Consider the following 66,738-nt stretch of genomic DNA (forward strand, 5'->3'; position numbering starts at 1 on the left):
AAGTTTTGCTTGATCATTAATTGTGATTTTTACTTTTTCACATGTTATTCATTACACACTTATTGTTATTGTTCAACAAGAAATTCAAATAATGTGCAAAATGTAAATAAAAACAAGCACACAAATTTGCAAATATCCAAAACCCATATTTAATTCACAATAGAACATAGATGAAACATTTGATATATTTTCTATAATTTGTGGACAGTCACGGTGATGTGTCCTTGACCCAGTTATTTTTTTTCTCTTTTGTTTACTATTAAATATTGTCAGTTGGGTTCATAGGTTCCCTTTTTGTTCCATTTTCAGTTTCTTCTTTTTTTCCTTTAGCATTTTCCTCTGTCATTTCCCCTATTTTTAGTTCAGTTACCCTGATTTGATTTAGGTTAGGGTAACCATATTTTGATTTCCAAAAAAGAGGACACTTGGCCCTGTCATGAAGAACTTTTAATAATATTGTTTGCTTAAAGAAAAAAAATAACTTAAAAACCTCTGGAATTAAATAATGGTACAGAAATAAGGCCTCATCTATACAAGAAAAATTACCAGTACCGGTACAGTACGAGGGAAATTTCTTTTGCATTTCGTCTGAAAGCTGCAGTTGCGCTTTGGCTGGTTTTAAACATTACCAGGCGCGCTGCTGTGCGCTGTCTGTCCCATCTGTGAGCGCAGAACAACCACTCACAAAGCCGCAGCTCGGGGATGACGTCACACATATGCGTCCTCTGTAGGAAAACCCGGACATTATCATCAATCTCGAAAATCCCCCCGGACGCCCCAGACAGAATGTGAAAAGTGGACATGTCCGGGGAAAAGAGGACAGTTGGTCACCTTAATTTTGGTGTGTTTAGTTCTCCAGCTGTTTCTAGGGCTGGGTATCATCACTTATTTCTAGAATCGATTTGATTCCAATTCACAAGGTCATGAATGGATTCGATCCACGATTCGATTCAATCTGATTCGAGTCGATTTGAATTGAGGAAATTTTGCCTCAGACAGTCAGAAATATTATAATTCTGATGACGTATCAGTACATTTCCATATTTTTATATCTATAAAAAGAAAGCTGACACTTGCAAGACTTTATCAAAGGTGTAAGCATCACAGCAGATGCCTTTGTGTCAAAGTAAGTCAGGATAAAACACAGAAAAACAGGCGATTCTCCTGGCCTGGGATTTTATAGCAGATGACCTTAAAATATTCTGCGGTAGATCAAAAACGAAAGAAAACCATTAATCAACATATGAACATTTCCTGATGCTGCTGAAGTAACGCAGAGCAAAGTTACAGAGGTTTTATTAGAGACAGAGCCTTTTGCAATTTAGCTTAATTTTAAAAAGTTTAAATTTGTTCAGTAGCCTATTGAACAGCAGAAATGAGGCTTTTATTTCAGAAGTAAGCAAAAGAAAAAAAACCAGCACCTGACAGCGCTGTAAACAACGGTAGACTTGTGCGTAATAAGCAAGCAAATAATGCAGAAAACAGATTTTTAGATGGGAAACTGTTCTTGAAGTAAACACAGAGGGAAAGAGAGAGAGAGAGAGAGAGAGAGCTCCGCATGAAGTGTGATTTTATCGTGGTGGAAGCAAAACAGGAAAAGTAAGTGGAAATTCATGATGATATTTATGTGAAGCGAAGTTTGTATCTTATTTTGTTGCTGGTTCGGTCAATATTGTTTGGAGAGAGATAAAAACCTGCAGCTTCAGAATCAGCGCAAAAAGGGCGTGAACACAAAGTGCGTACCCACCGAAATATCAGAATCAGTGAGCTGTTGGTTTTCAGCCCCGACCGTGTCCGTGCCCCTGCCATTGGGGGAGAAAGGTGACATCTGACACTGATATATAAACATACATTAGTACGTTTATATATCCACTGGTATGTATCCCAGCCGTATGTATTTTCACAGCAGGACTGTTGTACTTCAAATGACCAGCAGATGTCACTACTTCCAAGTAGTACTGAGTTGTTAAAAAGGGTTTCGCGTCGTCTCCCATTTGCGAAGCAATTGGCCAGAAAGATTGCCACATCCATCCATCCATCTTCCACTTTTCTGAGGCTGAAAAGTGGAAGATGTCCAATATCCCTTATAAATGTAGACCTTAAAATAATCTGCAAAGCTCTCTCAAAGAGATTAGAGAAAATAACCCCCCTCTTAATTCATCCTGACCAAACTGGTTTCATAAAAATTGTTATTGAGGCACTAGCAGCAGCAATTAGACAGGCTACAACAATTAAGGGCATAAAATGTAAGAATGTAGAACATAAAATCAGCCTTTATGCGGATGATGTGTTACTTTTTCTCCAAACCTCGCAAACCAATATCTCTGGGGTGATTGAATTGATAAACTCTTTCTCAAGAGTCTCAGATTATTCAATTAACTGGTCAAAATCTACAGTTCTTCCGATTAATTGCTCCTTCCATAATTCTTCATCTACCCAACTGCAATCTGGAAACATTAAATATTTAGATATCAATATCTCTCCTAAACTTGCAGAATTAACTAAATTAAACCACATCCCACTTTTAAAGACAGTAGAAGGTGATCTGGCTAGATGGAAATCTTTACCCATATCACTCATGGGAAGGGTTGCCGCTATAAAAATGATGGTTTTGCCAAAAATAAACCATTTTTATTTTCAATGATCCAAGTAAGCCATCACAAGATTGGTTCAGATCTCTAGACTCGTATATTTCTAAATTCCTTTGGAAAGATAAACCCCCACGTATCAGCTTAAAAACACTACAAAGGACCAAAGATAAAGGAGGACTAGATCTGCCTAACGTTAATCACTACTTTTTAGCCAACAGGCTTCAGTTCTTCTCTAGATGGTTAAAACACACCTTCTTAGATGAACCCTGGATAGATGTAAAACAGGCACTATGTAATAATCTAGAAATTTCAGACCTACCATTTTTCAGCTCAAACATCAAACAACATGAATGATTTAAAAGTATCAACATCAGTTCTTCTCTAACAGCATGGTGGGAGTATCTAAAAATAACAGAGTCTTCATTAATCCCATGCAAACGTACACCAATCTGGAACAATCCGGACATACTACAAAAGAATAATATGATCAACTTTCCAGATTGGAGTTGTAAAGGAATCAAATACTTAGAACATATATTAGAAGGAACTGAATTTATTCCAGTTGACAGACTAGTTACACAATATGGGATCAACAAGAAAAGATTTTTGAAATATCAACAAATTAAATCCATTGTAAAAAAAAAAGAAATTTAATCCCAGTGAAGCTGAATTACAAACACCACCAAGTGTGGTACAATTTTTTGATCTATCAGCTTTGGTCCCTTTGGTCCAAAGCATATCCCTTTGGTCTCAGATATGCTTAAAAACCTTTCAATGGATCAGAAATCCCAATTTGCAATTAATACAATACAAAATATTACATAGAGTGCACTATACTGGTCATAGGATGTTCAAGATGGGCTATACATCTTCTAACAACTGCTCACACTGTCAAGCAAATACACTGGACAATTATATCCACGCTCTTTGGTTCTGTCCACCAGTTCAGAAGTTTTGGCATGAGATATGTGAAGACTTATCAAAGTGTCTGAAATGTAACATTCCAGCTTCCCCTTTAGTGTGTTTGTTGGGCAACTTGGATGAGGTCACTACAGAAATAAACACAGCCCACACTATTTTTACACTATGCATTGCCAAGAAAACGGTCCTCATTAACTGGAAAAATAAAAATAATCTTAATTCTAACCAACATAAAACCATCTAATACAGTAAATGGCCTGTATTTGTATAGCACTTTACTAGTCCCTAAGGACCCCAAAGTGCTTTACACATCCAGTCATTCACCCATTCATACACACACATTCACACACTAGTGATGGCAAGATACGTGGTAGCCACAGCCACCCTGGGGCGCACTGACAGAGGCGAGGCTGCCGGACACTGGCGCCACCGAGCCCTCTGACCACCGCCAGTCAGATCACATTAGTCTTGATACAACCTTTGCCATCACATTTGATCAATTCCTCTGGGCTCCTTTGATCGGCTTCATCACCTAGTGGGGGTGGGGGGTCATGGTTTGGTCCTGCCTTCGCTACTGTGGTTGATAAGGGGATAGGGACGGCCTTAGGGTGTCTGGGGAGTCCCTAGGGACGTTTTCCCTGGAGGACCTAACGTGGGGGATGTGGTTATGACCTGGTTAGGGGCTCTGGTGGCTTTTAGATGGTGTTTTCCTGATGGCTGCGTACAAGCAGAGATGGAGGAGGGCCTGTGCTGGCGGATGTTGGTTACTGGTCTAGTAGCCTGGCTGCCTCAGGGTGGGTCCGCGACAGGCGTGGAGGCTTGGGGGTCTGGGAGTGCCTGGGGTGTCTATTGTCTTGTGTAGTCTGGGAGAAGATTGGATGATGGGGTGGGTGCAGTTCGTCACTGCAACCCCCTCTGGCCTCTGCTCCGTGGCTGCTGGGTGACCTCTCGTTTGGGGCTCTCCTCAGCTCTTCCCAGGAGGGTGGCATGGTTACCCCCCGGTGGTCCTCCTTTGGTCCTCGTATTCTGGGGCCTCTGGATGTCTGGGGCCTGGATATCCTCCATACCTGCTTCATGCCCTGGGGGATGGGGCTATGGCTCCCCACACTCCCCAGCAGATCATTACATGGAGAAACCTTTTGAATACAAGCGTGCCGATCCACACAGGTGTGCACACAGGTGTACACACTGGTTTTCACAGACACAAGCTACACCTTTCTTGGCTGCTACCTCAAAGCACATTGTGCGCTGTTGATCTTGCATACTGCACAATAACATGTAATATTTAGTATCTACTGTTATCTAGTTTATTGTGATGGTGCTGTATTTATTATGTTGCTCTTTTTTGTTTGTTTTCTCATCTGTTTATTCTTATTCCCATACAGGTGATCGAGGTGTTTTGTTTGTTTTTCTTTCTTTCTTCTCTCTTCCCCACTTTCTCACCTTCTCTTCTCCCCTCTGTTTTTCTTTCTCTCCCTCTCTTTCAATTTTTTTCCCTGTCCTATCCCCCAGTCATGTCTGTCTCGTCTGTAACAACCAAAAAAATCAAATAAAATAAATACATAATTATAATAAAGGTTAATCAAATGGACTAATATGGCAAGGCCATGATGATCCAATTGGTAAAGTAAATCCGCTTGGCATCTTTCTTGGCCTTCAGACAACAATTCTGATGGCTAAAGATCCAAACGGGACTGGCAAAAAAACAAAAAACAAAAAACAAAAAACAAAACAGAAATACACATAAAAATCTATTATTACAAACACAATACATAGTGAGAATATTATTTCTTTTTCATAAATTTTACCTTCATCCATAGTTGCCCCAGGTTATTTGGTATTTTTCTCTCTGAAATTAATGAGAGGCAAGCATTTAACTAATTTGAGCACTTTCATAAACATAAGCTATAAAAACCAAATGAGTAAAATTGGAGAGAAAACACCAAGCATTATTTTCCTACTCATTTAGAGTATTTGCTGTTTGGGCTAGGCGTTCTTGTGGGTGTGTCCATGTCTTATTAACAATAGCTAGAGGTTGTCAAGCCACTGTTAGAAACTTAATAACTCGTTTAGCATGTTAGTAATGAAAGGATTGATGACAGAGTGGGGAACTCTTGCCATGTCCGGTTTAACCTGTCAGACAAGTTTTACAGTTGCAGGCTCCACCAACACTATCAGATGAAGATTTCTCAGAAATCACTGACTGAATGATTGTTCAAAGTTTTTTTCCATTGTGTCGCCTTCATTTTTCATGGATATTTAATGCTGCTGTAGACACATACAGTGAAGTGTCACACTGTCCTCAAGACTTAATTCAGCGATGATTTCATGTCAAAATATTTTTTATATACTTTTTTAAAAATCAAGACATGGGCTTATTTTCCTGAGCTTATTAACAGCTGTTTTTCATATATATCTGGTCCTCACACAACAGCCACTGCAAACTTGTCATTTTATAGATTATGATACATTACTGTACATTAAAAAGAATATAAGAAATTTTTAAAACAAGCTCTGCCTGCAGCAGTAATACTGATCCATAAAAACACTCATGGGCGAACATTTTTCTGTAGCTTTGTGGATCCATTAGTTAATTGTCTTCTGTATTGTGCACATCACAGAAACATCACTGAAAAAAAGTATTAAACACCCTACCTTTGCAGAAAAGAGATGTCAATCTAATGCTGTCAACCAATATATTTCTGTCTCTACTGTATTAGCAGTCAATTATCTTGTTCTTTTCACAGATCCCCTCCTTTCAGTCTTTCTGGGAGTGTAGTGCAGTAGGGATTCTGACCACTCCTTTTGTAGTGTTAGGTAAACACTTTCACTTTCACACATGATCATGTGATTGTTTGTAAAGCCTTTTAATCTAAACTGCTTGAGCACATGACTGTTTTCTACAGATAAGCAGAGGTGGCAAAAGTACAGACTTTATTTACATAAGTAGAAGTACAGATGCCCGTGTTAAAAATACTGCAGTAAAAGTACTGAAGCAACTTCTTTACTCAAGTAAAAGTGAAAAGTACCATTGAATGTATTCAAAGTAAGAAAGTAGCTTCTGAAGGATAATTTGTCACGGGTTGCTCTGAGGATCCACACGCAGGACTCCAGAGTTGCGTTTTAACAGACGGTTTTGTTTACAAGTTCTTCACCAAGTGTATTTACAGGCAGTGCGAGGATTGTGCTATTTACAAGACATGAGGGGCAAGGCTCCAGGGAACGAACACACACACACACACACACACACACACACACACACACACACACACCTCTCTCTCCACTAGCAACCAGTCACTCCTTCCACACTCCACACAGGGAAGGGTCCAGGGAATTAGAGTCTTCACAACAATCCAGCGTCGAACAGCTGACCTCCTCCCTCTTAAATACCAGCTGGTCTGATGAGGCCCAGGTGTTCCCAATCCAGGAAGGCGTGGGCCAAGGGTGTGAACCCACCATTAGTTCCACCCCTGCAAAACAAGAGAGATAGAGAGCCAGGAGCAGGGAGATTATGATCAGCGCCTTGCTGATCCTGCAGGTTGTGACCGCTGGGATCCCGTGGAGGCGAAACACATGAGTTGACAGAAGCCGGGCGGTCTCTAGGGTGGTAGGGAGCTTGGGGAGAGTAACAAAGTGGGCGGCTTTGGAAAAACAGTCGATAATGGTGAGGATAACTGTGTTACCTGATGACGGCGGAAGACCAGTGACGAAGTCAACCACAATGTGGGACCATGGGTGGCTTGGCGTAGGTAGGGGATGGAGTAGGCCGGCAGCGGGCTGGTTGACCATTTTATTCTGGGCACAGGTTGGGTAGGCTACGATGTATTCCTGGACGTCCTTGGCCAGTGTAGGCCACCAGGCGAACCGCTGGATGAAGGTGATGGTGCGATGAATGCCCGGGTGACAGGTGAGTATGCCCCCGTGGGCCCATTGTAGCACTCGTGACTGAACAGATGTGGGAACAAAGAGCAATCCAGGATGTATTCGAGGTTCTTGTTGTCTGTTGTCACAACCCGGCTCATAGGAAGTGACAAACAAATGGGACACCACACACAGGTTTCTAAAGACTGTAAGACATATTTAACTAGAAAAATTTGCATTTCCTGCGAAAATGCAGTGTGGATGCCTTAACGCTGAAGATGTCTGTTGAAAAAAGCTGAAAAAATTGAAAGTTGAAAAAAAAAAAAAAAAAAGAAACTGCCCTGAGCCGGATTCGAACCTGGCCCTCCTGGTCTAAGGGCAGCTATTTAGCTCACTGAGCAAAAGTCATTCTCACAAAGAAGAGGTGGAGAGATTGACAATTGTGCTGAAATGAGCAGAAGCTGCTGAGAATTGTGCTGATAAGAGGTGAATAAGCAGAATTTGGGCAAGAAAGGAGGAGAAAATTCTGAAAATTCTGCTGAAAAGAGTTGAATCAGCAGAATTTCTGCTGAAAAGAGTTGAATCAGCAGAATTTCTGCTGAAAAGAGTTGAATCAGCAGAATTTCTGCTGAAAAGAGTTCAATCAGCAGAATTTCTGTTGAAAAGAGATCAATCAGCAGAATTTCTGTTGAAAAGAGTTCAATCAGCAGAATTTCTGCTGGAAAGAGTTTTTTTCTGAAAACAGCAGAAAAAACTGCTATTTGTGCTGAAAAGTGGTGAAAAAACTGAAAATTCTGCTGAAAAGAGGTGAAAAAGCTGAAATTTGTGTTGAAAAGAGTTAAAAAGGTTTAACTGTTAACTGAAAGAAATGTTGCCATAAGCGGGATTTGAACCCGGGCCTCCCAGTCCGAGAACGGATGCTCATCTCACTTAGCTAAAACACAGGTCAACCCGGCAAGGAAAATCAGTGAGGCCACGGATAATATGGCAGAAATGGGCAAAAAATATTGCAAAAAAATTCAATATCTCAAAAAGTATAGAAATTATGAGCACCAAAAGTCATAGCACGCATTAGCAGAAAGAGCAGAATTTTTTAAGATTTGAACGGTGAAAATAGCACAAAAACTGTGGGAGTAGTTAAGCGCCAAAAAGTGTACGGAAGCAACTAGAATAAACTAGAAAAATTTGCATTTCCTGCGAAAATGCTGTGTGGATGCCTTAACGCTGAAGATGTCTGCAGAAAAAAGCTGAAAAAGTTGAAAAAAAATGTTGCCCTGAGCAGGATTCAAACCTGGCCCTTTTAGTCTCAAGGCAGCTACTCATCTCACTGAGCCAAACTGATTCTCACAAAGAAGAGGTGGAGAGACTGATAATTGTGCTGAAATGAGCAGAAGCGACTGAGAATTGTGCTGATAAGAGGTGAAAAGGCTGAAAACTTTGCAGAAAAGAGGTGAATCAGCAGAATTTCTGCTGAAAAGAGCTGAATGAGCAGAATTCTGCTGAAAAGAGGTTAATCAGCAGAATTTCTGCTGAAAAGAGGTTTTTGCTGAAAGAGCTGGAATTTGTGTTGAAAATGGGTGAAGAAGCTAAAAATTGAAAAGAGTTAAAAAAGTTCAACTGTGAACTGAAAATATTGTTGCCACAAGCGGGATTTGAACCCGGGCCTCCCACTCCGAGAACGGCTGCTCATCTCACTGAGCTAAAACACAGCTCAACCCGGCATGCAAAATCAGTGACCACATTGATTTCAATGGTCAAAAGTCATAACACACATTAGCAGAAATAGCAGAATTTTTTAAAGTTTAAACATAGTATTTGTGCTAAAACTTAGTATTTTTACTAAATAATATTTTTTTCCTGCCAAATCATAGCATTTGTGCTGAAACACAGAAAATTCTGCCAAATCATAGTATTTGAGCCAAATCATACAATTTTTGCTAAAACATTATTTATGATTTAGCAGAAACACGGGGACTTGGTAGAAATACTATGATTTACATGAAATACTTTGACTTAGCAGAAGTACTACAATCTAGAAAAAAAAGTACTACAGCATAGCAGAAATTCTATCATTGAGCAGAATTACTAGGATTTAGAAGAAATACTAAGATTTAGCACAAATACTATGTTTTAGCACAAACACTGATGTGGCTCAAGAACCTTTATTGTGCAGTTATACTATGATTTGGAAGAAATACTATGCTTTGGCACAAATACTATTGTACAGAATGGTTTACGTCAGTTTAATGCTGGGTGGTGCTGCAATAGTAACTATCCTCGATCAGAAGGAGAGGCTGACATCCAGGGATTAGATTACCACAGGTGGAGTTTATTGGCGGTCAGATGGATGGTACAGGGAGGTATGGCATACAGTAGGAGGATGTGGAGAGGTGATATGGTGTGGTTTCTATGATTAAGAACAGGGTATGCATTACAACATGCATACAGATTAAAGATTAAGAAAACTGGCAACAAATTCCTCCACTACAAATCAGTCTGATACCACTTCTTACAGGGTTCACGTTTACTAAGGCAATACCCAAAAGGCGCCACAAGAGGGCACTCCAACACAAGAGATGACCTATTTACACTGATGCACTTAGTAAACAGCCCCTACTTAGCCACAACATAATACAGTGATATTACAGTATACAAATTCACACAAATACTATGATTTGGCAGAAATACTATGACTTAGTAGTAATACTATAACATAACAGATTTCCTAAAAAAAAACTATGAAATTGCAGTAATTCTATGACTTGGCAGAGATACTACGTTTTAGCACAAATACTATAACAACGCAGAAATACTATGACTTAGTAGTAATACTATAACATAACAGTTCAATGTTCTTGTACAAATACCACAATATGGCAGAAATACTATGTTTTAGCAGCAATGCTGGGATTTGGTATAAATACTATGATTTGGCACACATACTATATTCCGCAGATACACTATAACATAACAGATATTCTACGACTTAGTAGTAATACTATAACATAACAGAATTATTAATTGGGCACAAATACCACGATTTGGCAAAAATACCATGATTCGGCACAAATACGATGACATGGCAAAAATACTATGATTGGGTACAAGTACTATGATTTAGTACAAATACTATGATATGGCAGAAATACTATGCCTTAGTAGTAATACTATATCATAAGTGATATACTATGGTTTTGCAGACATACTATGTTTTTGCACAAATACCATGATTTGGCACAAATGCTATGATTTAGCAGAAATACTATGATTGGGTACAAATACTATGATTTGGCAATAATACTGCGTTTTAACAACAACTACTGAGATTTGATTGAAATACTATGATTTAGAAGAAATACTATGACTCCATACAAATACGATGCTTTGGCACAAATACTATGATTTGGCACAAGTACTATCATTTAGTACAAATACTATGATTGGGCAGAAGTACTATGTTTCAGTACAAATAGTATGATTTGGCAGGAATACTCTGATTTAGCAGGAATACTATGTTTTAACATGAATACTATCTTTTGGCAGAAATTCCTGCTAAAAAGGACTATTTCTGCTTTTTAGCAGAAATACTGTAATTTGGCATAAATACTATAATTTGGGATAAATACTATGATTTGGCACATATAATATATTCAGCACATATATTATAAAATAACAGAAATATTATGATTTTGCCCCAAAACCATGATTTTGCACAAATACCATGATTTTTGCAAATATACTATGATATGGCAGAAATACTATGACTTAGTAGTAATACTATAACATAACAGATTTCCTAAAAAAAACTATGAAATTGCAGTAATTCTATGACTTGGCAGAGATACTACGTTTTAGTACAAATACTATAACAATGCAGAAATACTATGACTTAGTAGTAATACTATAACATAACAGTTCAATGTTCTTGCACAAATACCACAATATGGCAGAAATACTATGTTTTACCACAAATACTGTGATTTGGTATAAATACTGCGATTTGGCACACATACTATGATTTGGCAGAAATACTATGCCTTAGTAGTAATACTATAACATAAGAGATATACTATGGTTTTGCAGACATACTATGTTTTTGCACAAATACCATGATTTGGCACAAATGCTATGATTTAGCAGAAATACTATGATTGGGTATAAATACTATGATTGGGCAGAAGTACCATGTTTCAGTACAAATACTATGATTTGACAGGAATACTCTGGTTTAGCAGAAATACTCTGATTTAGCAGAAGTACTATCTTTTGGTAGAAATTCCTGCTAAAAGGTACTATTTCTGCGTTTTAGCAGAAATACTGTAATTTGGCATAAATACTATAATTTGGGATAAATACTATGATTTGGCACATATAATATATTCAGCACATATATTATAAAATAACAGAAATATTTGGCCCCAAAACCATGATTTTGCACAAATACCATGATTTTGCAAAAATACTATGAATTGGCAGAAATACTATGATTTAGCAGAAGTACTAAGATGTAGTAGAAGTACTTTGATTTAGCAGAAATACTATGATTGAGGAGTAATACCTAAACATAGGAGAAATATTGATACACAGACACACATACACAGACAGTAAAGGGAACAGGAGCTGTTGAGAGTCTGGGCTTGGTATATGTAGGTCAGTTAAATTAGCTGCACCTGCTGTAGTCAGCCCTTACACACACAGACACAGAGAGAGGTGTGAGTTTTCTTCAGTGTATTTCTGACATTCAGGATTCCCCTCGAACAAATGGCCATAATTTCCTAACCGTAGAGGCTAGAACGGTCATTCAGGCATCGTTTTATTCAGAAGAGATGGGGGAATCTTCAGGTCTTCATAATTCAGAGATAAAACATAAATTATTAAAGATATATGACTTGTAATACACTGTAACTGAGTAGAGGCGAAGCAAAAACTGCCTTGACTTGCGCTCAAACAACCTTTGGTAACTCTAAATCTATATGGAGCATCAAAATCATTCTTTCACCGTAAGAAACAGCAGGCTTTGGTGAACAGTCATGGAAATTTTCAGGGCTCTGTGGAAATCCATCAAAAAGATATGACGAGAGAAAAAAGTGGTTCATTTCCAGAGATTGAAATCTGATGAAATCTGAGCGAGGGACAAATTTCCTACCCTCAAACAAGTCCAACTCATTTCAGAACGGTAATAGGTGAGAAAGAAATTCTTGAATTGTGAGCGTCAGGAGTGTCTGAAGATATACGGGGACAAGCCTCATGTCTTAACTTTGCTTCGTTAAGGAGATATGACAATTTGAAAATGCCTCTCATTACAGAAATCCAGCGGTGATTTTGAACAAACTCTCCATTGAGTTTATATGGAGAGTTTTCACACTTTGTGTTACTCTGAGGAGATTTGCAAAATATCTATGAGTCCCACAACAATGATAGGGACAGTTTCTGAAAGCCAGCAAAAATACCTACGTTTTGATGTATAATTTGTGGGGCTTGAGTGGAAATTGAGCGAGCAGCAAGAAGTTGTTTGGACATGAAGAGAAAATTCAAACAGTTTCACTGTCCCCTCTGACTTAATTGCATAGCAACCATAGCAACGCATGTATTTTCTGAAAAATCACAATTTTGCAACTGAAGACTTAAAGAGAGATAAGATGAAAACGGTAGAAGATCTGAAAAAGATATATTTTTTGCTATGATATAGTATTTGTGATTATTATATTTCTGTGAATATAATGATTTGGTCTAAAGAAAAAAAGTTGAAAACGGTCATAAGTAATTACAAATGTGCTTTTGGAATATTATTTCCTAAAGTTACAGTTTGATTTATAACAACACACACAGGAAACGGAGATGTGCAAGAAGGTACAGTATACAAGGAATTTTTGAAGTGCACAAGTGTACACGGCTTTGCATCTATAAAAAGTTTACAAGCTTCCACTTTTTGGACTATATTATGTGGTGATATTGCAGTATGCAAGCACCACAGATATGTATAAAAGACAAGATCATAAATTCTTAGCAATCAAAGATATGTTTGTGAAATAAAAAAGTTTTACTTGTGCTTTCTTTTATGACTGGTCTGAGTTTCAGCTTCGGACTGAAGGTCAGACGTATCACAGTGTTCACTTAGATATTTCTGAAGACTGCGTTCTGCTTCGTGAAATGTGTCTGGAAGTACAAACACAATGTATGGCCAGACATAAATTAGGACACGAAAAACTTGTTATTGTTACATTTATACAACACCAATCCAGATGATACCCACCCACTCACGGAGGATATGGAGGCCATGACAATTTCTCCCCATTTATCCATGAACTAGGGACTATTTCTGTACCACCAGTGCTGAACTGCACAATGCACCAGTCTTTCATTTTTATCTTTTTTTAAAATTTGGAGTCCTTTTTTGCCCTGTCTAGGATAAACAGGAAACAGATAATTACAATATATTTCATAGTCACTACAAAACTTGATCTATTGATTGAACTAAATAATAAATAATAGCTTAAAATGTATATAGGCAACAATTACAAGCAAACCCGATAAAACAAACTCTTTTTTTTTTTAACATACAACTGCGTGTGTATATGTAAGCATTTAAACACTGAAGATAATAAAATTAACAGTATTTTGTCTAAGTCTGCCATTGTAGGAATTCATGGCACCGAGACAAAAACTTGGCGCACAGTGTGGCATCAAAATAGGCGCACACCTTTGACGCTGCGTTTTCTCAGTCTTCCTCGTCCACACGTAAATGCTAAAATGGAGTTTTCGAAAATATCCGCCCTGGCAGGCGTCTTTAAAAATCTCAGTTTTCAGTTGATGAAAACGCAGTTTACGTGTGGACAAAAGGTGCAAACGCAAGGTAGGTGAGCGTGCAGCGTAAAGTTTGAATTGAGTGCGAATCGAAGCGGGTGCTCTCCAATCATTAAAAGTAACAAAGTCATTGAACACATTTATACAGTTACCTTTACGTTTATCAATCATATATCACAGATTTACAATTTTTTGTAGTACTATGCTAAAAAGCAACTACAGAGCGAAAGTCTGGGTCAAGCGCCGAGGCGACGGCAAGAACAAAGGAACCCTCGAAGCGTTAAAGCTAGCTTTGTAAGGGAATATAACGGAAAAGTATGAAACGAAAATGTTTTCTTTGTTGATAGACTTTGTTCGCAGTGCAATTTATTTGTTGCCGGATTGTAAGATGAAAGTAGACACAATTTCGGACTCCCACATCTTATCCGAAACTTTACATTAACAAGTTGTTTGTTTGTTTTTTACTGTTATTCAAATGCAACCATGGAAATAACGAATAGAACAAAAGTCATTCATTCTTACCTTATACTAATCGTGGTGCAGGCCAGTGCGGTGCATGAACTGATGCCTTCTCCGGTCAATTCCGCTGAGAGTAAATCTAATGTCCCGCTCTACTGTACAAGACAATGGTTACCTGGAGGGACATACCAATGTGATAGGGGTGCTGCGGAATAGTCCAAGTGGTAGCAGCTGTAATTTCCCGCTCAACCATAAATTGATGATTTTTCAACGTGATTGTTGTCACCTTGTCAACTATAAATAGATCAACAATCAACGATGACAGAACAACAGTGAATCAATGTTATTTCAATGTCAGTGTCAGGTTTCATCAGTATTTCAATGTTGTTTCAACATTGGTTTTGTGTTGACATTTCAATCCTGACGATTCTGATGGTTCAGATGGAAAATCAACATCTGTTCAATGTCTCCTTGCTATCTGGGATGTGCCATGGTAATCCATAAGCATGATCACAAGTTTATTTAATTATTTTCAACCCAACAAAACAAATAAACAAAAACATGATGCTGATGCTAGGAACACTCTACACACATGAGTCAAGATGCAGGAAAACTGCTCACGGAAACGCTGCACACTCCAGTTATCACAGTTATCATAACTCTGTTTCCCGCTCTTTGAGTAGTACTCAGACAGCTCTCGATCTGATAATGTGTAGCTTGCTCATCAGCTCAGAAAAAAAACTGCAACGCAACCTCACACAGTGGTTGCTTCGCCCACAGTGGCAAAGACTTGCACTTTCATATTCAATTCAGCTTCTCCATCATGTACTTTTAGATGTTTCATACAGGGTTCAGCATATTAGTTGTGTTCACAGGTGTGCTCTATATCTCAACAATGGCTCATAATAAGACGACAGTCTTTCACACAGATCAAGTGCCTCTATGCACTTCATTAGTTTAAATATTTGCCTATGTTACTACATCTCATATGTCATTGTACTGAATTTGAGCAACCACAATCTTAATGTAGATTACGTTCAACAACTATCCACCTCAATTAAATTTATGGTCTGGCACACAGGCTGTTGTCGATCAGGGCAAGTTAAAGAATAAACATTTTATGTCAACAAGGGGTGGGGGGAAAGCCATCCACCAGAGCATATCTCAAGTGCTGCTGATGTGGGCTGGCCTTCTCCACACACTCCTGGTTGCTTAGGAAACCATGATAACAACAACAGTCGGTGTCACAACCCATGTGTTCTGCTCCGCACACACTCACACACAACAACAACAACAACGACGACGACGACAATGACAACAACACAAAATAGGCCTACTGTCCAGCACAATCTGGACCCCGCGGAACCTCTCAACGTCCCACAAAGCGGCGGAGAACCAAAAAAAGTTCGAACTGCGCAACTCTGCGACTTAATGCTTCTGTACAAAAAAACCCCACTGAGCGGCTTTGTACATCGCCCCACTTAGACGGCGAATTTTAGCCCCACTGAGCGGCCACGGACAACGCCCCACTGAGCGGCGAAGACGTAATTTTAGCCCCACTGAGCGGCCACGGACAACGCCCCACTGAGCGGCGAAGACGTACAGTTATAGAGTTGGACTCTAAACTTACTCGGTGTTGCTTAGCGTGTAATATCAGCCTCGAATCCCGCCGATCGCCATTCATCGAGGAGAAAAGACAGACAGCGAATCCACAGGAACTTCCTGGCTGACGTCAGTCTTTCAGCGTGCCTCTCCTCCCCTCGGTGAATGCGATTCCAGGGATCCGGCTCGAAGGACCAATTAATGATAGGTTTGTAGCTTGAACCTATTCGCTGGAACGTTAGAGACAATATAATTACACAGCAAAGCAAGACACGGGTAGGCACAGTTCTTCATGTTACTCGTGCACGGGAGAGGCCGGACAAACGCCGTTCCTTTGCTTGACCCCAGTTGCTCTCGTCCGTTCTCCCGTACCACTGTTCTTTTATTGAGGTCACATGAATATGCATAAGTTCATTAACATATGACGTCTACATACACACAAAGAGTACCTTGCCTGTGTGTGTGTGTGTGTGTGTGTGTGTGTGTGTGTGTGGGGTGTGTTTGTGTGTGTGTGGGGTCAAGATGTGACCCTGTGAAGACTCCCCAAAGCTGGTGCCAGGACGTCTGGGTCCATCTAACAAAAGGCTCTTATACTTAAACAGATATACGTGTGTTTGCTATACCATAAATCAGCAAAAGAAGATACAACCTCTCCTCTGTAGGGGAGTGAACTCACCCCCCTCTTCATGCTACACAGAGTTGTTACAGACCTCCTAGGATGAGACATTCTTTCAATCTACAAATGATTATATACTTCTAAGCATATATAAGTAAATATTTCTAAGCATAAATGACAATCAACAATACAAAACCTATCAGTAACCAACCACTGGTTAATCGGATGTGCGCCTCCAGACATTTATAATTGCGAAATGGTTCGCTGTGTATGCGCTGACTCCACAGGTACGGAAATATATCAGGCTTCGGGGTTTCTGCTCCACTGCCGTTTTTTCATACGGGTCCACATTTCCAATGCACACTATTTTTTGCAAGTACCGTCTCTTCGCATCCGACACAATCTGAGTCTATAAAGTTCTTTTTGTTTTGAGCTGCTTTTAAGTACGGTTTGTATCTTCCGTCCAAACGAGTGTGTTTGTTTTGATTCGTGGCCTGATAAAATGGTGGCATGCTCCCACAATGCATTGTGGCGTGACGTCAACTCCAAAGCCCTATAACAGATTTTATAAATCTCAAATTTTACGTTTGAGACTCATAAAATAGTAATGATAATTCCATAATTAAAATTAGACGAGTTAACAAACAAAAAACCCCAAAACAGTGATAACATAAAATCAGCACAAGGCAGTCCAATCACGAAACACAATCGTAGTTAGCCAATCAGAGCGGGTGACAACAGATTACATCACAAGTTGTAACTTAAAGACCGGCGGGAACCTTATTTGATCTTTCTGAATCTTTGTAAGATACTTCGAGGGACACAGACGGCTCTTACTGTTCTCAAAAACTTCATAAAACGTAAGTATCCGACTTCTAACTCCGTTAAATGTCATAAATTCCGTTTTCATGGATGCCTGGATGTTAAACTCAATTGTTACACCTGGTAGAGCAGAACGCTGATCATTTTATTAAAGATGAAAGACTTTAGACAGTTTTTCAACTCTCAGTAATGCCATAGTGATCGTTTGATATATGGACCTGCAGCGGAGTTTAGGTCCAGACACGGCTAGTGACGTCAGACTGAACAACCGGATTGAATTTTGAGGGTGTTTTTTTTACTACCCTTATAATATGTATAATACAAGGGCAAGACACAAGATCTAGCCATTTAACTTGCTGTCAATATAAAGACTGTCAAAGTACCAAAACTTAATCTGACTTTTCTTTCTTTTTCCTATGTTACGTTTCTATTGCAGAGAAATTCATTATCAATAAATTCACATTTACTATTGACAGTAATATATTAGTGGGTGTCATAGTTGATGAACTTATTGTCTCATGGGTATTTAATTGAAAAAAAGATCTAAATGTATTAATGAAAAATAATTTCAGTCCTAATTTTTTATATGAAATATTAAGATCTTAACGAATTTGACAAATCTTCAAGATCTATAACAGTTTTATAAACTTTAAGATGTTAAGTTTGAGCTGTGAGTCTCTAACTTTGCTTAAGGCTGGCACTCTGCCCTGGCAACAACACTTTCTAGCACTTTCTCAATTAAGCTATACAAAAACTGAATAACCAATAGGAATTAAGCTAAAAGAGTTAAACAAAAACCTAATGGAAACCATATTCTGAATAACTTCATCTCCCACAATGCCTCTCGTCAAAAAAGCCATTTTCTGCGCAGTTACAGAGGGTGAGACTGAAGTGAAAACAGGGTACATTACAACTGCATTATGTTTATGTGTGTGTGTGGGGGGGGGGGGGGGGGGGGGTAATGTATACTGAAACAACGAACAATTTAGGCATTTCAATAAAGTTAAATCATCTCTGCTCTTTAGAAATTCAAAGCCACAGACCAAATTGTGAAATATGAATAGAACTGTAATTTCACTGTTTCACTTCAGCAGCATCAATCTTTGCACAGACAATCTTCATATGATGATTTCTTGTTTATTGTCAGTATTTTCAAAGGAGATTATATGCTAGAAAATACAAAAAATAAATGAATAACAATTTGGTGAGAAAAAACATTGAGTTTGAGTCCAGTCCTAAGTTACTTTCACCAACTTGTCTTTGCTGTAATATTTAGATTAATTCATAGAAGTCTTAGAACTGTCAGCTTTATTTTAAAACCAACGTTGTATATCAGAAAAATACTTTTAGACAGGCCTGTGTTTTTGGCCTGTCATTTTTAAGCAGGAACCTCAGAAAGGTATTTATGAGTTTTGTTTGACATCAGAAAGTAAAAAGACTCCACAAAAGCTACACATGTTACCATATTATATGACCCTTGCTATAATAGAAATGTATTAACCCCTTAATATTTTTTGTGTTGCTTTTTTTTCAGAATGGCTTTGACAAAGCTTCTGAACAACCGCCCTGACACGCCATACTTCCGGCCACCCCACTGCACATAAAAATTTTAAAGTCTTGTGACCAGCTAAAAGTCATTAGCTGGGACTTCAAAGATGCAACACCAACACCCCTGATAACAAAGAAGAACACCATTGCGGCAATCACCGATGGCCAGAGTGTGACAAAGCTCACAATGTTTGAAGAATATGCCTCTAAAGTCCAGCAAGGGGGGTCATTTATTATGAGAGGCCATGAACTCAGGGGCACAGGCCCCCCTTACAACATCAGTGTCACACCCAGAACACAATTTTTTAGGGCACCGGCCCTAAGTGTGAGGGAAGGTCTTGTAAAAGAAGCAGAGGATCTTCTGAATCCTCTTGCTCCTCTCACCGCACTCAAGATGAGCTCCACAAATGACGGACTCATGACAGTTCAAGGGGAGGTGGTGGAGGTAAGTATTTGTGGTTCCATCAGAATTTACATGGATTTAGGTTTCCAAATAACCCATTATTGCCAGTATTTTTTACAGTGAAAATAATTTGGGTTTTTGCTGTCAAGCAGAGACTAAATTCTGTTGAGATTGTTAAGCACAATTTTTAAAAAATATTTTCCTCAGACCATTTCTGGTATTTTTGCAGCCAATTTGCATTGTGCCTACGTACATTTGTGTTGTAAGGGCTAGATTTTAATGAACAGTCTCTACTTGATAATAAAACAGAATAATTATTTTATACACTTCTGTATATAAATTCGCACAAAAGTCTTAATCTAAATATATCCTTTATAATAAAAATAAAAGCAGATACAACAGAAATGGTCAGAAAGTACCCTGAATTGGACATAATGGAAAACAAATAGATTTTATATACCTGAAACTGGCAAACTTTTCATTTATGTTGCTGTCACTTAAACTAAGTTGCAAAATGTATTGTTTATAGAAGGATTTCCTACAACCTGTTTCATAATCACAGTATATGAAAAACATCCTAATGACCAATACAGATAAAACTGCTTCTGATAAGATAAATGGCATGTGCAGAATACTTAACAACAACCATAACATAGTCTAAACAGATTACTGAAGAAATAAAAACCTATCACAGATAACTACACTGACTATTACTGACATTAAATTTCAATTTACTTTTCAGGTTTCTGCTGTAAAGAAGGTGCTGTCGGGAAAACAACACGTTCCCCTTAAAAATCTGCAGCTGAAGGAGGTAATGGTGGAATTTAAGTTTTATATTGAAAATGGTTAAACTAATGTGACAAATTTGACATTGCTGGTACAGAATGTATGAGGCTGTGAGCTTTTTTTTCTAGTTACTGGACTTGTTATTATTTAATTAATTAATGAATCTTTAATTCTGTCATGTTTGTGATTTCAGGATGGTTTTGCCATGACAATCTGCCTCTGGAGGGAGGCAGCTGCTAACAACTTCAACGTGGGAGACCACATCAGCGTCTCTCACGTTAAGCAGAGACAGTCGTCTTATGGCGTACATCTTCACAGTACAGCCTTTACACAGATTGAGGTATGAAGAAGCTAAACCTTTGTTTGTCTTATCAACAAATGTTTAAAACTATGTTTTCAAATTTGACATAACATTATATATATTATATTATCTTATACACACACACGCGCGCACACACACACACACACACACACAAACGATAGATAGATAGATAGATAGATAGATAGATAGATAGATAGATAGATAGATAGATAGATAGATAGATAGAAAAATTCACCACTCGCCCCTGCGGGCGGTCAATCCTTCAAGCTCGGGTCCTCTACCAGAGGCCTGGGAGCTTGTGGGTCCTGCGCAGTATCATAGCTGTTCCTAGAACTGCACTTTTCTGGACAGAGATCCCGCACCACTATGTCCGGTTGGTTAGCCAACCGGATATAGTGGTGCGCAGTCCTGGGAAGAGCTAAGATATTGCGCAGAACCCTCAAGCTCCCAGGCCTCTGGTAGAGGACCCGAGCTTGAAGGATTGACCGCCCGCAGGGGCGAGCGGGGTATTTTTTTTTCCAGGTGAACATAATTAACCATTTTGGAATTTACTTACCTGGATGATTGAGCATGCATCAAGACATAATGTGTGTATGTATGTGTCTTGGTGACTTAGTGAAACCACGTGATGACCATAGGTTTTTTTTTTTTCTTGTTGGATAAAGAAACCCAACGTTTTCTGGGCTAAATGTGTGCCTATGCTGTGTCAACAGACAAAAGTCGAGGAGAGAGCTGACATTCTCATCATTGGTGTGGCCACGGCAGAAATGCCAAACCACCTGGAGGTGTTACTGGAGGATGGAAAGACCCTTTACATTCGAAATGAGCTGTGGAGTCCCTTTGACAAGGAACTGGAGGAGGCAGCAATCAAAGTTACTGTTAAAATAAAGGGAAACCATATTGTACATATTCAAAAATATCAATACGAATAGTTTAAACAAAATCTACAGTTCCTTTGTTCAAAAATGTGATTGTATTTTATAACTTAAAAAGTATGAATTTTTTTTCCTATCAGTATTTATAATTTTTAATGACAGTTTGTTAAGTTCTCTACTATAGTTAACAGTTTTAGTATTTTCCAGTGTTAAGTATTTATATATTAAAAATTCCACATAATAATCTTATATTTGTGTTTGTTTGTAATTTCTGGAACACTGGAAGGCTATAAAATGTTTTTAAAAAAAGAAGAATAACAGAACTGATCAAGGCTTAATGTTGAATTTTGTAGATAATAAAGGGGGCAGGTCTATAAACAATATTTGATTTGTACCTTTTGAAAAAGCCAACAAATTCCTTTCATTATTGATTTTAACATTCCTGCTCTTTTAATTTTTAATTCAAATAATTGTGGTAGGGCAAAATGATGAACTCGAGATTTCTGGGTGGATATGATATCAATTAGAATAGAATAGATTAGAATAATCATTTAATTGTCCCACAAGGGGAAATGTGCTTGTATCAGCAGCACAAAAAAACCCCACATATACAAACAGAACAGGACACAGAACAGAAACACAATTGTTACATATTTACATCATGGACAATAGTTACCAAAGCAGAGTACAGTACAGTTGTTAAAATTTGAGTACAGATCGGGTGCAAACAGAGCAGGATACTGAAAAATGTTGAAATAGTTAGGAATATTTACAATAATTAGAAAACTGCAGATTGTGTATCGTACTTGTGCATTAAAAAGTAGACATGTAACTCCCAATAAGTGGGTGTATATATAAACTGAGAAAAGTAATGTACATAGGTGTAGATCAGCAGGTGGTTCTCCTGAAACCAGTGGGCTCAGTACAGACCTGTGGTGATGACAACTATGGCAGAGTTGTCAGAGAACTTCTGTTGGTAGCAGCGTGGGGAGGTGATGGAGAAGTCTGCAGTCTAGGAGGTGAAGAGGAACGGTGCGAGCACAGTTCCCTGTGAGGCCGCCGTACTGTAGACAGTGTATCAGAGACACAGCCCTGTGTCATCACATACTGTGGGCGTTCTGTGAGGTAGTCCAGTATCCATATTGTCCATAAAATTCCGAGCTCCATTGTGGGAGATCAGTCCACAAAAGAAAAGCTCAGTCCACAGTCCTAAGTGGGAGCTCAGTCCACAGTCCACAATAGAAAAACAAAAACAAGGTTCACAAGAACAACAAAGAAACAAATATTAAAGGGAAAAAAGGACTCTGTCAGGCTGGAGCTGCTGATACTGGCTGCCAGCTCGGAGCGGCGCCTGAAGCTTTTTTTAAAGGCATTCACAGGCAGTGAATTAAAACAGACATTCACATGTGCATATTCAAAGAAACGGGAAAAAAATAAAGAACGTTAAAGTTGTGGAATAAATAACATTGAAAATTAATTGAATATCAATTAATAAATAATTGAAAAACTGCCCCGTGTTACAGAGTGACTTATGATAAGTTATTGCTTGGTTTAACTTTACTACTAACAGCTTTATGGTTCTTGTCTGATCAAAACTCAAGTCAGCTGTGTCACTCAAAAGTAATGATAAACAGAAACACATATCACTGAATGTGACCGTCATGAACTTTTCAAGGCATTCTTATCAACACTCAAACAGTTCAAACAGATGTTTGACCAAATTAATCTAAAATCTATACAAACAATTGAAGCATCCATTGGAATTGTGAATATATCCTTGTTTGCCATGTTTATGTTCACAGGCTATTTTAAAAATTTATACATATACATATATATATTTATACATGGGAAGTGAGAAACAACATATGTTTTCTGATTTGTTGGAATTTTTTGCACATACCGTGTGGCAAGGATAAACAACATATTCAAATGCCACATTAAAATTTTCAAAAGCTTCTTTTTTCAATTAGTTTACAGTTTCCTAATTTGATGATAAATATGGTACCAAACTAAGGAATACTGTTGAAATGAAGTTCACATTGTGATATATTTTAGGTATGGAGAGTCACACAGCTGAACAATTGATGTGCATATTTAAAGAAACAGGGATAAAATAAAGAACATTGTTGTGGAATAAATTATATTGAAAAATAATCAATGTTAGAGAGTGACTTATGATCAGATAATATTTGGGTTAACTTTACCTCTTACAGCTTTTCACATAGTACTGTGACCACGATGAAAGTCATCATGAAGTAGCTGTAAACAGTAGAATCATTAACATGAATGTTATGGTTCTACTCTGACTCATGTCAGCTGTGTGACCTCATAAAATGATAAACGGAAACACATAGCACTGGATGAGACCTTCATGAACTTTTCAAACACACTTAATGGGTCAAACTATATGTCTGACCCATTATCTATATATATTAGAGCAGCGGTCCCCAACCTTTTTTGCGTCACGGACCGGTTCATGCCCGACAATATTTTCACGGACCGGCCTTTAAGGTGTCGCGAATAAATACAACAAAATAAAACTAGTACCGGTACCGAAAAAAAGAAGATTTATTCATAACACACGTGAAAAGACCCAGGAAAACCGAGTTAACGATAAAACGATAACAAAATAAAGCTGAAAACCGATTAAAAATCCTGAAAACTATACATTTCACACCTGAGCCTCAACTCTCGCAGCCCGGTACCAAACGACTCACGGACCGGTACCGGTCCAAGGCCTTGGGGTTGGGGACCGCTGTATTAGAGCAGTCTAAGCACAGATGTGGAAAACCACTGTTACACCTATTCTATACTCATGTACTTACTGACACCCCATACTAAGACAATATTCATACAAACACACTTTGAGCTTTCTTTACTTATCCTCTTAAACACTTTCTTTTTTTGAGATTGTGTAATCTCTATAAAGAATATGTGTAATGGTTCAATAGATTCTGATTTAAATGTCCATAGTAATCAAATGATCATTATTGTGCAGCCTACAATTCAAGAGTTAGAGCTGTGTGTTTGTATGAATTCAGGTTGCTATACTTATAGACTAAAATTACAGTAATTCACTATTTACCAAAACAAGTTACGTTGTTTGGGTAAATAGATTGGGGTTTTTCTACAACATAATTATTCAACAATCAAAAATACAAAACAATATATGTGCACATTAATCCAAAGTCCAATTTAACCTCTGGGACCGGTGTCCACCTCTCAATTTTAAATGCATGTAGACATTGAGGGTTTTTGGGAGGGGCCGTGCTGACACCTGCTGCTTTCTGGCAGGAAACACCATGCCCCTCCCATGGTTTAAATGCACTTTAGAACAGCATGCAGCAACATGACATATGAGCAGGCGGAGTGAGGATGTGGTCTTCACACCCCCGTTCTCTGTACACCATCGGGGCAGGGGACTGGGTGGAGTTGGCAGTCTGGCTGGGGTGTGGGATGCTGGGCCTCTCTGCGGCTGTCAGGCCAAGGGCGGTCTGCTTCCCTCCACCCCAAGTGTAGCATCTCGTGGGTCTGGGATTGATTGCCCCCCTGTGGGAGTATAGAGTATGTTTGGGATGTGTGAATGGGTGTATAGTGTTCATATCTGTTCTGTCTCTAGGTTGGGTGAGTGCTGAGTATTTGTATTTGTGTGCATGAGGGTGGGAATGTATGCTTGTGTCTGTGTGTGCCAGTCTGTGTTTGTCTATATGTCAGGTCGAGTCTCCATCTCCGCCTCTCAGGCCCCCCAGGTGTGGAGGCCTGTCTCCACCCACCACACTTCCTGCCGGTGGCTGATGCCCTCAGTCGTCAGTGCGTTGGTGGTTCTCGGCGTTCGGGTTGGGCACACAGGTATGTACCCAGCTCACTCCCGGCGGCAGCCCTGGCGCCCATGGCCAGATGGGGTCCCTCGGATCTCAGGCCTTTGGGACCAGGGCTCAGTCCGCTCTGGGACGACTGGCTGCTGACAGGGCCTGCGGGCTTGTCACCACAGCCCCTTGTGGTTTCTGCACCGTGGCTGCTCCTCAGCTGGGGCTCTCCTCAACTCTTCCCGGGAAAGTGGCGCAGTTGCCTCTCCGATGGTCTTCCTTGGGCTTTCACGCTCTGGGAGGTCTGTCGATGTCCGGGCCTGGGTCTCCTCCATGTCTACTTCATCCTCTGGGGAGCAGGGCTATAGCTCCCCACACCCTCTAGCAGATCATTACATGGATAAACCTTTTGAACTCAAGTGGCTCACGCACACAAGTGTACATACAGGTGCTCACAGACACAAAATATCTACCTTGGCTGCTACCTTAAAGCATATCATCTGCTGTCGGTCTTGCTCAATAAAATTCAATATTTAGTATTTACTGTTACTTACATGTATCTAGGTTGTTGCTTTGATCTCTGTATTCTCTTGTTGTTTGTTTTCTTTTTTCTTCTTTTAACAGGTGATCCAATTTTCTCAGTCTACTCTCACTGTCCCACCTTCCTCCCTGTTTTTCTTTCTCCCTTTCTTTCTTTCTGTCTAATTGACTGTCCAATTTGTAATAACTTAAGATAAAACAAAATAAATAAACATTAATAATATAGATCAATCAAGTGGACCAATATGGCATTGCCATATTTTCTCCACTTGAAAAAATTAATCTGTGGGCATCTTTCCTGGCCTTCAGACAACAATTCTGATTGCTAAAGTATCAAATGGGACAGGCAAAAAAAATAAAAAAGTATGGTTCATAGATCTGATGATTTATATTTTACATTCACGTAACCACTATTTACTGCTTTGTACTTTCTTTTCAATACTTACTTTACAGTGGCTAAATTTACAGCTGCACAATTAAAAATAGCAATTTAGTAGTATTAATTTGCTCACTACGCTTAAATTACAGCTAAAACATTGCTGTTTAGATTTTAAATATCTCCTTTCTACATGTGAGTTAATGTTGCTATAGCTCAGAGGTTCCCAAAGTGTGGGGCCCGCCCCCTAGGGAGGGCGCAGAGTCATTGCAGGGGGGGCGCGGTATGAAAAAAAAAGAACGTTTGATTTGATCTGATTTGATATACCTTTATTAGTCCCACAAGGGGAAATTTCATAAGGCTGCCGACCTATTGCACGCAATGGCGGCGCCATCTTACCCTCCGACCATACATACATTACACAAAACATTGCATGGGGAAGACAGGTCAGAGAGGTATAACAATGGAAAATGCACCACATGAGGAAAGATAAGGAGAAAAAAATAACTCCCCTCAGACTGAGCTCCAACAGGGAGATCAGTTTGAGAACAGAAAAAAAACACCTCTGCACATAGCACATGAAAAAACTCTTAATACACCAAAGAAACACATGACAAGCAACAGGGGTGGGTAAAGGGTGAGAGACAGCCAATTTAGACAGTACATCTGGGCCTGCAGCCTGTGTCTCCTTGATCCACCGTCAGCATCGGAAGGGAATAAGGGCGTTTTGGGGGGGGGGGGATGAGTGTATGTCTGCATATGTATATATGTCTGTGTGTGTGTGTGTGTGTGTGTGTGTGTGTGTGTATGTGTCCAGAGTTCAGCTGAGACAGTGTCCTTCGCCCTGCCAGGCTAAGTAAACAGTCTTCCAGCCAACCCAGGTGGCCTTGCATGGAAAGGGAAGAACAGTCAAAACACAGTCGTTATCAGAGTGTTGTTGTTCAGCTCCAGCCTTGCAGCTGGCGCCGAAAGGGTATCCGCATAAGTGATGGTGCTTTTTACTTTAGTGCGAACAGCTCATATGAATTTCCAAGCAGTTCTACAGTCCAACACTAGTCTCTCAATCTCCCGTTGGAGAGCCGCGAGCTTGGCCATACTTGCATTCTGTGATGTTGTCATTCTTGTGCCCAAAGAGCCAATTCTGAGAACTCACGGCAGTGTGCCTCCCCGAGATGTCATCCAATTTGCGCCCAGAGATGTTATTCCGAGCCAGCCCTTCCGAGATGTAATCCAGTCTGCACCCAGAGATCTTATTTTGAGTATTCACAGCAGCCGTAAGCCTTTCGAAGATCTTATCCGTGCTGCACTCAATGAGCCCATACACTTGGACACTGCTAGCATAATGGACAGGTTTTTGATGGGGCGCCCACACAAACGCAAAGCAGGAGATGAAGCATCGCCAAATATGTTTCCAAACCAACTTCCTTCCAAGCCAAAAACTGGAAAATATGGTGAAGCATATCTTCCCTTTGGCTTCACCTGCACAAGTGCCAAGGTAGGTCTCCCCTACAGAATTAGTTTTCTCTGCGTCGGGAGCAGCGCTGGGCTCTACAAATCACTGACAAACAGTATCCCACATTCCTGATTTTTAGTTCACAAACACTTCTTGTAATGACTAACTACTCCTGACATTTTGGAGATGTTAGCCCTTTATGCAGTAAACTTACTGTGGGATACAAATAATATCAGGCTGATCCTGCCGTGATTTGTTTCCCCGGTTCAAATCACAGACGAACAGCATCCAACAGTTGTTTATGTTTTTGAACCCAGTTTGCACAGAGAGGCATTTTTTGAAAAATGTATTGATAGCAATGTTGAATATTATTACACAGGAAAAAAAACAACTACACATAAAATAATCACACCGTGACGCCTCTGCCTTTTTAAATGAAGGGACAGTAACTGCGTGTAAAACCTGCAGATAGTCAGATTAACAGTATTTTGTCTCTATCTGCCATTCTGCAATTCATCTCATATAAACAATAACGTGGCGCACAGCATGACGTGAAAAAAGGCACATACCTTTGACGTTGCGTGACGAACTCTGTATTCTTCGTCCACACGTAAACGCAAAAAAGGAGTTTTGAAAGAATCTCCGTTTTCGGCCGTTTACCTGTAGATAAAAGGCCCAAATGCATAGAAACAGCTGCGTTTTCAAACATACCTTTGTAGGTGTGGACGTAGAGTAAAAGAGTTAGTAGTTTATTTTATTACTACCAATAATTTATTGCAGATTACTTGTATTTGCTTAATTGTTTACCAAATGTTTGAGGTGTGAAATAAACCGCAATGGAGCAAAATATGGGTGTGTGGGGGGCGCGAACATTTTTATACTTATAGCTACTGGTGGTTCATAGTAAACATAAATACTTTTGAATAGCATTATGTTTACTTGACATCTTCCATTTATTAATTGGGGTAAAATAAAACTCTTTTTGGACAGTAAAAAAAAAAAAAAGATGTTAGACAAGCTGTAATGCCAGTATTGACCCCGCCCCCTGGGTTTGATGGATGAGGCTGACAGATAACATTAGACAGTGCCAAAATAAATTAAATAAATATATCATTAAATAATTAATTAAATGTATCAATAATTAATTAAATAAATATGTTTAATTAATTAAATGTGTAATTAATTAAACTTGGAAATCAATCAATCAATAATTTATTAAATGTTTTAAATGAAATAATATGTAATGAAATATATATCTAATTCCAACTTTAATTAATTAATGAAACATTTAGTTATTATTTAATTGCGTATTTAATTATTCAAATTTGTCATTTCTGACCCTCCATCCTGGTGGTTCAGTCTGACGTCACTAGCCGTGTCTGGGCCTAAACTCCGCTGCAGGTCCATATATCAAACGATCACTATGGCATTACTGAGAGTTGAAAAACTGTCTAAAGTCTTTCATCTTTAATAAAATGATCAGCGTTCTGCTCTACCAGGTGTAACAATTGAGTTTAACATCCAGGCATCCATGAAAATGGAATTTATGACATTTAACGGAGCTAGAAGTTAGCAGGAAGTTAGCTCGCCAGCTTCTATCTAAATACAATATAGCATGTCCTGACTGTGGGGTTTTGGAAACAAATGAAAACGTACAGCTCTGCTATCACTTCCAACATAAATGAAGACAGAAAGCTAAACAGCAGTGATGTTTGTAGGGTTACTGAAGTTGGGCTAGCTGGTATATAATGATGTGCTACGTGACCGCTAGCGACACAGCTATGTTAGCATAATATAAACAAGCTAACTTTTTTTCCACTCGATAAAAGTTAACGTGAGTGTTCTCGGTGGTCAGGAACAAATGTAATCGCATGGCAGGATGCTGTAAAAGGACCAAACTTCAGCCAGGAGAACAACTGAGATAATCCATCCACAATACGAGGTTAGTCATTCATATACTGCTGCATGGGCTGGGCTGTAGTTACATCCGAGTAAACACCAGTATGTGGGCCCCACATGGGCTATGGGGGTTCCAAGTGGGGATGGGCTTACAATGGGCATCCAATCTGGGACCCACCTGGGTTAGCCAAGTAGGACCCACCTGAGCCAGCCCAGATGGGCTATGTTCTATGGGCACCATATGGGTAACATATGGGAAGTTGCATGAACAGGCAACTGAGTTTAACGATCTTAGTTAAATATAATTATTAGTCATGTGTAAGTATAAACATGAATTAAGATGAAATAACTGATAATAAATTATGCCAGAGGCAGCATATGTATATTTAATTAATAACAAAATATACATATAAAATATATTAATATAAGTGAAACACAAAGAACAGATGTGACTTAAAATTGTAAGACGCTTAATAAAATAAAATAAATGGTTCTACATTTGAGTGGGAAAAAAATTTCACTCCATGTAGGAGTGCTTTTCGAAATCTCGCGTTATTTCATGAAATATCACGAGGTTTTCTCAAACCCCTCCCCCCATTCTGGAACATTCTTCATTTCGCGCCATTGGACAAAGCTGACAGTTAAGCTGGCAATTTTTGGATTAAGTGCATTTTTGAGCTATGGACTTATCTGCACTAAGGGTAAGAACTTTTTGACTTAATTTGAATCCCTAAGTATAAATGAAATGTTTACAAAGTTATGATGCTGCAAAGTAGTGATGGCCAAATGAAGCTTTCCGAAGCACTGAAGCTTGTATTGAAAAACGGTTCATTACTCGAAGCTTTTCAACACAGTCCTCTCCGGTGACATCTGGTGGTGAAAATTTTGAAGAGCAGCTTGAATCTGCAAAATAAAACGGACTGCTCAATTATCAGTGCTCACTCAAGAGTGGAGTTCTCTCTGATATTGGGCCACCGTTCCGTTGCTTTGAACATGTAATTGGTTTTGTTTTCTCGATTGGGGGGATGAAAAAAATGTAATGCGTATTTGCGTAATACATTTTGATCAATAAACTTTCCCTATTTAAACATGCACTATGGTGTGGCCTTTCTTTGCTCATAACTCCTTGATGTTGGTAAATACAATAAGTGAGCAATATATATAATATACATATGATAATGCACAGCACATTATGGAGTATGCCCCTGCTGTGAAGTCCTGCCTCCATCTACTTGTCGTTTAATCACTGGACAGCTGGACAGGTTCATACAAAATATTAGATTAGGCCAATTGTCCTATACATATTTTTGACCTAGGGGTGGGATTGATTGTGAACTGGAAAGGGAAAATGCTTAGGAAGCTGAGTACGGCTGCATCGTCACTGATTTGTAGAATCATTTTGATTCGATACAGGATCCGATTCAATTTGATTGGAATCTGGAAAGTTTTGCCTCAGTCAGAAATATTACAATTCTGGTCATGTATCAGTATATATCCATAATTTCGTATCTATTAAAAGAAAGCTGACACATGTGAGACTTAATTAGAGATGTAAACAGAGAGTTATGAAACCTGCAGCTGCAGAAGCCAGCGAAAAAAAAAAGAGGCAAACACAGCGCGGACCCGACGACGCACCAAAATCTGATTCTGACGCGTCGGGTCCGCGCTCTGTGTTTACGTTTGTATGCAGAATCCGTAAACCTGCTCCCAGTTACTGTTTTAGCTGTATGGTGTTTGACGACATGTTGTGAGGTTTAACCTGAGATGCTGGCGTTTCAGGCATAATAACGTTAATTTACAAATCGACATGGGATTTTAATGAATCAATATCACTTTATTCAATTTAGCATGGATTGTAATCAGAAAAGCGATAATCAAAACCCACCCCTAATCAAGAACTTGCAAAGTAAAAACATGATCTATGTAAGGTAGCCCTTTTGTTATTTACATTTAAAAAGAGGATTAGTGTTACTGTGCGCTGGCTGAGTCTGTTTCTTTTCTTAGAAATAGTTTCTCCTGCCCTGGAGAAAATCCACTTGCATGGAACAGAAGAGGCTGTGGAGTGCAGGAACTACACTGTAAGTTGGTAGATATGCAGGTATTCCTGGGTCCTGCAGACTATCACCTAAAAACAATAAACAAAATGATTTTCTAAACTGTGTAGCAATGTAATGTACGTATAGTGTCAAATACATTTTTGTAGTCTTCATTAGCTTTAATTCACATGGAAGTGTTCCTAAAGTCATATGCTGTAATGATATTTCCATTATGAAAACATGATTTTGGACATTTCAAGTTTTTCACTTCGGCAGATAAAATTAATTGAGCAAAATCAACTCAAAATATTCCCACACGCCAGAACGTCCTCTCTTCCTCGCTGGCTCCATATCTGTCAGTGGAATGATCACCTCGTCGCTATCTGTCACCATCAACACACTCCACGAATCCCGTGGATGATTCACTTCCTTATATCCGTTTGAATCAGGTACCGAAGCAGTTACGTGCGTAATGAAGCTTCGGACGTCACTGGTCACGTGACTTTTGCCAAACGAAGCAAGCCTCGACACAGTGCTTCTGAACCAGTGTGTTGTTTTTTTCGACACACGCTCCGGAGCGTCAGCTTCAAGCGGGCCATCACTACTGCAAAGTAATGTATGGCACAAGTGCTGGCGAACTTTTTCCTAGCACTCAGGCAAGGCTAAGCTAGTTTAAATTTTTACGTAATGTTGGATTTACCCAATTTTCACAGTTTGAAAGCATTGTCTGGTGTCCTGTATACTGCTTAACTAGCACCAAAATTAATAACTGCGTGTACTTAACATCAAGTTGTACTTAAACATTATCTTGGGTTTTCTCTATGATTAGTATTAACAAAGGACTGTATTAGACCAATTTAACGAAGTTCTAGTTTTTTAGGAGGAATATGGGAGGGTATTTTCACTATCAGAGCAACCAAAATTGCTTTGGTGTTGTCTTTATTAGCTTCATTCCTCACAGCTAAGTGAGGAGGGTAGGCCATGGCCATGAGCAACTAGTCCCCAGCTTTTACCCCTGTGTCAGGAGCATGCACAGCAGTCAAAAGGGGCAGATCAGTGAGCACTCTATTTCTGTAGAAGACATAATCATCATTTTTCTTGCCATTGTTCTCATTTTTCCAGAAAAAGCAAAAAAGAAAATATAGGTGTTCTTGATTTGTTTGGGGTTTTTTTTATACACACTTTAGTATGCAACTTTATATGTGTAGTTGTTTTAGTGAGAACTTCATCAGAAATACTGTACTGACTGTAGAATCTGCCTCTTACTGTTGTGCAAGCTCTGTACATGAGGGAAACTGATTATTTAAGCAGAACTGATCGGTCTTGATAGGGCCACAGTGCCAACTCCTTTTACTATCATTGCTGTGGCCCTCCTTTTTTCCTTTTTGTAATGTATATTTGGCTAGAATCTACACATTTATTTATTTATAAAAAAGAAAAGCAATTGCTCTTTGGATGTGGTCCTAAAGATCTGTGATCTTTAAGTGTTTGTCTGATGCCTTATTTGTGCATGCGCACTGTTATTTTAATTTTTTTCATTATTGCTTAAATTTGTTTGAATTTTGTGCATGCTCCTTTATCAGCCTTCCTGCATGGACAGCTTGTGTGGTTATTGGCCAGGAGGGTTTGCAATTATCTCAAAACTTGAGATGTTTGTTGTTTTGATTATGACTATGGCTACTTATAAATTGCATAGTCACACTATTACATTAATATGTTATTAATATCTGTATATTGGTTTAATTTTGCTGTTGGACAGTGGAGTGAATAGTAGCAAGGGTTATGTGTGGTTTATTTCTTTCTTTATTTTTACAGACTTTGACATTTGACAAGCAGTGTATATTTCAAAATTCATTTCTATTTAAAATTTGATGCATGCCAGAAATATACTAGTAGGAATCTTTTTTTGAGTTTGTAACAATTAGAATTGTTACTTTATAAAGTGATGTCAGGGTCTTTTATTGTAATACAACAGCTTTTAAGGCTGGTGTAAGCATCACAGCAGATGTCTTTATGTCAAAGTAACTGAGGATAAAACACAGAAAAAAAGATTTTCCCGGAGTGGCTTTTTAAATCAGATAGCCTTAGAAATATTCTGCAGTTGAACCAAAACTGAAGAAAACCATGAATCAATATATGAACATTACCTGATGCTGCTGAAGTAAAGCAGAGCAAAGTTACAGAGGTTTTTTGGGTTTTTTTAGAGGTTTTATTAGAGAACAAGCTGAGTTTTTTGCAATTTGGCATAATTTGGCACAAAAAACAACTGACAACAGCGCTAAGCACAACCGTACACTGATGTATAATAAGCAAGGGAATAATGTGGAAAACATATTTCAGATGGGGAAACTTTTCTTGAAGTACACTACCAGGGATCTGTGCAAGAAGTGTGATGGGTTTTTTTTGTTTGTTTGTTTTTTCCAATCGTGGTGGAAACAAGACAGGAAGAGGGAATTAATGACAGTATTTATCAAATGTGAGGCGTAGTTTGGATCTTCTTTTGCTGCTGGTTCAGTTAATTTGGAATTTTGATTGGAGAGTGATGAAACCTGGAGCTTCAGAATCTGTGAGCTGTCTTTCAGAAAGCAATGGAGCAATCTCAGAGGACAAAAAGCTCAGAGCAAAATAGCTCATAAAGTTGTTGAACATTTTAGTCTCATTTCACAGTAAAATGAGTCAGAGCATCATCAGGACTTAATATTGTACTCTGATTCTTTTGAGAATAAAACACTTGAGGAAGAGCACTATGATTGTGATGAACATGCTAAAGATTATGTTTTCATGAAATTTCTGTTGACTAAAGGACTGATGAAACTTAGTGCTATGGCCAACAAAGAGCACCAGGTTGGGGTGTCACTTTGAACGAGCTGGGTGTGGGATATGGGGGTAATGCGCAAGCTTATTTATCTTTGGTTAAAACGTCCCAGAAAATGCAGACAGTCTATGCAAATTCTAACTGATTTCAGCATTCATGGTTTCTGTCAGGCAATATTTGCCTTAAAGTTTTGCAAGGAAACCAAGGTCTCTCATTGAAATTAGCACGTGGAAAGCAACTGAATTGAGACAAGTTTTGCTTTACACAAGCCCAGTTCTACTGAATAATATACCAAGCCAAATGTATAGATACTTTATACTGTTATCTGTATCTATAAGAATTCTTCTAAGTCCTGATTTGTATATTGATAACTGACTGTGATTATGCAGAGGATGTTTTGAAGCAGTTTGTGAAAGATTTTGCTTTGATTTATGGTCTTGACTTTGTTGGTTATAATATACATTCTTCAATACACCTAGCTCAAGATGTACGGAAGTTTGGCCCTTTAGACAGCATTTCCTGCTTCCCATTAGAAACCTTCCTTGGTGGAATTTATTTGGATTCTGGAAGCAGATTGGGAAAAGGGAAGCGGAAAAGGAGGTAATTATGTTAAAAACACCTTAAAAGCAAAAATTTATTATTGAGATTATAAGAAAAAAAAAAAAACTGACAGTTTCTTTAGCAGACCCTTGCTGCTCATCAGGTTCAGATATGATTTCAAAAATAGCGCTTTATAACTTGTTGACTTTTAAAAATCTGTTTTAGACTTTTTTTTGATGCCATTATATACATTAATGTTTTTAGTTTGTAGGATTGTGTTTGTTTGTTTGTTTGTTTGTTTGTTTGTTTGTTTGTTTGTTTGTTTGTTTGTTTGTTTGTTTGTTTTAAGGCCAGTGATCCCGTCGAGCTCTGATGAGGATTGGGACAACACTGCGGAACAGCCAGAGACCTCACCACCATCAGCAATGGAGAATAGACATTCAAGTGAAACTCACTTCCTGAACATCACTCATCCATTTGTTCAGCTGCTACAACCCTCAACTCCTTCACCTGTGGTTTCACAACCAGTTCCAAGACAACTTCTACAAGCCACCAATACGAACATGTTTGTACGTGTTCTAACCCTCCTGGAAGACATTAAGGGCACTCAGAGGGTCCACAGTCGAATGCTACAGTCTCTCCTTACACAACGTGATGGACCAGTTGCTGCAGTATTACCCGAGGGTGCTGTATTTCCCATCCGGACAGTAGCAGATGTGGCAGCACTGGAGCAAAAACTGGCAGACCCTGTCTTCCTAAAAGAAGTGGTAAATAATAATGATGTATTAACAATTTTCAATGATTAATGCCTCAATCAGCCTGTGTTTCATGCTAGCAGTTATGATCAAGGAAAGTTGCTGTTTGTTCGAACATGGTCAGTGCAATGAAGGAGTGGGAGGAGAGCTGAACAAAAGTTGCTATTTTTGTTAATAAAATAACTTCTCCAAACATTACCTAGTTATAAGTTGTGCCATGCCAAACCCAAAACTTAAGAAATTACTTTTGGTGAATCGTTTAGCTCTTTGCATTCACATCAGACAGTGTTTGACTTTCACACCTAACTCTTTCTCAGTCAATTAGCATCAATATTATAGAGTCTAATTACTGTGTAGCTGTGCTTGCTTTCTTTTAGGTGTGACTGATGGTACTACTGTCAGTAAAATTATTGTCCTTGTGTATCCTAAGGTTGCTGTTGTGGCAGAGATCGGAGGGAGCACTGTTGATGAAGCCACAAGAAGAATGATGGCCTTCATTATGGACAATGCTCTTTCCAGGCAATATAACTTCGTTGGGCGCCATGGAAAGCGGGAATTTCGAGGGCTTAAAGTTTTTGAAGTGCTATATGGTAAGTTCATTAGTTGTAAGATATTTTGTTGATGTTTGAATAACAGATGCTCACTACAGCTGCAGTCATTCAGAATCAACTTTTCTCTCCACCATTGTGAGCGGCTAGCTTTGCAATAACAGAAGTTTGACTTGATTGACGCGGGAATGTTCCCAGTTAGCCTAGCGGTCAGCAACGAGGCTTCAGCGCTGCATTATGGGATCTGTAGTTTGTATATTATTAGCGCCTCATATCGTCGGGCCATGCATAACAATAATAGTACATCTATATAAAATGATCTTGCGGGCCGGATATAAATGTATGCCGGGCCGGATGTGGCCCGCAGGCCTTGACTTTGACACGTGGTTTAGATAGACTGTACAAATTGTGGAGATGAAACTATCAGCTCATGTTGTTCTGGAGGTTGGTGGCTGCTGGCAGGAATGACCACGTTTCTTTCTGGCTTGTAGCATACTTGAAGAAGTCTCTCACTAAACAGTTTTTTGGTTGCTCACAGAATGTGAATAAGCTCCAGGAACTCCAGAGCCAGCCTCTATTTTTACCAGTGTAATGGGTAACACACTGATTTATCTGATGGCCCTATTTTTGATTTACATGAAAATCATTGGCGCCCGCCTGGCACACACCTCAAGAATCTGGTTTCTCCTTGGTAGATGTAGCCCTTGTTACATTTTACTATTTTGTTTTGTGTTCATTATGAGGTGCTGTACCATGCAAAAAACTGGTTAACCACTTGCCTGTTCTAAGCTCTGTGCCGATCACTGAGACAGCCCACAACACCAGTTATCATTGTAACTATGTAGACGTCTTTTAAACATCTGTCTTAAATTCAGATGCTTTAAGGTAAAATATTTCACATTAATTTAATTTTTGAGTGCCTACTTGGTAAATCATTTTGTAAATAGCTTTTCTGTTTCCATGAATACTCATGGTCTTCAAAGAGTTCAATGTAGGAGGTCAAACAACTTGAACAGCACAACCTCCAAAACAACTTCAGTACTATCGCAAATCTGATTTTGTTTGTGAAAATGCACTAATTTTTTATTTTATTTTATTTCTTTCAGGACCAATGGATTGGTGAATGAGTGAGAAGCTGTGGTTTGCTGCATTTGTTTTTCCTTTAAACTGTATAACATTTATTTGTTATTGTTTTGTGTATACTGTGGACATTTTTGTCAACATGTTCTCCAAACAAAAAATGTATTATATAAAAAAGCATACTGTTTTAAAATTTCATAGTAATCAGTATTAATAAAAAAGATAAACTGGCTTTGTTGTACAGGTGATTTAAATTATAGCTTACTTACATTATCCAAAATTCCATCTGGGCAAACACACTTGGGGCCACCGTGGAAACTGAGGACAAAAATAGCTGGGTCTCAGGTTGGTAACCCAAGTGGGCCCCAAGTATCAGACCTGCTTCTATCCATCTGGGCCCCATACTCATTTGTTGTCTGGGGCTGATTTGGAACCCATCATTAACCCATCTGGGAGAACACATTTGGGGCCATCATGGAAACTGAGGACAAAAGTAGCTGGGTGCTAGGTGGGTAACCCAAGTAGGCCCCAACCATCAGACCCGCTTCTACCCATCTGGGCCCCATACTCATTTGTTGGCTGGGCCTGATTTGGGGCCCATCCGGGTCCCATCATTAATCCATCTGGGCAAACACATTTGGGGCCACCATGGAAACTGAGGACAAAATTAGCTGGGTCCCAGGTGGGTAACCCAAGTGGGCCCCAAATATCAGATCTGCTTCTACCCATCTGGGCCCCACATATTTTTTTTTGACTGGGCCTGATTTGGGGCTTATCTGGGACCCAGCATAAACCCATCTGGGAAAACACATTTGGGGCCACCATGGAAACTGAGGACAAAATTAGCTGGACCCCAGTTGGGTTTCCCAAGTGGGCCCCAAATATTAGCCCTGCTGCTCCCTATTTGGGCCCCACATATGTGTGTTGACTGGGATCCTAAGGTTTTAAAAACTGAGCTTAAATAAATGATTAGCGGTAATAAAAGCCGAGGGAGGTCAACAGTGATCACTGACTGTTTAGTCAGTGAGCTTTTTGAGACTAAATAGGAGCTTTTTGAGATTAAATAGAAGAAAATACATAACATTAAACATGTTAACAACACAAAAGCCATATTAAATGCAGACTACTTTAGGCCCGGAAGTAGGATTCGTCACGTCATCACTTAACAATCGGATAGGTCATGAATTGGTTGTTGGGGTATTTTACCATTCAGTTTTAGTGTTGATCTGTCTGTGTGGGAAAGAGATGTATGTGGACACACACATTTGAAGATTCATTGTCATCTATATTAAGACAAATTAAAACAACACATACACATCACTGTGACACGTCACTTAACACTTTACAATGGCAAAGACTCAAAAATCAAAAAACTGTGACGAGCAGACATAACTGAGGTCATTTAGGATTAGAACTAAGTGCCTAAATGTAATTGACTCAATTTGTGGATCTCACCAGATGGAAAATGAATCCCCTAAGTCCTTTAAAAACTGTGTAAGATCAGATATGTCAATAAAAGTAAAGCTCATTCTAAATTCTGCGAAACAAAATCACATAGTCAAAGGAATAAAGAAGGTGTTTATAGTAAGATGATCTAAAACACAAAACAATTAAATATTTGACATCATAATCCCCACAGAAACAAAAAAAAATATTATCTAAGAGACATTTTTAATTTCCTTTTCTATTTAACCCATTCAAAGAAAATGTGAATATATAGAAAAAATCAATCAATCAAAGTCAATGATTAAAGTAAATAATAATTCAATGTTTACATGCATCTTCCAGTGTCTATCCGCCCCACCCACACACACACACACACACACACACACACACACACACACACACACGTTGAAGGTAATCAGCACTTCTTTTTTTTTTGTTTTATTGAAAGCCAAACTGGTTACGTCTCTGTGTACTAAGAATAGCTTTGACCTTTGACCTCCACAAAACAATATCTGTAATATTTTCTCATGTAAGGTTCCAGTCATCCCCAAACCCTGAATTGGAAAGTTACTTGATGTAAAATGATTATTTGACCTCCATGGTGTGATGCAGGTGGCAGAAAGGAGGTAAAACCACTGAAGATGAGACATATGTCTCACCTCCAAGAAGCTCAGTCACAAACCTGTAGTAGACAGTTCAAGAAAGTAATTATTAATCTCCACAATTACTGTCAACTATAGAGCTTTTTGAAGAAACAGTAACAACATGTTACAAAATTGTTTTATTTACCTGCATGGCTCAACTACAGTCACCAGCTTTTGGAGTTTTATCAGCTCTGATGAAGTAAAAATGACTAGTTTGTGCTTTTGTTTATCTAAAGCAGCAAAAAAAAAGCCTCTTGATTCTTTAGTAGGCAAGAAATTATATTCATCGTTGAATTTCACCGAGTGGAAACATCCTGTATGAGTGGATCTTTCTGTTGCTCCAGTCTTGTTTGCTCCTGTTTGTTTGTTCCTCCATATTAGCAGGATTTTCTGTAATGCATCCAATTTGGCTTGCTTTTTAGTGTCATAAAGCTGTTGAATTTTACTTGAAATAGTCTTTTGACGTGGCAGTTGGAAAGATGGATCACCTGACTATCACATTTCTAATAACCTTCTTCTTCTACCACTGATAGTGCTCTGCAGTCCATTTGTCAGTTTGTCTGATGTTGACTTACTAATTGTGGTCCTGAAGCCAGTCATTTCATCAAGTTTGGGCTGCCGACACCTTTTGTTGGTACTCGGACTGCTAGCTCTAACAGCTCCCACAGTTTCTGTGCTCGCTGCAACATCTTTTGCATTTAGATGGTAGCATAAGGTTGAAGTGCTTCTGTGGTATGCAGATTTTTGTTTGCATAAAACCACGCTTTTATCAAGTCCTCCTTTGGGTAGTCTTTTGAAATGAAATTTGCCTCCGATCAGTCCTGCAGTCAGTATGCCAGTAAATTGTGCATTGACAAAAGTTGCGCTTAAATGCACTTTTTTAAGTGCTTTAAATTCACACTTCTAATTAAAATATGTTAAAAACACAACAGCCTCAATAAACGCAGAGTAGTTTGGACCCAGAAGCAGGGTTCATACATCATCACTCAAAGACTGGATGGTTTATGAGGAAATGAATCATTCACAGGATTTGTGGAGTGTTTTTTTGTTTGTTTGTTTGGGTTTTTTTTTTTTTTGCCTGTCCCGTTTGGCTCTTTTGCCATTAGAATTATTGTCTAAAGGTGAAGAAAGATGCCCAACGGATTTACTTTACCAAATGGACCATCCCAGCCTTGACGTAATGGTCTATTTGATTCACCTTTTATTGTTTATTTTATTTTATTTTCACTTGCTAGATACGGGACAGACTTGAATGAGGAAAAGAAAAGGGAGAAAGAAAGAGGGAAAGAAAAACGGCAGAGAAGAGGGACGGGGATAAAGGGCAAAAAACAAAAACCAACAGAATAAGCAGAGAAAAAAAATACATATATCGATCACCTGGATCACCTGTTGAGAAAGAAAAAAGAAAACAAGCAAAGAAAATGAGAGCAATAGAATAAACAACATCATGATGATATATGGGAATATAACAGTAAATACTAAATATTAAACATTATTGTGCAGCACATAAGATCAACAGAACACAGTGTGCTTTGAGGTAGGAGCCAAAAAGGGTGTAGTTTGTGTGTGTGAGCACCCGTGTGTACACCTGTGAGCATAAGCGCGCTTGTTTTTAAAAGGTTCCTTCATGTAATGATCTGCTAGAGGGTGTGGGGGGGCCACAGCCCCGTCCTCCAGGGCATGAAGCAGGTATGGAGGAGATCCAGGCTCCAGACATCCAGAGGCCCCCAGAACACAAGAAACCAAGGAAGACCAACAGAGGGGCAGCCGCACCACTGTCCCAGAAAGAGCTGAGGAGAGTCCCAGATGAGGGGTCACTCAGCAGCCGCGGAGCAGAAGCCAGGGGGAGTTGCAGTGACGCGCCCGTGAGCTCCGCCGGAAACCATTCAGGTGGGAGGCTTGGGCTAGGGCAGGTATCAACCAGGTGGTGGATTTATTTGGACAGACTGGCATGAAATCATTTGCGGAATTTAATCTGGATCCAAGGGAAAGAAGCTGGTTTCATCATGGTATGTTTGTTCACGTGAAGCACAATCTCAGTTTATCCAATACAAGTTGCTTCACAGAAATTACTGGACTCCCAGTAAGCTAGTCAGGTTGAAGCTTGCTGACACTGACACCTGCTGGAAATGTCAGGAAGACATTTTTCTTTTGGTTTTCTTTAGCTATTGTTAGCTCTTATTTGTTTGTTGATACTGAGAAATGGACAGAGAACTGACAATATTATTACTCCTGCTGTATATGCTTATATGTTTCTGTCCATCCAAAACATGAATAATAAAAAAAAAGAACTAGCAGGGAATAACGGCATAAAAGACTAATCAACTTGCACAAGACACTTAAGCACATTTTTATACTCCTATTCAAAAGTTTTCTTCTATTGAAGGGACCATGAACACAGAGCCCACTCAGACCAGACAGCAACTGGTTGATGCTGCTTTGGTGAACATGATTGTGAAGGACTTGCAACCCTTTTTCCATAATTGCGGATGCTGCTTTCAGAGACTTTGTTGGTGTCTTGGACACAGCCTACACAACAGCCACCAGAAAAGCTCTAAAGGAAATGGTAGTGGAAAAGTTCAAGGAGGAAAAGAAGAAGGCGAAGAGAGAACTGGAGAAAGCTACAGCTGTTAGTCTCACCAGTGACATGTGGACATCCATTCATATGGATGGGTTCTTGGCTGTGACCTGTCATTTTGTTAATGAACAGGATACACTGTCCACAGTGTTGCTAGGAGTGGGACATTTTCCTAAGACACATACAGCAGAAAATATTGCTGAGGTGAAGAAGGCTTTGATGGAGGAGTGGGGCATCCAAAATAAGGTCAGATGCTTTGTCACAGATGCAGCACCAAACATGATTTCATGTTGGAAAATATTGAAAGTGTGCCACACAAAGTCCATTGCACATACTTTGAAGCAAATTGTCAGAAAATCAATTGATAACACACCTGGACTTGAGGAGCTCAGAGGTAAGGCTCAGAAGATAGTAAGCTATTTCTGGTCTAGCACAACAGCAAAGAAGCTCTGCCAAATGCAGCAGCAGATGGGCAGACCACATCTAAAGCTCCTGTAGGAGGTGGAATGGCACATACACCATGCTGCAACGTTTGAATGAGGAAAGAGAGCCAGTTAGTGCTGAAGTGCCAAAATGAATTAAATAAATACATAATTAAATAATTCATAAATGTCTCAATAATGAATTAACTACATAATGAATTAAATAAATAAAATTGAAAACAAGTAAATGATTTATTCAATGTTTTAAATGAAATAAATTAGCATTTAATTAATTATTGAAACATTTATATAATTAATTAATGGCATATTTAATTATTTCATTTTGTCACATCTGGCCCTCTATAGTACAGGAATTTGTTGCTGGGGGTATTTTACCATTCAGTTTTAGTGTCGATCTGTCTGTAAGGGAAGGTTCTGACCTGAACTGTGACCAGTGTTTACTAGTCCAGATGTATGTGGACACACACATTGGAAGCTTCATTGTCATATATTTGGGGATGAATTTAGTTTATTTAACGCCAACACATTAAAACTCATACAAATCAAAACAACACATACACATGACTGAGATAATGTGTCCCGTTACTTAACACTTTACAATAGCAAAGACTCAAAAACTGTGACAAATAGACCTTACTCAATTTGTTGCTCTCATCAGATAGAAAATGAATCCCGTAAGTCCTTTAAAAAGTTTGTGTAAGATCAGATATGTCAGTAAAAGAAAAGCTCATTCTAAATTCTGCAAAACAAAGTCACGTACTCAAAGGAATAAAGAAAATGTTTATACTAACATGATCTAAACACCAAACAATTAAATATTTGAACCATAATCCTCACAGAAGTAAAAAATATATATTGAGTCTTTTTTTTTATTTCCTTTTCTATTTAAGTCACTCGAAACAAAATTGTGAATATCTGACAAAAGAATTTAATCAATCAATAAACATAAATCACATATCATATCTATTTAATAATTTAAAGAAAATAATTATTCAACGATTACATGCATTTTCCCAGTGTCTACTATAGTGCCATGAATGAACCCCCAACACACACACACACACACACCTCCACCACACACACATACTACAAATACTATATCTGTGCTATTTTCTCCTGTATGGTTCTAGTCATCCCCACAACCCTGAATTGGAAAGTTACTTGATGTAAAATGATTCTTTGAGACTTTTTTCTGCCTGTTCTTTGTTTATTTTTTTCCAAGCTTCTGGAATGACAGCAGGTACTGCTTCATATTCTTGAGCAAAGTTACTGTTGTATTTTGTCATAACATATTTCCAGTAGTCTGATGCCTCCAGGCTCTCATCTGGTTGAATTTTCCAGTCTTTAAAAATGTCCTTGTAATCCTTATAAGGGTGTGGTACATATTTTGTTTCACTGCAGCTAAATGTTCTGTCACTTTTCACATCGGACGAGCATAACTCAGTGAGAAGTATACCTGTTGCAGAGTATCTGTATGTACCCAGACCCTGTGGCCTGTGCAGTGAAACAAAGTGCTCAGTATGGGCTTTTCCTCCTGCATCACAAGGAGCTTCGCAGAATGGACACTGTTTGCCACAACCAATCAGCTGGCTAAAAAGCTCATCCTGAGGCTCTACACAGAGATGTTGTAGTTTCATTTCAAAGGTAGAAACTTTAGACTCACTTCTGAGAGCTTTTTCTAAGTCATTCACAGATGTTGTGAGCCAGTCAGCAAACTGTTCCTTGTCAGCGTTGTTCAGTATCATGAAAGCACCAAGAGCATCCTGGGAAATGACCAGTTTATCACCAAGTTCTTTACAAATTTCTTCAACAAAAGCCTTGAAGCCATAACGCTCTCTGATTTTGGCCTTTTCAATGGCAGAATTTATGCTGTCAATACATGACCGTAAATGTCGCTCCTCAAACTCAAAAACTGTCGACTCATTTGAGAAGCGCTTCTTTATCTGTTCAAGTACCCATGTCTTTACATACTTCTCATATGAGCGAATGTAGCTCACATAGTTTTGAAAATCCTTCTTGGAGAGCAAATCCAGTAAAATTGAATACTGGAAGGACATTCTTGTGCTGAACTGCTCAAGTTTCCTCATTTCATCAATGATATCAGGACCCAGGGAACGATTAACAAAGTCTTCAACAGCAGGCTTCAAGCATCGATTTGTAAATTCTTCTGCCTTCTTCTGACACTGGTCTCGTTCATGAAACACATCTTTGAAATCATCATGAAACCTTTCCTTGTTTTTAATCAGACATCTGTAAGGATCATTTTCTTCTATGAAATCTTCATGCATTTTCTGAAACTCTCTGGCTGCAAATCCACAGATGTGCTGTTTTAGAGAAACTTCAAACTCGATGTTTATCTTGACATCTTGATTGTTTTGGAGAGTCACATCAATCATGTGGAGGATCTCTTGAATGTAAGTGTCATGGTAATTGTTTTTGCTTGTCACTCGTTTATTCACAAAGTCTGTGCAAATGTCTACAATTCTGTCAGCAAGATGTTGTGCAGCCTTTATGTGATCCTGACGGGAGAGTAGCTTGTTAGTTGTGTGTTTAAATTTGCTTAACCATCCTTCAGCTGTATATTTGAATGACTCGTTTCCACAACTTTTCAGACTCCTTTCACTTAATAACTCATTTGCAGGCCCCCCCCCCCGCTTATGTTTCAGATTTTCTCTCAGACAGTAGGACACTCTGTCTGTGACATTCGAGGTTTGTTGTTTAGAGAAAGACAGTTTTTGTAAAGTTTCCCTCCACATCTTCTCAAACTCTTTATCCAACTCTTTGTCTGTCATTTGGACTTTTTTTTCCCGACATTTATCAATTAATGCATGCACAGCTTTTTCAATCTCTTTTCTGTGACTTTCTTTGATTTTATTAATTTCTGTCATTCCCTGTCTGATTCCTGTTGCTGCTTCAAGCTGATACTTTACACCACTTTCTATTTCACGACGAAGGACCTTTGCACTGTTTGAGAATTCCTCTTTGTATCCTTCAACCAGATACACATGACCCTCTGTTTGCTCGAAATATTGTGTCAGATTGTTCAGAATCTTTGTCTCCCATGTAGACAGCACTGTGGAGGCTTCACTTTTCAAAGATCTGAGAAATTCTCTCATGTCAGATGTTTCAGATTTTGCTGCAATGGTACCAAAATTGGAAATTTTAGTTTCTGCATTTCTTACCCGGGTGTACATTTCTTTTCTGAACTCCCACTCACATTTATTGAACTCTGTGCAGAGCTTCATGTATGCATCAGCTACGAGGCTGTTTCTGAAGCTGAAGATGAAGTTTTCATGCTTTACTGCATTCCACAGACTTTTCACCCACTCTTTAAACTCAATGATATTATTAGCAGTTGACTCACAGTTTCCCAGTAGTTGGATGATATTTTTCTTGAGTTCATATACAGCCTCGCTATAACCTGCATTAACTGGTGCCATTGGTGGGTTTCCATTCCAGAGTCCAGGAATGTACCAGTTCCCAGTGTCTGGACTGTACTCCATCACGTCAGTGAAGCTCTTGTTCCCCTCTTTCTTTTCCATTTTGGCTGCTGCCTGGGTCATCTCATTTAACTGATCCAGGAGCAGTTTCCTGTCTCGTAAGTTTGTCTCGTGGGCTGAAACATCCGACACATTCTGGTGAACAAACTGACATTTAGGCTTTTTGCCCACCTCCTTCATCCTGAGAAAAGCGTGCACAACTATTTGTAGGATATCCTTCATTTCAATTAAATTCTCCATTGCAATGTTGACTATGGTGACATCACTCAGCCCAACAACAAGTGTTGCAAGTTCTGGTGACTTTAAGCCCTCAGTGTCAATGATCACCAAGAAGTCACAGTTTAGGATGTTTTTCATGTCTTCATTGATTTTGATGAGCAACATAAAGGCACCTCGAGTACATCGACCACTGCTGACTGCAAACTGCACTCCAAACATGGTGTTAAGGAGAGTGGACTTTCCTGTGCTCTGAACTCCAAGAACTGTGAATACTCGTATCTTTTTCTTTGTAGACACCAAGTTACTGAGCTGAGAGAGAACATCACTCACCCATCTGAGAGGGATGTTGGATGCATCTCCATCTACAAGCTCAAGAGGAAATCCATCAAGCAACAACTCTGCACACAGGTTGGGCAGATGCTGCAATTGTTGACGTGATCTGTCTGTTTCTGGAAGCGACAGTGAAGCTTCATAGATCTGACCCATTTCACGGAAGAAGTGTTCAATCCCCAGTGAGCTGTTGGAAATTTGTTTATCAATTTCTTTGATCTCCTCTTTGTTCTCAGAGTTTTCACATTTTTCTTTATATTTCTCCCTGAGTTCAGACAGTTTTTTACGAGACACATTATCGAGGCTCATTCTCATCCATTTTAGGAAATAAAACCTCTCTGTTCCTGGGCTTGATATCCCTGTGATGAAGTTTGTCATAGCTGTTGATATCTCATAAGAGTTCTGCTTTTGCCACAGTTCTTTTTTCTGTTTCTGAAGATCACTTTTGTAATGTTCTATATTTTTAGACCCAACATTTCGAAGTCGAAACTCTTCCTTCTGTAACGAGGTCAGTGTTTTCCATATTTGTCCTTGTCGGGGAAGCTGATCTTCTTTGTATTTATGGATGTCTTGAATTCCTGCGGTGATGGTTTTTGCATTTTTCTTCGCAGTCTGGCACTCTGGTGCATCTTCATCAACCAGGATTCCCAGTTCATGGGCAACATCCACCATCTTCTCTATTTTCATCTTCAGCTCTGGTTTCTCAACCACATTTCTGACAGTTTTCCTTAAATCTTTTACAAAGTCTGCATCATTTTTCTGCTTTGCCTTAATAATGATGTTATTTTCAGTCAGATCCAATGCAGTTGCTACTTTTTCCAAAGCATCTAAATTGAAGCACTTGCTCTCAAAGTTACCCACCAAGAACATCTGTGCTTTGTGGTTTTGGCTTTTAAAGGTAGAACGGTAGAAGCCTGGCAATCCCAGTGTTAAGCAGATTGATCACAGACTCAGACTCAGAATCCAAATGATCAAAGAAAACAAAAACTGCTGCAGATGTCTGACACAAAAAGGAGTATTGTGTTTCAAATGAAGCAATGTCTCCACGAAGGTTAGCTACAGCCACCGGCTGACTGAAAATATCAATGTTTGTGTTTCCACCAGGAAGATACCAAGTAATTTCAGTCAGTCCGTTGGAAATTCTTCTTGGACTGTCACCACACTCCATGTTGTGGTGAACAAAGGTGTCGTGGTACTGCTAAGAATTGCTCAGAAGCTCATTAAGAAACTTTGACTTGGACAAGGAGCACTCACCCAGTCTGACAAAAGAGACCATTGGAAGTTCAGAGAGAACGATTCTTTCTTCAATGAAGCCCTTTGACTGTGAAAGAGACTGAGGTCTGTACTTTTTAACAATGTCTCTCATGGCCCACAGCATGAGTGTGCACTGTCCTGTGTCATAATTGGGAAGCAGCAGAGGAACAGAGAACTGACACATGGACATTTTTAGTGCCATTTCCTGCAGTAGAAAACCATCAGAACACAGAAAGAGAGCAGTGATTACGTCGAGGGGGTTCACCATGTCATCTGTGTTTGGACTGCAGACCAGACTTTTAAGACTGAACTTTTTACTCCCTGATTCATCATCACTGTTTGACTCACACGCTAATGTGCATTTCACATTCCTAGCAGTGACATTAAACATCATTCGTTTCTTTAGAAAATACCATGGTAGGTCAGATTTACACTTGGCAGGTTCATCAGTGGTGGTCCTCATGCCAATCTCAAGTATTCTGCTGAGCGATAGCTTCTCTCTGTAGTACTGCTTCAAGCCCAGTTCTTCCACAGATGTTTCACTGTGGATGTGGGAGTTAAAAGTTATTACATCCTTTTTTTTATCCAGTATGCCATCTTTTTTTTAAATTTTTTGAATGCTGTAAGGCATTCACACTATTGAGTTCCTGTTTCTCTTTATTCTTTGTCCTTTACAATACTGTGGATGCTTAATCACCATCCACGGTATTGTTCTTCAGTATTGTTCTTCTTTTCTTCTATAAAATCTTTTCTTTAAACTGCTGCCGTGTCCACAGCGTTTTGCTCTACAGGTATGATTTTACCCTCAAAACGTAGCCATCGCTGTCCTCTTTCATTCAATGTGTTTATTTTTGTAATAGGTGTTATGGTTCTGTCATAAATGTCACCGATGCACAGCCTCCTCCCTCCAACTCCTCCATAGACTCTAATGTTAAAATGGCTCAGAAAGTTCGTTTGAAAATCAGAAGAGCAGGCTGTCTTTACACTGTCACCACGTCCATATAATAAACTCCACAGGCATGAAAACTGGGAATTCAGTAAACTAGACATTGCTGCCACTCACGGTGAAAGAATTTTGTCAATACAAGTTGTCGTTTTCTTTTGGGAATGATTTGTTTGGGGCTCACTTTTCTGTTCATTTTAAGCAGCAGAAGTGGGGCGCATTTCTGTATGCGTGTGTATGGTGCCACTGGGTGCAGTCTCTATAGCAACCAGGCTCACACCTGCCTGCTTCTGTCTCTCACTCAGTGTTGCCAACTTAGTGACTTTGTCGCTATATTTAGCGAGTTTTCAGACCCCCTTTTTTTTTCTAAAAAGCGACTAGCGACAAATCTGGCGACTTTTTCTGGTGTTATTGGAGACTTACTTATGACAACTTTTTGACGTGAAAGGGCATGTTGCTCTTACTCTCAACAAGCAGCGGTGCTGCCGTGGGCACCTCACCCGTGCTAAAGTGCTCAGGGGCGGAGGATAGTCCTCCCCCTGCTGCAGGAGATGTTCACACCTATGTAGACTTGTAGTCAAGACCGCCTAATCCGAGACCAAGACAAGACCAAGACCAGAGGGTATCGAGACCAAGACAAGACCAAGACCAGAGGGTATCGAGACCAAGACAAGACCAAGACCAAGTTGAGACGAGACCGAGACCGAGTCGAGACGAGACCAAGACCAAGACCGAGACCGAGACAAAAAAAGTCTTTAAACTGAAGCCAGATGCTACACTCAAAAAAAAATATAAACGCAACACCTTTGTTACTGCTCCCATTCCCCATGGGATGGACGTAGAGACCTAAAATTCATTCCAGATACACAATATAACCATCCCTCCCAAACAGTGGTCACAAATCAGTCCAAATGTGTGGTAGTGGGCACATCTGCCATATTGAGATAATCCATCCCACCTCACAGGTGTGCCACATCAGGATGCTGATCTGACATCATGAGTAGTGCACAGGTGTACCTCAGACTGCCCACAACAAAAGGCCACCCTGGAATGTGCAGTTTTTTGCGCTATTGGGGGTCTGGGGACCCAGAACCGGTCAGTATCTGGTGTGACCACCATTTGCCTCATGCAGTGCAACACATCGTCGCATGGAGTCTATCAGATTGTCAATTGTGGCCTGTGGAATGTTGGTCCACTCCACTTCAATGGCTGTGCGAGGTTGTTGGATATACATATATACATATGCAGGACACCTTAAACTAGTTTTTTAATTAAGCAACAAGGCAGAACAAAGTCGGGACTGTATCAAGACACAGGGACTAAACCCCAATTCAACCAGACCCAGAACTGATCCGGAATTAAAACAGGACTACAACAGTAACCAAGACAGAACCAGAATCAGAACTAGATGATAGTAGCACTAAAAATATTCATAGACCTGCACTACACTTATTTTTTAATTCTACCAAAGTACAATATTTAGATTGAGAAAAGTTTATATAATTATTTAGCCTTGTTGTGCAAACAAGCCTGCATAACTTAATAAATATAGAATTTGAAAAGTAACAAATGGTATCTAAAAAGAAACACTAGGTACTAGATACATGTTCTGATGAGTTTTGGCAAACAACCATTTGACTAACATGTGTGTCTCACCTGCTCTTGTTCATCTCTGTTCTGTCCTCATTCTCTCTCTCCCTCTCGGTTCCTCTCTCTCTCCCTCTTTGTGCTGACAATCAAGCCAAACACCAACATCATCAAATATACAGTTGAAACCAGATATTTATGTACTCTTCAGATAAAAACACAAACACTTTTTTAATTGTAACATCAAATCAGACTAAATGTTTATTTTTTTAGATTGATAAATATAAAAAACATATTTGTTAACTTTAAGAGTAAAGAGAGAAATTGTCTGTATTTCTTAATTGCAAATGGCACCAAATTGTATTCAAAATTGAGCCACACTTATGGAGGTCCACAATTCTTTTCCTGGTGTTTTGGTTGACATCTCTTGATTTTCCCATGTCAAAGAAACAGGCTCTGTGTTTTGCCTTATATGCATCCACAGGTGTGCCACCAGTTTACTCACATGGACTCTACTAACCAGCTTCTTCAGCTCAGAATGGAATCGTCTGGAGTTTTCTTATTAATTAACAATAAACTTAGTGTATATGTACTCCTAAATTTGATGAAAGTGATTAAAATAGACAGCTCCCTCTTTTTATTCTGACATTTAACTAATTCAAAAGATATTTCAACATTTATTTATCTAAAACAAAAGTTTACTCTAAATTGATGTTTAACAGTAAAAAAAAGTTTTTATGTTTTTTTCATAAAGTGTATGTAAATATCTGGTTTCAACTGTGAATATACTGCTGTGTATTGAAATTCCTCTTGTTTTGCATAGATATACTGAACAACATCCAAAGCATAATATATAAAATAACATCTACCTGAGTTTTTTCTTTGAAAGAAGCTCCTTATGTCCATTGTTGTGTTCATCAGTACACAATTGAAACCGATTTAGAGAGTTTGTTTAGCCGTGGAGGGTAACAACTGAAAATATGAAATGTAAGCTAAGACGCTCTAAAAAATCAGCATTGCTGTTCGGCTTTTTATTTATCCATTTGTTGATTCACTCGAAGAGCAAGTAACGCAACCAAGTGATCAGTTTGATATCAATCTTTTGTGATACACCGTCATATTTACATTATTAGTTCAGTACGAATGATTTGCTTTGGTACCTGGTCAAACTTAAGCTCTCCTCTGTCTGCAGCAAACTCGCAGGCAGCAGCTTCTCCCCCCTCGCTCACATGGGTGCTGTGCTCAGTCGCCTAGTGCCTGAGCTCGGATCATACCAAAATTAGGGGGAATTTACGACGGTGCGCTCTGTGCTTCGTGTGTTGTTTTTGTTTTATACAGTTGTCAGTCAGGCATCTAACTAACAAATTACACTCCAAAAGACCCCATGCTTCTGAAAAAATGACCCGGGCTTAAGCCCAGTAAACCACCCCCCCGCTCCGCTGATGGTTGACTCCAAATCTCCCGAACACTATGTTGATTTGAGAACGCAAGACCGAAACAGCGAGACCAAGACAAAAGTCCGTCAACACCAAGACCGAGACCAAGACCACGTAAAAGTGGTCTCGAGACCGGTCTCGAGACATCCAACTCTACACCTATGCATTCAAACTGCAAATGAACCGCGCATGAGCGAAGCCGCTGCTCCAGCACTGACTGTAACGCAGTCAGTTCATCTTTTACTGTTAGGCTGTTTTGTGAATCACAAGGTTTAAAACTACTTATAAACACACACACACACACACAAAGTAACTCCACCAGAGTGCCTATTTCGGGTCACTTTTGCCGGTCGAAGCCGGGATAAAGGAGCAGGGTTGGAATTGTGACATTAAAAAACAATAATTGCTAAAAGATATTTAATTTGTAGTTCTAAATAAATTCTAAATGTCTTTAGGACGTTTTTTGCTCACTTTATGTCTCTTCCACGATTATATTTCTCTCTCCAACAGCGTAGGTTAAAATTACGTTAGCATGACCAATTATGCAAATTAGGCGATGACGTCATTTAGCGACTTCTAGCGACTTTTATTTGGTTACTCGTGTGTAATTCGCCTTTTTCATATCTTTTACTGTTTTCATCTAATCCCGCTTTAGGTTTTTAGGCATCATTGTGATTTTTCAGAAAATACATGCGTTGCTATGGTTGCTATGCATTTAACTTTCAGTGGCTCACTGGACCTTTCTGAATCTATTCTTCATGTCCAAAAAAAGTTATAGATTTATAGAGTTATAGATTTCTGTCAAACACAAAGTCTGAAAACTCTCCATAGAAACACAATGGAGATGCTGCTTGAAATCAGAGCTGTAATTCTCTAACAGGAGGCATTTTCAAATTGTCATATCTCCTAAACGAAAGGATGTGAAAACGTTGGTGTATTCAAATTGAGCAGATTTAGACTGATTGACTGGCAAAGGACTGGCAAAGGTATTTGTGTGCGTGCCTGTGTGAGTGTGTGTGTGTCTCTGTGCATCCGTGTGTGTCCGTTTGTTTGTCTGCGTTTCTGTGTGTCAGCATTGTTAAGCATGTCATTTTTACCCTATTTTAACTTATCTCGTGGCTGTTTCTTCTTGCTTTTCTAAAGTTTTTTCCACCTTCTTGTTATCCTGTGTATGATTGTTTATTGTCTCAGTCTTACTTTGCTTTGTCACATTCTCCTTTCCACAATCCATTTCTTTTTTCCTGCCAGCTCATTCTGAGACTCATAATGTTTCAGAGGCAGCTCTATCAGACGGGGTGTCCAAATTCATGCTCCAACGTTTTCGGAGATGTTTGTTACCCACCACATCGATAGCTGACCGGCTAACTAGAGCCGGCGAGAACAGTGAACTCCCGTCACATTGTTTTCAGACCCCCGCAGTCTTTCGTTACTCAGGTTAAACATGATATGTAAGCCACTTAGATAACTTAAAATGTTATTGTTTGGCTTGTTTCAGTGTTTTACTTGTTGGTGAGTAAATCAGGTTGGCTAAGATTACAGCTGAATAAACGTCAAACAGAAAACTGATTAAACAGAAGTATGAGATGATCGAGAATTTACTCCAGTGTCCTGTTATATTTTAGATAGCAAGGAGCAGATGGCCGAGTTTATTAAACTCCATCGAGACAGCTGGTGACCCAAATCTGAAGGCTAGACCGTGCAATTTCACATGTGCTCACTTCCGGCCTACCCGGCTTTCGGAGGACCCGCCCCACGTAGACCGCGAAGGCCGGGTCCTCAGGAGGATGCAGCCTATGAATTTGGACAAGGCTAGAGACTGTGTTGGCCTTTCTTGAAACTGTCAGCTGTGCACCTGAGCTGGCTTTTTTTTTTTTAAGAGACTTCTCTTCAGAGCTAGACTCTTTTGAAACCTTTTGCAATGTTCCAACACCAACTGACTCAGAGACTGTAACTCTGCCCAGACATCCATAGAGTCTGTGCTGGTAAACTCTGGACCACCTGTGATTCCCGAGCTGGAACAGCCACTGCCCCAGCCCAAAGCCTAAAGCTGTGTGCTGTGACAAGCAGTGTCAAAATGCCCGGAGGCCACCACGAAAGTAGCACCCAACTGCAGATACCAATGCATAGACAGCAATGAGATTCACAAATCTTTACTGTTAGAACAATTTTGACACAAGGTATACGTCAATAAGTCACTGGGGTGATTTAACCAAATACAGAGGGTCTTTGTCAGATAACATGGGGAACACATGGGGACTGACTTGTCATGGAACTGGGGCAGTGAGTCACTGAGGTAATGTGTCTGAAATACAGGAGAAACTAGGTAAGCGGTGGTGACTGAATTTCAGGAGCCAGAGATGTGAAAGAGAATGAGAGATTACTTATTTGCAGGAGAGGCGGTTTTCCAAGGGGTGGGAATAGCTGGCCGAGCAAGCAGTCGAGTAGTGAGCAGAGGAGAGAGTCTGTCCAACCTGAAAATGTGAGCTCTCCTGAGCTGATGGAGGGCAGGCAAAGAGAATCCAGAAGAGGATGGCAATTTCAGTTTGACGGCAGTGCGGGCTGATGACAGTGTCCACCTCATAAGGGTTGTGAGAGTGGGCCATTCCGCGATGGCTTTGAGCTTGGTGGTGATGCCAGGGGGGCATCTTCAACTGCCCCCCTGACAAAATAAAACCCAGAACCATTATGCAGGCAGCATGGGACTCACACTTTTCAGCCTTCACACATAGGAGGTTTTCAAGCAGGTACTGCAGGACGAAACATACAGTGGCTTGCAAAAGTATTCGGCCCCCTTGAACTTTTCCACATTTTGTCACATTACAGCCACAAACATGAATCAATTTTATTGGAATTCCACGTGAAAGACCAACACAAAGTGGTGTACACGTGAGAAGTGGAACGAAAATCATACATGATTCCAAACATTTTTTATAAATAAATAACTGAAAAGTGGGGTGTGCGTAATTATTCAGCCCCCTGAGTCAATACTTTGTAGAACCACCTTTTGCTGCAATTACAGCTGCCAGTCTTTTAGGGTATGTCTTTACCAGCTTTGCACATCTAGAGACTGAAATCCTTGCCCATTCTTCTATGCAAAACAGCTCCAGCTCAGTCAGATTAGATGGACAGCGTTTGTGAACAGCAGTTTTCAGATCTTGCCACAGTTTGGGACACCACACAAGAGGGGAGCGGAGGACAACACATAGTCACAGAGGCTGACACAAAAAGTTCGCCCCGCCAAGTAGGACCTGAACCACTCCAGTGCTGTGCCCCTAATGCCCACCCAGTGCTCCAAACGAGAGAATAAAATGGCATAATCCACGGTATCAAACGCAGCTGTCAAATCTAAAAGCACAAGAACAACACAGTCCCCAGCATCAGTCGCTAAAAATATGTCATTAAAAACTTTTAAAAGGGCTGATTCGGTGCTATGAAAGGGTTTAAAACCAGATTGGAAAACCTCTAACACATTTTGCTTTTCCAGGAAGGCCATCATTTGGCTGTAAACTACCTTTTCAAGAATTTTGTAAAGAAAAGGTAGTTTGGAGATAGGTCTGTAATTTGCAAGAACCATAGGATCAAGAGCAGATTTTTTAATCAGGGGTTTGACTACTGCATGTTTAAAATCTACTACTGCATGTTATATTAATAAAAACAAATGACGATAAAACTGTTCAGTGTCAATATAGGCCGACCTGTGTTCATTCTCGGTGTGTTTGTCTCCTCATTTTCATGTTTGGCTCTGTATTGCCTGAACACTGAGGAGGTGCTTTTGTTTGTGTAAGAAAGCTCCGCAGAACAGATGTGACATTTAACCTGCATGAAATGAAATGAATAATTTACACTTCAAGTCACATTGCTGTTTTTCCTATTCTGATAGATTACACTGAAACAAAGACAGACACACTATTACCTTATTTGCAGTTAAAAGATCAAAAAGATCACAGCAGAAACATTTCTTTTTCTTTCGGGCTCCATTTTGTTATGGAGAAATGTGTATTTTTTTTTTTTTATCTTTGCCAAAGTAATTTTGTGGGTTTTTATGGTGGCGACTCATTCCGTTGGCAGTTGCGGATGCGGTACCTTTTAAACACAGTTTGGCGCGTTGGCAATGAGCGATACAGCAGCTGTATCGCTCACGTGACTTTTTCTTAAAGCGACACACGCACCGATACAGGCATCGCTAGGTGAGCTTGGTACATGCGTCGGTGTGTCAGTGTTGCAGGACCCATCACTAGTTCTCCTTACTCGTAAACCTTATTTTCTCACAATCATCATTCCTAACAGCAAGGGAATCCTCTTCCTTACAGTGTCAAAGTGTGTGACTGCTCTCCCCTTTCAAGAGAGTAACACTAAGAGATGTACAAAAGACTCTGCTGAGGAACCCTAAAATAAGACACTGCCATGTAAAAACTAACTCCCAGTGAAAAACTTGTACTGATACAAGCACAAGTGGATGTTACTGATGTGTACATGTGGGGGTTTTGTGTCAGTAACATTAAACCTGACCAAGAAATCAGTTTAAAAAGTGCCTCTGTTACTCCTTTTGCTTGATAGAGGAAAAAGCTTAACACTGGATTTAATGGTAGAGGCAGAAGGCAGCTCTGACACACACGGGTTCCTGGTTTGAATTCTGTATGTCTTAGTGTTTAGGAAAGCTCATTTTCCTAATGAGATAGTTGGGGGTTGGGTTCATCTACTTTGAGAGAGAGAGAGAGAGAGAGACAGAGACTTCCTTGCTCTATTCTTCTTCATTTCACCCTAGACTGTGAATTTTCAGACAGACCAAAAGCAGTACTTATAGGGGGCTAGGTTTTCTCACAAACAGCAATGTATTTGAACTCCACTGACTTATCATTTTGTAGGCTATGTCATGAAGTACGGTGGCCCCTAGAGACAAAGCACGTACAAACTCCAAAACACTTGCAAACTCCAAAACACTTGCAAACCCCAAAACACATGCAAATTCCAAAACACAACGGAAGTGCTCCAGGACGCTAGGGGCAGTGTTGAGCTTTTGTTACCAAGTAACTACACAAGCCAGGAAGTACCAATGACCGCATTTGGGCTGTATCCCAATTCAGGGTCTGCAGCCTTAAAGGCCGCATTTTAAGGCCGATTACATCACAGCGACAAGAGAAGGCTGTCCCAATTCAAAGGCTGCTCGAAATGCGGCCCTCAAATGCGTCCTTAATTTCCCTGAATTTTAAGGATGGGGCGGTGTAGACTTCATGGCCCAACATATCCCAGACTTCATAGCGCGGCGGTGGTGTGGATAATTTCGCCGGAAAAAACGGCGGAAGCGGAGCCGCCGAAGAGTAAACTTTCAGAAGTACTGAATATTATGTCACTTATTTATGCGCAAATGTTTTTATAATGAAGAACATTAAAACATTACGGTTGGCCACATGTCGGCAAAGTTATGTGACATTAGCGATGTTTGTACTAACTTGGTTTTAAAGCCTTTACTTCAAAATATACGCCGTTCAATAGTTGACTTTAATCTTACAGAGAATGTGATGATTTTATGGATAATTAAAGTCAGTCATATATCCACAAACACAACAGGCTGAAAGTCAGTGATGCTGCTCGGTTTGCAGTCCTGAATATCACGGCACAAGCAGGATTCACTGCACTGTTAATGTTAGCTCTGTTATATTGCTGCCTCTGTTCGGTGGTGTCGAGCCAAACGGACTTTAACGTGTGTTTGAACGAGCTGATGGTTCACTCGTTAAGCTGAAAGAAAGATGCTTTAGTCACAGGAGCCACACGTGTCCACTGCACCATCTGGGAACTCTTCTTGTTTCATAATAACACAAACTAAATCCTCCTTCTCTTGTGCTGTTTTGTAGCAGTGTATACACCTGAGACTGTCACCTGTCTGTCTGTCCTGCACTCTCTCTCTGTTTCTTTCTCTCTGATTGTGTAATAAAAGTATGAGCATGCATTTATAAGTTACACTTGTGTTTGAATCCTGCAGCTTATCACACATTTGATTTCCATGTGTGACAACTGCAAGTGTCCAGAGTGAGGACAGACTGAGGGACCCACTGCTGCACATCATCTGTGAGGCTTTGCACCCCTGATGATCCACCAGGACAAACTCAGCAGTGTGTGAGGAAGAGGAGGAGGAAGAGCCAGCAGCAGCTGACAGATGGAGAGAATAGACAGACTGTTCCCTGTTTGTGAAGGACTGCTAGAAAAGTTTAACATAACTAATTGTCTGTCCTGAATCAGTCTTATTAGGCAATGTTCAAATAATTTTATCATTCAAGTGTTTTCAGTGTGGGAGAAAGTACTCAGGGCCTTCAAGTTACACACTATGAAAGGCAGCAACAAGTTTAATATTCAGAAACCTAAAGTATGTATCAGCAGCAGAATGGAGCTAAAAATAAACGTTTGTTTCAGTTCTATGAAGCTTTGAGTATTTTGGATTTGTAGCACTGCTGTGTTTGTTGCATCATATTGCTGTAATTGTTTATATGCTTTATATATTCTGAGGTAAGTTGATCTATAGTGTTACATCATATTCTATAAGGATGTTATGTGTTTGTATACTTTCTGCCCAGTTTGACCCATTTAGCAGAAGTCAGCCTGTTTAAGGCTCTGATATCTATTCTGTATGACTTAAAGCAGTTATGACATGGTCTGATTTTCTCACCCAATAAAGGAATATTTCATATATCTGTCTACTCTTCATTTTATCAGAAACAGTTATCACAGCTCGCACATTTTCTTTTTATAAATTTAGTAATGCCAACATACTGAAGGAACAACATTTGTCTCTTACATATGATACACCTATATATGCACTGTCAAAGATACTTGTCTTTGAGTGAAGATTTAAGGTGATAAGACATATAAATAACAGCAACTTGAATCTGTACTGAGGCTCAGTATTTGACACAGAGTTCATGTTCACTGCTGTAATAGCTAATAATGATTAATATAATAACTATAATATTGGCCATGTTATATTTACATTACCAAAGTGATATGACTTTAGTCTCATGAACAACATTAGCTAATTGTTATTTACTAACTAATCTTAAATGACTGTTCAGTACAGAAATGAAGCCCAACAATCATGTTTTACTGTCCTGTGCAGTGTTGGTCAAGTTACTTGAAAAAAGTAATTAGTTATTGATTACTGATTACTTCTCAAAAAAAGCAATCCCGTTACTTTACTGATTACTTATTTTCAAAAGTAATTAATTACTTAGTTACTTAGTTACTTTTAAAAAACATGATACACTACCTGAAAGCGTGATAAAGCAATAGACCTTTTGGGCCAATTCTATTTTTTCTGCATAATCCATCATATAAAAGTGAATCAAATGGAAAAGTGTCTTTTTAAAAAATTGTTTATTACTTTTAATCTTAACTTTATAAACAGTGCATCAAACAAAAATTAAATTAAATTCAACAGTCTTTGACTTTAATAAATTTGTTTAACATTTGAACATATTTCTGCACATTACACCATATTTTAAGAAAATAAAGGCTTAAACTGTATTTCTGCATACTCCAGCATATAACATAAATTATTTTTGTGTATACACACACACATCCTTTCATATAAATACAGCAAAAAATAAATAAATTAAATAAATTAAATTAACAATAACATCTTTTAACAGTTGGTAAAGTGCAGAGAGGCATAATATTGAGATTACAAAAACAGAAAATGCTATTGCATGCTACATTTAGGCTGTTTATCCAGTCTCAGTTTGTGGCAACCCTGAAAAAGACCTATGTTTTATTGTTTTCTTTTGGACTGAAACAGTGGTTATATCGCATCAGCAGAAGCTTCTCAAACCTTCTATCAGACATTCTGTTCCTTTTTGGGGAAAGCACCAATCCACCTAAACTGAACAGCCGTTCCACTGGTGCACTGGATGGAGTTGGACTGTTGTATTTCATGTACATCTTTTTGAGATTTGGGAACTGATTCAGAATCTCAAGCTCATAGCCTGACCTTAAAAAGTCAGTTACTTCTTTTTCTGCTGAGAAGCTTTCTGTGGGCTGATTCTGAAATTCAAAAAAGTCCATTTCGGCTGGGCTGGCTGGAATTTGGGACACATTAGTGTTCTCAGTTGCAGGAGCAGCTTTACGACACTCTGTTATCAGGAGCTCCTTCACATACTCTCTCCTACGCTCATCTCTCAGCCAACGAAGTTTAAACTTGGGACAAGTGGCCGCTGCGAGAAGTCCTTCTTGGCTATCCAGAACAGCATCAAAACGAGACTTGATGGCCTGTAACATACAATATGATGCATCTAAGAATAAAATTATTTTACTATATAATTACCTATTGTCATTATTTTGTGGGCTTTACAGCTCTAAACCATCTATATTTTCTATTATCAATACAGTATGAGATTTAATTTTGGCTGAGGCTTTTGTTGATATTATGATTAATATTCATGATTAATGATGATCAATGTCCCTGATATTTAACAAGGGGTGAATACTTGGTCTTTTATTCTATCATTTTAATAATTGTACCCGCTGCTTAAAACAAAGTATAACATCCACCCACTGTGAATGGTATAATAAATTTAACAAATCCACCCAAAGCAATTAATAATAATCTTACCTTTACAATGACATCTGGAAGGCTGGCTGTCATTCTAGAGAGGTCATCTTTCAGGGAAAGCATCTTTGACATCAGGCTTGTGAGTGTTGGCAGTAAAGCCCCGTAGGTGCACCCATCCCCTTGTAAGATGTCCAGGGCCACTGTCAGGGGCTTCATCACAGTACAGTACTCTTTCAAGAACGGGTACTCCCTTTCATTAAGGTACTTGATTCCCAGTTTTACACACAGGGGATTAAGTTCATTCAAGGGAATTGTGATGATTCTAGAAATGGCCTCATACAGGGAATTCCACCTTGTGGATGTCGGTACCATTAGTTTCCTCCGACTGACTTCCTCCACCTGTTCAGAGGCTAATGTTGATCGACTTGCTTTAGTCCAAAGAGCAGAACATTTTGCAATGCTACTCCTATATACAACCCTGGTGTCTGCACAGGAATTTAGATGTTTGTCAACATCGCTTGTTGAAATCAAGTTAATTGTGTGATTGTGCACATCTGTAGTGTGGAGGGAGGCTAAACTGTGCATCACCAGATGCAGTTGAAAGAGCTTCTATGACATTAGTAAAGGTCGGTTCCTCGTCATCACCTTCTTCATTTTCAGATTCAGACTCCAAATGACAGGGCTGACATACTCTGAATGCTTTGGCAAAATTGGATGCATTATCCGTTACAGTGGCAATAACTTTGCCTTGTAGTCCATATGATGAATGGATTTCTTCAATCTCTGCTCCAATTACATCATAGGTATGGCTGCCTGTAATTCTCTTGCATGCTAGAGCGGCCTTGTTGCGTTGTAATGTGGAATTAATCCAGTGAACTGTTACACCCATAAAACTTTTATTATTTACCGTCCAGATGTCAGCAGTGGTGGAAATAAACTCTGCCTCTTCGAGTGTAGCCTTCAAGTTAGAGTTCATTTTGTCATATTCTCTCTCAAGGTATCCTACAAATGACTTTCTCTGGGGCAGCTTGACACCACTTTTAGTTGGTATTTTTTCTACGATGCGTCGGAATGATTCAGAGTCAACAGTGGAAATCGGCAACATGTCCTCGACGATATAGGCAGTGACGAGCTTCTTCAATTCAGCAGCACTAAGTCCTGTCGCTCTTACGTCTAGTTTAACCTGTTTAGCAGGAGTGGGTCCATCTGAGGTTTGCCCGGTGGAAGTAGATGTGGTAGCCACAGTGGTCACGTCAGTGAGGGGATCCTGGGGGTTTTCTGTCAATTTAACATTCTTGTGGCAGCGTGCTAGGTGCTTGCTCAGGTTGGAAGTGGAATTTTTCGACGTAGAAAGAAGTTTTCTTCCGATGCAGAGTGTACAACGTACGCTTATGTTTTTGTCGCTTTTTAACCCTGATGCACCCGCCAGGGGGAGAGCGGCGGGGTCGGGGGATGCGGGTCCCCCGCGGAGGGAGGGAGGGAGGGAGGGAGGGAGGAGGTTGGGGTCGCGAGATCCCCCGAGGGGATGGGATGGGATGGGAGGGCGGGGTCGGGGGATGCGGGTCCCCCGCGGAGGGAGGGAGGAGGTTGGGGTCGCGAGATCCCCCCGAGGGGATGGGATGGGGATGGGATTGGATTGGAGAGAGAGAGAGAGAGAGAGAGAGAGAGACGTGAGTTTGACAGAGACCACACGTGCAAGCGTGGACGATAAAGTCTTGTAAAAGGTGGTCGAGAAACACCCCGGCGAAAGCACAGCGCGTCGCGCGGCGAGATGATAAGAGCGTGGATGGCGGGTACTAAGCGTGTCGGGGTTACAGGTTACAGAGGTTACAGAGGCAGTGTCCGGGCGCGTGCTGTACAACAACAACAACAACAACAACAACGGCAACAAGGTGCCAACGAGAAAGAAGAAGACGAAGAAGACAATGTCACGCACTAGACCGTGGGAGCCAAAGAGCACTAAGGTCGGTACAGGCGGACCGCTTTCGCCGGCGGTGTCATCGTCGTCGTCGTCCTCCTCCTCCTCCCGCTCACCATCACCATCGCCATCACCATCGCCAGCGCGTTTGGCATACGCGGCGGGGTCTGCTCCGGTCGCTCCGTTGTTGCGACCGGCCACGTTTCGCTATCGAGGGCTAGGGGTCGAGGAAGACCAAGAGCAGCGGCGGCAGCAGTGGCGGCAGCAGCAGCAGCAGCAGCAGCTACAGGAGAACTTGGAGGAGGACGAGAGCGAGGAAGAGGAGCAAGAGGCCGAGGGGGACGACAACGATGACCCGACGGCCCGAACGCTCGCAGACGAGGAGGAGCGCCACTCGGAGGATCAGGAGGACGAAAACGATGGGGTGGATAGGTATTTCGGGGAAGAGGATCGCGGTTACGAAATGGCGTCGCAACTCTGCCAGGACGGCGGCTCGCAAGGCGAGTCAAACCGCCGAGAGGGAGAGGAAGAAGCAGGCGCTGACCCGGGGCGGGGGACTTGGGAGATTTGGCAAGAGGACGACGCCGGCCGTGCTGCAGGTGGCGTTCATGATCCTGGGCGCGATCGCGGCCGCGGCGCTGTCGGCGAAACTCGTGACGCAGATGTAGCCGACGATTATGACTACGACGATGACGAAGAAGACAAAGACTATGCAGAAGAAGAAGAAGAAGAAGACGTCCTCGCCGATGATGATGATGATGATGATGAAGAAGAAGAAGAAGAAAAAGAAGAAGACGTCCTCGCCGATGATTATAACGATGACGATGAAGAAGAAGAAGACAAAGACTATGAAGAAGAAGAAGAAGAAGAAGAATTAGAAGAAGAAGAAGAAGAATTAGAAGAAGAAGAAGACGTCCTCGCCGATGATGATGATGATGATGATGAAGAAGAAGAAAAAGAAGAAGACGTCCTCGCCGATGATTATAACGATGATGATGAAGAAGAAGACAAAGACTATGAAGAAGAAGAAGAAGAATTAGAAGAAGAATTAGAAGAAGAAGAAGAATTAGAAGAAGAAGAAGAAGAAGAAGACAACGACGACCTCGACCCGCCGGGACGAGGCCCCACCGAAGAGGCCGTGGCGGCGGCGCGAGACGAGGCCTCCGCGTTCATGGCCTACTTCCCGCCGGAGAAAGAGGACTCGGTGATCGCCATGACCAACCTGGAAGCGGACAGGCGCAGGCCCGCCATCGACGGATGGAAGCCCATGGGCCGCGTCGAGTTCCGAGCCTACGTGGGGCTGCTCGTGCTCGCCGGCGTGTACAGGTCCCGGGGAGAGGCCTGCGAGAGCCTGTGGCACGCCGAGAGCAGCAGGTCCGTGTTCAGAGCCGCGATGCCGCTCAAGACCTTTCGAGCCTACTCGAGCGCGCTGCGCTTCGACGACAGGGAGACCAGACGGGCCGGGCGAGGCGAGGGCGGCGGCGGCGAGGGCGATATCTACGACAAACTGGCCCCCATCAGAGCCGTGTGGGACGAGTGGTGCGCGAGGTTGCCCGCCATGTACCGCCCGGGACCGGAGGTCACCGTCGACGAGAGACTGGTGCCGTTCAGAGGTACGTATGTGGTGTGTGTGTGTGTGTGTGTGTGTGTGTGTGTGTGTGTGTGTGTGTGTGTGTGTGTGTGACTGGGGGAAGAGAGGAGGAATAGGAGCGGGAATGGCGAAAACAGGCTAGCTCGCTTTGTTGTATACTCGTGTTGGGTTCCGCGTTTGTGCTTTCGCATGACTCTTTATGTCTTCCACGCTTGCAAGCAAGCAAGCGCGTTCTCTGTCAAACTCACGTCTCTTCTCCTTGCGTTTCTGCCCCAATCTCCCCCACACTTTCCCACATCTCTCTCTCTCTCTCTCTATCTATCTCTCTCTCTCTCTCTCTCTCTCTCTCTCTCTATCTATCTCTCTCCATCCATCCCTCTCTCTCTCTCTCTCTCTCTCTCCATCCATCCATCCATCTCTCTCTCTCTCTCTCTCTCTCTCTCTCTCTCCATCCATCCATCTCTCTCTCTCTCTCCATCTCCATCTCCATGCAACCCCATCTCCATCCCCATCTCTCTCTCTCTCTCTCTCTCTCTCTCTCTCCATCTCTCTATTTCTCTCCATCCATCTCTCTCTCTCTATCTCTCTCCATCTCCATCTCCATCCATCCCCATCTCCATCCCCATCTCTCTCTCTCTCTCTCTCTCTCTCTCTCTCTCTCCCTCTCTCCATCTCTCTCTCTCTCTCTCCATCAGGACGGTGTCCGTTCAGACAGTACATGCCCAGCAAGCCGGCCAGGTACGGGATCAAAATATGGGTGGCGTGCGACGCGCGTTCCAGCTACGCGTGGAAGATGCAAGTCTACACCGGCAAGCCCGACAAGCGCGGCCCTCCCGAAAAGCACCTGGCCACTCGAGTGGTCGTGGACCTCACCGAGGGATTGACTCCGGGACGCAACGTCACGTGCGACAACTTTTTCACCTCGCGCGAGCTCGCCGACAGGCTCTATCGCGAGAGAGGCCACACCGTGCTGGGCACTCTGCGATCGAACAGACCCGAGATCCCCAGAGAGCTGCGCTGCGTCAAGGGCAGGGCCGTGGGCTCCGTCGAATCTAGGGTACTCGGCGGCTCCGCGGGACGAGGGGGAGGAGGACGAGAAGGAGGACGAGAAGGAGGAGGAGGACGAGGAGGAGGAGGAGGACGAGGGCCCGACACGATCATCCTCTCCTACGTGGCCAAGAAGAACAAGAACGTGCTGCTCCTCACCACAGCTCCTCGCTACCACCATCGCTCCGGCCCCGAGCCCCGGCCTAGCCGCCGCATCAGCAACGGCATCGGCAGCAGCAGCGGCGGCAGCAACAGAAGCGGCGGCAGCAACAGAAGCGGCCCGAAACCGCCCTTGGTGCTGCATTACAACCGCACCAAGGGAGGCGTCGACAACCTGGACAAGGTCGTGAGCACGTACAGCTGCAGGAGAAAGACCCGCAGGTGGCCCGTGGCCCTTTTCCACAACATGGTCGACGTGGCGGCCTACAACGCGTTCGTGCTGTGGAGGGAAATTCACCCCGACTGGATGCCGGGCAAGCTCAACAGACGACGGCTCTTCCTCGAGCGACTGGGCAAAGCGCTCGCGCGCCCCATGCTCGAAGCCAGGGCTTTAGCGCGAGGAGGAGGAGGAGGAGGCAGAGTCGCGGCCCGAGGCGCTACCGCCGAGGCAGCCTCTAACGCTACGCCACGCGACTCCTCTCCGGTCAAGAGGCGAAGGTGCCGCGTGTGTCCCAGGAGCAAAGACATCAAGACCAAGATCCTGTGCCGCGAGTGCCGAGTGCACGTGTGTACAAACTGCGCCGTCACGTACTGTCCCAACTGCGCCGCTTCTTCCCGCGCCGCCGCTCCCCAGACGCCACCGACGCCGTGATAACACAAGCGCCCCAACGGTGGTCCTAGCGACCCCCCCCCCACCCTATCATCATCATCATCATCATCATCATAACACATATATGCCCTGGGGGGGTCCTAGCGACCCCCCCTATCATCATCATCATCATCACATATGCCCCGTGGGGGTCCTAGCGACCCCAAACCTATCATCATCATCATCATCATCACATATGCCCCGAGGGGGTCCTAGCGACCCCCACCCTAATCATCATAAAACACACATATCCCCCCCCCCAGGGGGGGTACCAAGACCCCCCCATCGCCACCACCACCATCATCATGATCATCATCATCATCATCATCACCACCACCATCATCATCAATACCATCCTAATAACAACACACACACACACACACACACACACACACACACACCTAGGGGGGTCACCACGACCCACGCCCCGAGAACAGGCGGGCGCACAAGGGTTAAAGAGTCAAATTCAAAGTAATGTCGGTATTTCCAAGTATTAAATGCTGCACGATCGTACTCTATCCCTCACTCCATGTTTTCTATTGTTGACACACGTGCTACCACAGCCGTCGCACTTGCTTACGTCATTGTCATGAGACATTCTCGCAAAAAATCACGGTTTTAGTAACGCAGTAACGCAGCGTTCCTACGGGAAAGTAACGGTAATCTAATTACCGTTTTTGCAATAGTAATCCCTTACTTTACTCGTTACTTGAAAAAAGTAATCCGATTACAGTAACGCGTAACGCGTTACTGCTCATCTCTGGTCCTGTGGTCTCTGCCTCAGATACTTATCAAATCACACAAAGCTCTTGTAGAAACAAACAAACAAAAGAACAAAATATGTTCTCCTTCATTTCTGTCAAACAAAGTTGTATGACACGTTTCCAGCGGTTAGTATCATGGTTGCTAGGCAACCTGGGAAGCGCGACGGAGACTAGACCGTCCCATACAGACAAACTTGCCGTTTATTTTGCAAATCGAGCTTAACACTGCCCCT

General features: G+C 40.7%; 4 protein-coding genes and 2 pseudogenes across 4 annotated transcripts in view; 2 read left to right on the forward strand and 4 right to left on the reverse strand.

Moving 5' to 3' along the window:
* Window positions 1-803, reverse strand: part of LOC146714574 (up-regulator of cell proliferation-like) — a 5,695-nt gene extending 4,892 nt beyond the window's left edge. The window contains exon 1 of the mRNA XM_085440306.1: window positions 686-803. Within this exon, the coding sequence (XP_085296432.1) occupies window positions 686-803 (118 nt within the window). The remainder of the gene's footprint in view (window positions 1-685) is intronic.
* Window positions 804-34,893: 34,090 nt separating this feature from the next.
* Window positions 34,894-37,689, forward strand: LOC146714575 (uncharacterized). The gene is made up of 4 exons (XM_085452743.1): window positions 34,894-35,135; window positions 35,425-35,842; window positions 36,261-36,420; window positions 37,485-37,689. The coding sequence occupies exons 2-4, from the start codon at window positions 35,501-35,503 to the stop codon at window positions 37,499-37,501; spliced, it is 519 nt and encodes a 172-aa protein (XP_085308869.1). The 5' UTR covers window positions 34,894-35,135; window positions 35,425-35,500; the 3' UTR covers window positions 37,502-37,689.
* Window positions 37,690-41,939: 4,250 nt separating this feature from the next.
* LOC146714576 (E3 SUMO-protein ligase ZBED1-like) lies at window positions 41,940-42,624 on the forward strand (annotated as a pseudogene).
* Window positions 42,625-43,650: 1,026 nt separating this feature from the next.
* LOC146714577 (interferon-induced very large GTPase 1-like) lies at window positions 43,651-46,880 on the reverse strand. The gene has a single exon (XM_085450978.1). The coding sequence runs from the start codon at window positions 46,772-46,774 to the stop codon at window positions 43,727-43,729; it is 3,048 nt and encodes a 1,015-aa protein (XP_085307104.1). The 5' UTR covers window positions 46,775-46,880; the 3' UTR covers window positions 43,651-43,726.
* A 33-nt stretch (window positions 46,881-46,913) lies between these two features.
* Window positions 46,914-54,441, reverse strand: LOC146714578 (up-regulator of cell proliferation-like; annotated as a pseudogene).
* Window positions 54,442-59,563: 5,122 nt separating this feature from the next.
* On the reverse strand, window positions 59,564-60,608 carry LOC146714579 (uncharacterized). Its single transcript, XM_085452744.1, has 2 exons — window positions 60,438-60,608; window positions 59,564-60,094 (listed from the first exon to the last, which is right to left on the reverse strand). The coding sequence occupies exons 1-2, from the start codon at window positions 60,591-60,593 to the stop codon at window positions 59,591-59,593; spliced, it is 660 nt and encodes a 219-aa protein (XP_085308870.1). The 5' UTR covers window positions 60,594-60,608; the 3' UTR covers window positions 59,564-59,590.
* Window positions 60,609-66,738: the final 6,130 nt, after the last annotated feature.

The sequence above is a fragment of the Copadichromis virginalis genome, linkage group LG3 (genome assembly GCF_057382275.1).
Source record: "Copadichromis virginalis isolate Kocher_CV1m ecotype Utaka linkage group LG3, C_Virginalis_male_GT1.1, whole genome shotgun sequence".
NCBI classification, from domain to species: domain Eukaryota; kingdom Metazoa; phylum Chordata; class Actinopteri; order Cichliformes; family Cichlidae; genus Copadichromis; species Copadichromis virginalis.

Bases quoted from the DNA above. Each gene is read 5' to 3' on its own strand.
- LOC146714575 (XM_085452743.1), top strand. From the start codon at position 35,501: ATGGAGAATAGACATTCAAGTGAAACTCACTTCCTGAACATCACTCAT. The intron at 35,843-36,260 runs GTAAATAATAAT...GTGTATCCTAAG, and splicing joins CTGTCTTCCTAAAAGAAGTG to GTTGCTGTTGTGGCAGAGAT.
- LOC146714577 (XM_085450978.1), bottom strand. From the start codon at position 46,774: ATGGGTCAGATCTATGAAGCTTCACTGTCGCTTCCAGAAACAGACAGA.
- LOC146714579 (XM_085452744.1), bottom strand. From the start codon at position 60,593: ATGAAGCCCCTGACAGTGGCCCTGGACATCTTACAAGGGGATGGGTGC. The intron at 60,095-60,437 runs GTAAGATTATTA...TGTATGTTACAG, and splicing joins TTCCAGATGTCATTGTAAAG to GCCATCAAGTCTCGTTTTGA.